This window comes from Homalodisca vitripennis, chromosome 6 (assembly GCF_021130785.1).
Source record: "Homalodisca vitripennis isolate AUS2020 chromosome 6, UT_GWSS_2.1, whole genome shotgun sequence".
In the NCBI taxonomy this organism is placed as follows: Eukaryota; Metazoa; Arthropoda; class Insecta; order Hemiptera; family Cicadellidae; genus Homalodisca; species Homalodisca vitripennis.
In genome coordinates, this window is record NC_060212.1 from 5,105,851 (window position 1) to 5,177,939 (window position 72,089).

The following is a 72,089-nucleotide window of genomic DNA, read 5'->3' on the forward strand; positions in this document are numbered from 1 at the left end:
AACGGTAAGAAATGTGAAAAAGAGCAAACGGAGTGAAGATAATCCTTCTACATATAATAAAGGGTGTCCCCACCCTACTATAAGGTTGTCTCATAATATACAGTATTTACATATCAATCTTAATGTTAATGTCATTGGTATTTTAACAGTCGTTGTCAATATTTTCAAATTTATTTGTAACAATGGAAGTGCAAGAAATAATCCTCCCCCTTCTCTGGATCGTATATGCTGCGGATTCCATTTAATGGAACAGCAATCTTCTTATAAATAAAAATGAATCGCTAAATGTTTTTATTATTAATTTGTTAATTTATTTAAATTTACTTAAATATTTTGTTGCTATTCGCTAATCTCGGATCAGCTAGATCAGTCTATCTATTTCTTTTTTATATATCCATTGAAGTCTGAAGAAGGCTTTTATCAAAAGAAAATCCGAATTTGTAAAAATAACGACAATATTCCATAAATGTGTGTGTGTGTGTGTGTGTGTGTGTGTGTGTGTGTGTGTGTGTGTGTGTGTGTGTGTGTGTGTGTGTGTGTGTGTGTTCAAGTTCAAGTTCAAACTCGTTTATTCAGAAAAAGACATGTTACATTTATATACTACCCCAAGGCACCTTGCAAGGCGCGTGCGGGAATGCAGCTTACAAGTCAAAAATATTTAGTCTTTATGTTGGCAAACCAATAACAATGCGACTAATAACTAATTTGTAATAAATAGATGCTACTCATAAGTCATGGATAGATTAGATACTAACAAATATAACAATAAATATAACAATAAATATGAGTGACAAAAGTAAACAACAATATTGAGTACATTTGTGTACATGAGTGTAAATTAAAACAGCAACAACTAATAAATAACAATAATAAATAATTAACAATAACAAATTAATAACAACAACAATAACAATAATAAATACAACATAGAAATCATTAACAGGTATAATATAACATAAGGTGTGATAAGCATGCAAGAAATAAATAAACTATTCCTTATTAATATAACATAATAATATAAATAATATTAATAATATTAATAAATATAACAAATAGAAATAAATTATCAATAAATTATCAAGGGCCAAGGTTTAATACAAACTGCACGGCTTTCATTTTAAATTTGGGTTTAGAGTCAAGAAATACACTATTACCATATACTCTAATAAACCTGTTAAATAAAGTTAACCCTGCATAACAAAACTGGTGTCTACATTTTTCTTTTGCATAATTTGGCACATATAGGAGATCATATTGAGCAGTTCTCGTTAATCGAGATGTCTGTCTTTTTGGATACTCATCTAAATACTTGTAAATATACATTAATACACATAATTTATACAACTGAAAAAAATTAAGAATATTATTATCGTTAAAAAAACTGCTTACTCTACCCATACGCCCAATGCCAAAAACTGTTCTCAATGCATTTCTTTGGCTCATAATTATAGGATTCAGTATGGTATTATACGTGCCACCATAATGTATGACACCATATCTTATCATGCTTTCAAACCAGGAAACATACAAATACTTTAAAAATTGGCTATTCAAAAATCCTCTCATGTGGTATAAAGAATGATTAATCTGTCTTAACTTTTTCCCCAAGAACTGTATATGGTCACCCCATTTGAGATGGCTATCTAAGTACAACCCTAAGTATTTAATTGAACTAACTATTTCCACACTTGGACATTTACACACATACATACACTGATGACTATGGCAAAACATTTTAAACATATCTTCTAACTCGCATTTAGGCTTATCGTTATCAAAAAATAGTACACATTTGGTTTTAGAAGCATTTATCAATAATTTATTAGTAATTAACCATTCAGATACTTTCACTAAGTCTTTATCAATTTTTAATTTAAGTTTATTTCTGCTGCTAGCTGAACAAACTAATGCTGTGTCATCAGCATATGCAAATATGGAAGAGTTGAGGTCGATATCCAATAAGTCGTTAATATAGATAAGAAACATGAGTGGACCAAGTACTCCCCCCTGAGCAGTTCCATAACATAGGTTTAAGGCGTCACTCTTGATGTTATTTATTCTAACTACCTGCTGACGGGATTTTGAAAAAGATGTTATCCAAGCCAATGCAGAGCCTCCAATCCCATACCTTCTGAACTTATGTACTAAGATATCTATATCCAAAACATCAAAAGCCTTTTTTAAGTCTAAATAAATGTGTGTGTGTGTGTGTGTGTGTGTGTGTGTGTGTGTTTGAGTGTGTGCGTGTGTGCGTGTGTGTGTGTGTAGCCTATACATATATATTCTGGTTCGGAGCATCGGGGACAACGTAAACCAAATTGAGAAACCGTAAATAAATTAGACAAGAAGTTAAATTAAACAATCGGAGTAGAAACTTTTTACTGCAGTAAATTTTTAGTCGTACGTGACTATGTATGTTTTCGTGACATCGTTCTGAAACGGCAAACTCATCCATGTTATTTGAAATTTCCTACGTATCCCGGAAGTATATTACTAGGGCCGGCAGTTGACGCTTTTGGACTGAAGTAGGTTTTGAAAACCTACATATGTAGCCTATTTATTTTGAACATGGCTACAAGACTTTAATTTACCATTGTAAATAAATTAGGCTGGAAGTGAAAATGGTGGGAATAGACATTTTTAGACCGTTCGTTAATAAAAAGGCCGTATACATAGGATTTTATTGTCTATTTTTCAGAACTTAATTCGGTCTCTTTCTTAAACCCTTTTGGAATATGGGAAAACATCTAGGAACAACAGGATTTTCCATTATGCTTTATGATGCATAATAACTGTGTTATTAACATTTGTTCCCTATCTTTCAACAGCGCCCTCCTAAAACCTAAACAGATTTTTTTAAATAACAGACAAGAAAAGTAGTTTAAAAACTACATAATAACTAGTATAATTCAAATAAAGTAAATATTTTCTAACCATTTTTCAAACACCCATATGTGTCCATAAACTGTATGATAAAAAAATATTAGTTATTTAAATTACAAACAGTACAAACCGCAAAAATAATATTTTCATTTTCATAAACTCTTACTCTCTCAAAGGAACTTATAAAAGTGTATTGCTTTGCCTCTCTGATATTCTACTGGAAATAAATCGAAGAAATAAATTTAATAATTCTTATTATAAAGTATATTGAAACATCTTGTAAAGCAATAAACGATAAAGTCAACAGCAGCGTTAACGTTAAATGAATGCCTCGAGCTGAGTGGCCGAGAAGTAATGGTTGACTAACTGTGTTCGACGCGATAGATTTCTTATTAAAATTGAACTTGGCTCTAAGCAACTTTACTCTGTTTATTTTTTTATTTATTTTTTTTGTCAAGTTCTTTAATCTAAGTGAATAAGATTGCAGATAGTCCTCCTCCGTAGACTAATGGATATAGTCTCGGCTCTCTAACTGAGAGATCACGGGTTCAAATCCCGGGGAGGTCCAATCAGGCATAGACACGATTAGTGTACTTTGCAAATAAATAGTGTAATAATAATAATAAACCAGTGTACATCGAAGCCAGCATAGCTTAAAGCTGAGGCTTAAAAGAGAAGAAAGAAAAAGATTGCAGATACACCACAGTACATTAATTTGTACTTGTTACTTCTAACCAATAACATGTATAATAATAATAATTATCAACTATCTTGAAGAATTCTAATTGAGAAATAACACACATATTAAATTAATAATTTCATTAAATTGGTGCGTAGTCAAGCGCATATGGCTGTGTTTATGGCGGTGTAGTGGGCAACAGTATGGAAAGATAAGAGGAACGGGAACAGATCCGGTCAAATGGTTAGTTTTAAATTAGGTTAGGTTAATTTACATTAGTTAGGTTAGGTTACGTTAAGTTAGGTAAGGTTAGGTAGGTTAGTTTAGGTTACGTTAAGTTAGGTTACGTTAGGTTAGGTAAGGTTAGGTTAGGTTATGTTAGATAAGGTTAGGTTACGTTACGTTACGTTACGTTAAGTTAGGTTAGGAGGTTTAATCCTGAATAATTTTGTTTCTGTTGTTTGCCAAGTAAGTGTAATATAAGTGTTTTTTTCTTTATTCTAAAAATTAAGTTTCTGTCATGGCTGTATGTCAGAAAGACATAACGGTATTTTTACGGGGTGTGTTTAATTCCATAAACAGAACTTCACAAACATTGATATATCCAAAAAGAGACTTTGGTTTTGTTATGTCCAGTTAATCTTATACTATAGGTGTTACTTGAAGTTGTCGTGTAGAAATCATTGCTCAAAAGATTTTGTTCATACGGTCCAGTGTTGGCGACCACGAAATACAGAATCTTAGTGGGAACACGAAAATACTTATCGTGGTATACATTTACTCATAAACTAAATAAGAAGTTATGTACCTTCAGTTGACGCTTGACAGTCCCCTTTAAATCACATTTATTTATTTCCAACGGACATACTCTCCATTTTTACATTTAAGATCAATATACTAAATTATTATAACTTAACCTAAACAAAAAATTCCACAACAAAACATGTGAAAGACTGAAAAAATATTACATTATACTCTATTGCAAGGCATATATATGCTATATATATGCTAGAATATGCTAGAATAAATACGTATATAAATGTTTTAAAACTGTAACAATACCATAATGAAAGAACGCAACAATAAATAAACTATAACAATAGAAATAACATAATAACAGAAATAACATAATAACAGAAATGGAACGAATCCAAATCGCTTACGACATGGCCCAGCTTTGACCGCTGGGCTTAAGTGAACCGATGATACGATAAGAACGGGAACGGTTCGGTTACTCCACTGATCGTTGGCCCAACAACCTTCCTCTAAGAAATGTAATTTGTAGTGAGGGTCATTGGCCCAACGACCCACTTTATAAACATATAGAGCGATTACTCCACAGGTTCGTTGGCCCAACGATCCTATTTTTGTAATTTCTTTAAATTGTACAAAAAGGGTCGTTGGCTCAACGAACCATATAGTTTTATTTACTGGTATCGGTTCGTTGGGCCAACGATCAGTGGTTTAATTGGATCATGAATTAATATCAAGCAATAATAATTAAAGGGGGTCGTTGGGCCAACAAACCTAAATGAAATGAATCCTATGGTGTTCAAAAGAGGGCCGATTACACCACCAGGCGTTGGCCCAACGACCTATGCCGCTGCATTAGCTCGTTTAAGGGATCAGTGGGTCAATTAGTCCACTACTCTATTCCCCGTCTCCTTCTAAGCTCTCTTGCAAGACAATGTTTTATTTGTTTAGCATTCGTGTTGTTTTAGTCTTGTTCTATATACTAATGTATGTAGAAAATATTTCAAAAGTGATAAATTAACCCGCACTTGGTGAAAAGTGCACTTGTCAATGCAGATAATATCTCTGTATACGTGGTTTCTTTTAATGAAATGTATTAGGACACCGATGGGTTTTCAATTTGATAGAATGATGATGTAAATAATTTATCCATCTTATATACATTTTATTCTTATAATACAATGTATATAAGTTACTTTAAAGAACATTTTTGCACTTCAAATCAGTCAAATAATCGCTCAACGTACTCGTACATAAATTTTATAATTTTACTGTAAATTAACCATATCAGTTAGTTCTGATAGTATTATAGTTGTTATGAGGCCTGAACAATCCTACACACATTTAACAAATATAATACTTGCTTATTAAGTGTAATAAAATTCTAGTTATATACATGAAATTAAATAGTTTTTTACTATTTATAATTTACCAGTAGGATAGTAACCATTAATAACAAAAGTCAATTCATCATTACGCAATTCAATTATTAATGCTAATCTCATATTTAAATTAAATACTTCTAATATAATTTAGTACTTGTATGTTAAGGAATAGCAAAGTATATGTATAACAAATCTTATATTAATAGTTAAATTTTGCTGAAGATTTTAACATTTTCTGTATTAGTATTTCGGATGAAAACCTTAGAGACATTAAATCTACATTACAATTAATATAAATCCATGTTTCGCAGGTCTATTCATTGATAAGGTGTTAGCGTTATGCGTTGAATACAGTTAATTATTATAAAATATAAAATGTTAATGCCATTTTGACTTACTACTACGATTTATAGGGGTTTTACGGATTGTATTAAATAATACTGTAAAAAATATAAAAATTTAACTTGAAAACACAAAAATGTTATTATATTGAAAATGATTGATTATTGTAACAAGGAAAATAAATGTTTTTAGAGATCTAATTTAGATGAATGACTAAGATAATGACTGTGAATCAAAAGGTAGCAATTGATGGGTAGAGGTGGAGAAAATATATTTAGGGTTTGTTACTAATATAGTATAAATAATAATAGTAGTACAGTTTGTAGCGATTTATACAATTATTAGATTGTGCCGAATATTTTCAATTGTTATTCAGCCTATAGTTAAATTCGTTCCCAATCAGTTGGTTATCTCTGGGCCATAACCTTACCATAATATGTGTAAATGTCCTCCTTCCCGGAAGTCAGCTTATCTGTGTGGCCTTGCACTTACTTCCTGATCCCTACTCTCCAAACACCCACTCCCTTTTCATAGTGTATGTTCAAAGCATATATAGGGAAACACAATTTTATAGTAGAATCTCTTATTTTTGCTACTTTTTCTAAATTAAAGGAAAAAATATTAAGTCATACACAGTGCATGCAAATAATATCATGTGACTTAAGATTAAAATATTGAAACTAGGATGTAAATAAGGGATATAAGCTAATAATTTAACAAGAGAATAACTTTAAAACATTTAATTATAAGAACTTTATTAACAAAACAATGAATGTACATTTTGTTTCCATGGTAATACATTAAGATAAATCATTCAAAATTCAAAATTGAAAGAAGTAACATCCTTGGGTCACTGTTTGAAGTAAAATTGGAAAATCCAGCTGTGCCTTTTTCTGCTGTAAGTTTTCGTTCGATTAGAAACAAACTAGAAAAGTCATCCACCAAAGTAAATTCTCGTCTGTTTTACCTTAAACTTTAAACACACATATATCATCAGCCAAATGAAAATCATCACACTTCAAGAAGAAGCACATAACAGGAATCAATATAAGTTCCAGAAAGAAGCGTCTGAAAATTAAATTCATTTTACGAGTTCCGCAACACCAGATGAAGACAACTTTATGCTGCCCTGTGGACGAAATCTTGGAATGAAATTCTTCTTATAAGGTTAGTAAATTCAGATAATAGTCACAAATTTATTTCTTTCATTGGCAAAATCTTGAAATGAAATTTTTTCATCTAGTTCAATAAACAAGAAAATGCAAAAATTTCTGCTGTTTCAGGAATGTAAAAGATATAAGTAAACGCTAGAAAGAGACAAATTTATGTTGTTCTATGACCGTAATGTTGGAATGAAGTTTTAAGTACAAATTTAATATTTATGACACAAATTACTGCTGTTCTAGAAGCGAAATCTTGGAATGAAATCCTTGTAAAAGATTAGTAAACACTAGCAGGAAACCAATTTCTGTTATTCCAGGAGTGAAATTCCTTGCACTAGTTTCATAAACACAAAAGACAAAAGTTTTGCAGTTTCAGGAGTACGAAATTCCTTGTACTAGCTCTATAAACAACAGAACAAATCTCTTTGTAGTCCTAGAGTAATATTGTAAAATAAAATTTCTTGAATGGGTATTGACTCGTAGAGAACAGTGCAATGCGTCAAGCTCCAAAGATTGTGGCTAAAGTTAATGTGACATAAATTATTTTTTGTGCAATACAGTCTGTCCTGTAGTTAGCTTTTCAGGGTTTACCTCAGATTTCTAGTTGGTGTGTTTTCTATGTTGTCCAGGAGTTTGTGAAAGAAGAGTGCTCCCTTGTGGGATAGCTTCTTTTCATACAGGGTGAGTCGGTGTATTAGGAGAGCGAAATTGGAGGTGTTTCTTGTGTGATGGTGTAAATCTTCGTTCCTTATTTGAGGGCTGGAGACTACACGGAAGATTGCTTCATATGTGTAGAGTGATATCACAGTGAGAAGTTTCAATTCTCTAAACGCTCTACAGCTTTCTTGTACTTGATCTCTGCTAGGCACCTTGTTGCCCTTTTTAGATGTACCAGGCCTCTCTCCAAGTTAGTATTGGAGGTTCCTTGCAATTCGTGAGAAAAATGCTAGTTTTTAAGATATTAATTTTTTAATAAAAAAAAACACATACAGACAGATGGGAAATTAAGCATCGAGGTAAAGAACGAGTTACAGGACACCCTGTATAATTATTGTTAACAAGGGCAATCCCATTTGACATTCAACTGCCACCATGGCATCACGTCCCAAACAGCTGCTTCACTACATGACACCAGACAGCTGTAAGATTGATCTCCAGCAGGAGCGGCGTTAGGGTAGGGCGCGGTTGGGTGACCGCCCAGGGGCGCCGGACGAAAAGGGGCGCCGGTAGTCTTTTTTGGTATGTAACTGAATTGCAGTTGGGGGCACCGAAGAAATCTCGCCCAGGGCGCTAGTAGTGCTAAAACCGGCACTAATCTCAGGTAGTGTTTATTTGAACTACTATAATTCCACAGTAGTGCTGTTTAAATGCTACTACACTCTGATGGTCAACTAATGAACTATCATGAAAGCAAGTTTTGCCTTGACGTAAAGAACAGAACGTTACTGTTTACTAGTTTTTTCAATTGTGTTTTTTAATTTACTTCTGCACGTTTGTTTTATTTTATAATTTGATTGTAGTTCAGTCATTCGTCGTGGCAGGAATTAGTTGTATGAGAAATACATTTTATGAATTTTAGATTTGTTCGGGTGCGCTGTTGTGAGTGTACAGTGTACATTTTCTGATAATGATGGCGATCGGGATGCGGATTCAATTTATCGGACATGGCCTGATGTGACAATCATGAGATTCTGAGGACAGTTTGATAAATAAAGATATTGTTAAAATTGATCATGGTGGATGAGAAACGCTATTTATGTTGACTGTGGAACATTTCCAAATATTCTAAGATCAAACAAAATGTTCAGGAAAGCGAAATAAAACCATATCAAATAACATCAGTATAATTTATATATTCTATTACTAATTTATTCACAATACATAGGGAATTGTATATCAAAATTTAAAGCATTACAACGATACAAATGGAACAATTTTGAAATTAACAAGAACAAAAGTTTACACATTCCCGACAAAACCCAGTTTTTACAAATATACAACTAACACACTATAGTAGTACCAACAAAACATATCTAATTGATAACAATACTGTAATATTCTTGTGCTATGTACATTGACTATGAAACGGAGCTACCGTACTGCACAACTGTTACGTTACAATGCACAACTGTTACGTTACAATGTAAAAATGTTACGTTACAATGCACAACTGATACGTTACAATACACTGCCATTCACCACAGAAAGTAATATCGATAATTTACATTAATTGTTTCGTTTTTTAATAAGCACTTGCCAACCGGTATTTTAAAATTAAGAATACGAGGTAGTCATAAGCAAACAGTAGAAAAAATACGCTAAAACAGTGGTTTTCTATAAACATGGAATACAGTAGTAACAAAAGCTTAACAATATAATGATCCATACAAGGTACTTTAAAAGATACAAAACTATTAAAATGCAAAGTAAATTAGTCAGCTTAAAAATGTTTCTGGAATGTTTAAAGCGTATGAAAATAATTATCTGGCTTAGAATTAACTTTACTTAAAAAAAGAGTTTATTTTGAAAAATAACTTACTACTCAATAAATTAATTTGTTCAAAACATTGTAGTACTAATTTGTACTTTTTGAAGTACTCGATTTAAGTTCAACGTATTTCTTTAATGACTTTAAATACACAATAAACAATTAATTTAAGCTACTATATTGAAGTAGCACTTATTTACTGTGATTAACTACTATTTGAAAACATTCCTTTGATAAATACAACAAATATTATGAGAAAACTATCGAAAAATTCCCAACAAAAAGTTAATAATAATTAAAAATTTGTAAACTCATTAAAAACACAGACACTTTTAAAGGAAGGTGCACAGAATGGGTTTTTTACCAATGACGATTACTTAGATTTACAAATCTTTTTGGAAGTGGGACACTAGTTTATTTTTAACGGATTTGTCATTTCAAAATAAAATCTTCAATGCAAGGGAGATGGGTGGGACCAGGGGAACGTCTAGAAGATGGGGATGTAGTTGTCAATTTTGGCACGATGTTTCTGAGCGACGCACTCTGCGATCCACACTATGTTCCTGCACTCCTGCTCCTTCAGCTTCAGATAGGAGAAGAACACGCCATAGTGGAACTGCTGCAGAAACGCGTACACGTTCAGGTGCACCTGCAACCACACATTCGTATGCACTTACACTATAACCAAAAAGGCGTTCATACACCAAAGGATATCTTCCATAAAATGGTGGGATAGTGTATTTTCAATACACCAATGAGATGTTTAGAATAGTTTACATACAGAGCAATGAATGTAGGCAAACAAGCAGTTTCATAGACTTAAAATACAAAGTACAAGGGTAAATCAAATATAAACGGTAATTTATTTTTTTGCCTCTATTTGAGAACACAATATTTTTTTAACATTTTTCATTCAATATACTCTCCTGCGTGATATTCACACTTTTTCTGCCGATTTGGAAATTTCAGTATTCCCTGGTCATAGAAAGTTTGGGGACGAGATGAAAGCCAATTGTGCACGTGCTTCTCGACTTCTTCATTGCTCTCAAATCGTTTTCCTCCCAGTGATTCCTTCATCGGCCCAAACAACAAATAGTCACAGGGACAAGTCAGGGCTATAAGGAGGGTGCTCAAGGGTTTTCCAGCCCATTTCTTCCAGTGTTTCCCTTGTCACAGCCGCGGTGTGAGGCCTGATGTTGTGATGGAGGAAAATGATATCTCTGATGGGCATGTCTCTTCTTTTGTTTCGATAGGCGGCTTTCGCCGACCATAACAACTGACAGTAGTAAGCCACATTTACTGTACATTGATCATGCAGAAAATCGACAAATAAAATATCCGTTTAGTAAAAAGATTGTTGCAAGGACTTTTCCAGCAGAAAGAAAAGTTTTGGCTTTCACAAAACAACCTTCATAATCATCTTTCCTACACCACTCCTTACTTGCCATTTTTGATTCGAGAGTGTAGTGGTATACCCACGTCATCCCATGTAACAATGCCCTTTAAAATGTCTCCCCTTCTTACTGAATTGATCCAGAAACCTTTTTTTTTGTTTTCAGTCAACAACCTCAGAACCAGTGGCGTAGCAAAGAGGGGGGTCCAGGGGGTCCGGACCCCCCCTCCCGAAATTTTAAGACGTATTAAAAATAAAGCATGGAGCAGGAGAAAAAAGGAGGGTTATCATTACTCTTGTCTACAAACATTTAAATTGATTGATTTAATTGATTAAAGTGACCATTGTTAAAAATATAACTGTCCTTTCGTTTAAATCATAAAGTATCAAACAATACTTTTGGGCTCGGTCTTTCGGATAGTGTAGTGTAATCACGGTATTTCTATAGGGCGCGGTCACGTGACGTCGCAAGTAACACATCGAACAGTTAATATTAGCGACCACTTCTTTCAAATTCGTCTTCAGGATGTAAAATGACTGCTTAGAATTAAGTTACGACGTTGATTTTAGGTGTCATTAAACTGTAGACGTGTATATAATTATCCAAAAAAATATAAAAAATCACTTTCGGTCGGAAAATACACTTCAAAAACTCTACTGATTAGAACTTCAACTAATTTGGACTTCAGTGATTGAGGTAAATGTGGTGTTTGTCGTCAAAATCTGAATCAGTAGAGCTTTTCCTCGGTATTTTCCGACCAGAAGTGATTTTATTGCTTTGTTTCTCGATAATTATATATGTATTAGTCGATGTTGAATTAATACCTAAAATAAATGTCCTAACATAATTATAAGTACACCACTTTACCTCAACCACTCAACCAGTTAAATCCAAAATCGTCAAAACTTGAATCTGTAGAGAGCTTTTCTTTGGTATTTACCGACCGAAAGTGATTTTTTTCTCGATAATTATTTAGGTAGTCGAGTACAGTTTAATGATAACAAAAATCGTCGTCCTAACTCAATCAAAAATACCACGGTTACCTCAATAACTGAAGTCCGAAGTAGTTGACGTTCTAACCATTAGAGTTTTTCAGGTGTATTTTATTTTCGACCAAAAGTGATTTTTTTTATTTTTTCCGATAATTATATACTTGTCTACAGTGTAATGATACATAAAATTGTCATTATAACTCATTCATAAACACCTCAATCAGTGAAATCCAAAGTAGCCGAACTTCTAATCAGTAGAGTTTTTCCAGTGCATTTTCCGACCGTTAGTTTGATCTGTACCCGAGCAACACTCGAAAATTGCCCTCCTTTTCTAAAGGGTTTTCGGCCGTCAGTGGACAATGTCCTCGAAGGGGTATTTCATTTTCTCCACAGGATATAGTTGTGTCAATTATACGTTTGAGTGAAGCTCTGTTTTGTTCTTTTTCTTTTCTTTCTTATCCAGTGAATCCAACATCACTTTGGTGCCTTCTACTCGGCCAGAATCGAACTTCGTAAAGTTTCTGTAGCTATACAAGAAAATTTGTGGTACTAGAGTTGCTGTGAGAGTTGAATTTGCCTATTACATCTTTCCACTTTCTACAAGGCGTAGTTACTAAAGCTCCATATTTTTGGTATTTACCTTTTACCAGTGAACTCATTGGCAAATAACACACAAAACATCCCCCGGATGGATCCCCCGGTTTCGGACCCAAATGTTCTGACCCCCCCCCCCCCAAATGAAATTTCTGGCTACGCTACTGCTCAGAACCCATCAAGCACTAATTTTTCTGAAACCGAGCTCATCATTAATTATGGATTGAACACTTCCAGAGCTGATATGTACTTCTAATGAAATTTCTTCCACAGTTAACTGGCATTCACGTTCAATATTGTCATCTGTAAGGCTTGTCCTTGGGCGTCGAGCATGATTTACGTTTTCTACCTGTTCTCATCCACCCCTCAATTCTCTTGCCCACGTAAATACACAATTCTGAGACAGTGTACTGCCCCCAAATTGTGCTTGCAAACTAGTTGAAATTTCAGACGGTTTCACGTCTTCATTGGTTAAAAACTTTACGATAATCTGTCGTGCAACAGATGAAGGTACTTCTTGCTCAGTTATGGTTGTACTGAAGGCAAAGGAACACAAAGTAGTTTCATAGATTAGTGTGCATGTTTACAAGGTAATTTTATAGATTAGTGTTTTTCCAGGGTAGTTTCCATGAAGCAATAAGAAAACAGAGTAACCTTCATAAACTGGTAAGATATACAAGGTGGTTCATAGGCTGGTATGTATTTTCATGCCTAATGAAATATACAGGGCAGTTTTCACAGAGCAATAAATGAGATATAAGCATTGGCATTTGCAAATATGCCCATGCCTATGCGCTGCAGGTCCAAACTAGAAAAATGTAATCAATTTACAATATCTACTTTTAACATACATGCAGAAATGCTAGAAATGCTATCTGACAAAATATTTTATATTATTAAGGAAATTTTTTTGAAAAATTAAAATTAAAAGGCAGTTGTAGGACTGACTGACGAAAGTGACTATTTTTTGTAATGGGCTATGAACATATATCTGAAAAAGTATGTTACCTGATTATGAAATAGTTTTTTTTTATATTTCAAAATAACATGAGTCGCTCAATTCTTTAACATAAAAATGTTTTGTATTTTCTATTAATTTTATACCTATTTTGTAATATTTTTTACATTTCACATATTACAATGATCACCGACTTTAAAATATTAAAGTAATGAATATTTATAAATTTTAATTATTATCGTTTGTACTAGTTTCAAGAATTTGCTCAATACTATATTCACTACAATCTTAGATTTTCAAAATTATTACTTCATTGTCATTGTTATTATATTATTAAATTTAAATTATTGGTTTATAATACTGAAATAAGAAATATAAATTCTGGAATAAAATCTTACTAAATATCTTGTTGTTCCATATCTCGTTGTACTTATATTTTATCTTTATTTATGTTTTATCATTTATTACATTATACAGGAAAAATCCTGTACAGTATAAGCTAATAATATGACAGATAATAAACTAGATTTGTACCTCATGTTCGAAGAAACGATCCTCCAATGTCTTCTCCCCAGGATTGTTGCCGGCTCCCTCAAACAAAGCGCTGTACTCCTGTAACAACACAACAATTATATTTCTTATTGCAAACATTGACAACACAAAATGTGACTAATACAACACAAAGCTCTTAGATATAGCAATAAGTCTTATTGCTTATTACGAGTAGAAATCAGATACTCTTACTTATTTTTAAATAAACTAAATATATTATTAATATTTTGAAGTACTTCTATGAATCATCAAATTTTGTCCATATAACAGTATCAACATAAACATTAAATTTAATATTTTTGTACCCATTACAAAAAATAATTATATTAAAATTCCAATTCCAAAACTGTTTGTCATTACTCTAATCTGAAGTTTTTCTAATTGGAAACTTAGGGATTTGCATCCATCAGGTTCGCGGTTCGCTTTTTTTAAATGCTAGAGTAGAACTAAGCGTGTAATCTTTTTAGGCCAGAGATTATGTCAAAAACGCCAATGTAGGCTATTACGAATACAAAACAATTTTGCTCTCACTGATATGCATAAATAGTAACTTCATCACTGTTACAAGACAAAACTAAAATGAAATTGCTGAAGTAAAGAGCTTGTATGGAGCTTGAGATCGTCATTACGAAGTTTAATCGGTAATTGGAAGCAAAAGCTCATTCTAAAAAGAAACAAAAGAAAACACATGCATATTGAAACACAAAGTTCCTTTCAATTATATATATATAAAAATTTGATTGGAATCACAAGGAAAATAAAAAGTGAAAAATAAAAAATGGGCTACAACATTTTGCAGAGGAGTTTACCACTAATTCAGAAGTAATTGTGACTGAACCTAGTTCGGATTAGCTGAAATGACAGGAAAACGCGGTTTTAAGCATGAGAGTGCATCTATTTTGTTATAAAGTTATCAATATCGTTTATCAAAACACGTTTTCTGATTGTTGTACTGTATTTCATGCGGTAAATGTGTTGCCGCGAATACTAAGCACAGTTAGTCATTTACAGTACACCATATTTCACTTTTGTAGCCTACAATGGACATAAGCACCATGAAGTAGTTCTCTCCCTGCCTCAGGGTGTAAAAAATACACACACTGACTCACAGAACAGCTGGACATTGCACTGTAGTCTGCAGTGTGTCATCTGTTGTCGAAGTGCAAACATTGATTCCACTGTTGTGATTATTTGCGTAATAAAAGCTGATTGTTATGGCGAGTAAGCGAAAGCATACCATTGTTACTCTCAACGTAAAGCTAGACGCTCTTCGCACAGTCAATCAAGAATCTATGGAATGTGAGGAGGAAGTAACGACGATAACCTGTGTGATTAAGAGTTGGTGCCACACGCAGACGGTGCAGCAGCACTACTATACCTAGAGCAACAGGCTACTGCTATACCTGCAGATGTCATGTTTATGACATGATGGCAAAAGCACGCATCATCCAATAGACTCTCTTCAGTGCGACAAAAGAGATATTACTGAGTTCACGTCTTTTACCAATTAATATTATAATCAACAAAAATACCAGTACTGTACGTCAACTTATTTTTTTTCACTTCTTAACACATACACCTATAAGTTTCAATTTGATGCTTCATTTACACTTCATTATTTATGTAATGTATTGTACCGTACGCAATTTGTCCAAATAAAAACTGTACAAGTTTTTTTTGTTGTATGATGTATCTATTTTCATTTTTTAGGTAATTGTTTACTATAACTGTGCATTATCGTTATAAATATATATACAAATTTCTTTCTGGACGTGTTCGGATTAGCAGAACTCCACTGTACATGGCATACTGTATTAGTTTCCCAAAAGTAATGTTACTTACCGCGTAATACTCAGCAACCTGCTTGACCTGCTCGTAGTCATCGGCACGTGCCAGGGCTGCCAATCCGTCAGGATTCAACTTCCCGCAACGAGGGTACAGCTTGGCCCTGTCATCCTTGGTCAGCTCAGTGCCGAAAGAATTGATTGTGATGATAATAGCTCTCCGATCCGCCTCAAACTGATAACAGAACATTGAGCTGTAGCAGAACTCCTACATCTTGTCATAACAAGGTAACACATAAAACAGGCTGCGGAAAGGACAGTATTTTGTCATATGCTTAAGACAATGTATTTAGCTGTATGCTTAAGACAATACTATGATTGAAATCTTTGGAAAAATGTTTTAAAGTCATTAAGCACTTTTAGGAAATTTTTTATAAATACAAATTTAATAATTACTTAATTTGACATGGTTAGGTATACATTTGTTTTAAATTGCTTAACGAAATTTCATTCACGTCTTCAAAGCATATTGAAGTGGATGCTCCAGAAACTATGGACTCAGGAAAAGCTGATGGATGAGAAATCAATACAATTCTTGATCAATGGAGTAATATGCAATTAGTGTACACTATTGTCAAATCAAAAGCCACCAATTGACAGCAAGTAAAACACACCAGACCAAGCAGTTTCAAAAATACGATCAGTAACACCATTTTTTACTTTAAAAATCAAAACTTTTGAAAAACATACTTGGATGAGATTTATTAGATGTTTATATAGTGCCTACTATTGTATAAATATTGTAAAAAATGTTTAACTCAACTAATAGAATATAAAAGGGTTTCCCCTATTAAATGTTTGACAAATATTATGTACCATCAGATTCTAAAATAATTAAAACTAAGCCAGCAAGCGGCACAACAAAACGTTTCTTCTTTTCAAGACTTATAAACAATAATCTAAATTTTTCCAACCATTCTGTGTTGTTATTTAGGTAATTTTATCATCTTCAGTATTCGGTCTTGGTTGTGGTAGTTTAAATGTGCCAACTACATCGGAGCCCTATTCTTCTTCTTCATTAAAATTTGAGTAACTCACCAAACAAGTACATGATATCCAGCTATCATTTTATGAGCTATAATAGTTAATTAATCGAGGTTAAATGTCTATTGTGTAACTTCCAGAAGTGCTGCTGGTGAAGAGAACATTTGAACTACTTGCTCTGAACAATGTTCTGAAACTGAACAATCAGAAACATCATAGTGGTAATCTCAGTCTGCTCTCTGCAACAGGGCAGTGGCCTAAGAGACAATCACTAACGAAACGTTCCCCACTGCTTGCCATATCAGTCTGGCCTGAAGAGACTCCCGTCTGAAATAAACATGAAACCCTATTTTATGAAACAAAACATGTAGAAGGACACAATGATGGCTGTCGTGGACGAAATCTGGAACACGTTCTTTTGTTTAAAAATATTGCCAGTCTAAGTACAAAACACTTCTTCAAGATGTTACCCAGACTTGATGAGAGGTGGTACAGAGCACTATAAGTGCTTGGAATTTCCCATAAACAAAATTTGCTGCCAAACTCAAAAGAATTATGCAGGCAATGTCAGAGGACTTTTACCAGTGGGGAAAACCGTGACCATTGGGAGAAAATGATAAAACTACAAAACAACCAGACTGACTATTTGTCTTTAAATTTTGGTTTAAGTTTGTATCATGTAAATTTAACTAAAACTGGTAATCACAAAAAATTATTAAAGAATAAACCCTTTGAGAAACGGAACTCTTATTGTGAGCCGACCAATCTATAGATTGGTATAATATATATTATATAATATATTATATCTTACAGTAGCAACATTCTACCACATACTCACCGCCAATATCTCGCACATGGCGTCTGCGGTGGTGCTCCCCAGTTTCTTGCAGAACTCGTAGAATGCCTCCAAGTAAGCCTTGTACAGAGTGTTACGGATGATCTCGATGTTCATTTCATCCAGATCCTGCTCACTGATGCAGTCTACGAAGAATGGGGCTGAAAAACCAATCATTCATTGAGCTAAGAAAGTGAATATTTATAAGCAGTCAACAGAATTTGCGCATCTAGTCAGTGATAGCATTAAAAGCAACCATCGGATTGTGCTGTAAAAATTTGTTCTACTACTGATACAATTTTACAACCCTTTGCACTCAGAGTTGAACTTATTTAATTGTCCTCTCAGCTTGTAGGGCCACTATGGGTTGCTATTGTTCTCTCTGTCCGGTCAGAGGTTAATGACCACGACCTACGAGCCAATCAACGGCCCTCAATGTTTTCCTGTTCAAGTCACTACGTGTGGCCCAGTATTGCACAGTTATAGAATTCAAGCCACTACGTGTGGCGCAGTATTGCACAGTTATAGAATTCAAGCCACTACGTGTGGCGCAGTATTGCACAGTTATAGAATTCAAGCCACTACGTGTGACCCAGTATTGCCCAGTTATAGAATTCAAGCCAATACGTGTGGCACAGTATTGCACAGTTATAGAATTCAAGCCACTACGTGTGGCGCAGTATTGCACAGTTATAGAATTCAAGCCAATACGTGTGGCACAGTATTGCACAGTTATAGAATTCAAGCCAATACGTGTGGCACAGTATTGCACAGTTATAGAATTCAAGCCACTACGTGTGGCGCAGTATTGCCCAGTTATAGAATTCAAGCCAATACGTGTGGCACAGTATTGCACAGTTATAGAATTCAAGCCACTACGTGTGGCGCAGTATTGCCCAGTTATAGAATTCAAGCCAATACGTGTGGCACAGTATTGCACAGTTATAGAATTCAAGCCACTACGTGTGGCGCAGTATTGCCCAGTTATAGAATTCAAGCCAATACGTGTGGCACAGTATTGCACAGTTATAGAATTCAAGCCACTACGTGTGGCGCAGTATTGCCCAGTTATAGAATTCAAGTCACTACGTGTGGCACAGTATTGCACAGTTATAGAATTCAAGCCACTACGTGTGGCGCAGTATTGCCCAGTTATAGAATTCAAGCCAATACGTGTGGCACAGTATTGCACAGTTATAGAATTCAAGCCACTACGTGTGGCGCAGTATTGCCCAGTTATAGAATTCAAGCCAATACGTGTGGCACAGTATTGCACAGTTATAGAATTCAAGCCAATACGTGTGGCACAGTATTGCACAGTTATAGAATTCAAGCCACTACGTGTGGCGCAGTATTGCACAGTTATAGAATTCAAGCCACTATGTGAGGCCCAGTATTGCCCAGTTATAGATTTCAAGCCACTACGTGAGGCCCAGTATTGCACAGTTTAGAATTCAAGCCACTATGTGTAGCCTAGTATTGCCTAATTATAGAATTTAAGCCACTACGTTTGGCCCAGTATTGCACCTCAAAATATGGAAATAAGTTTACATGCTGCTAGTATTAGAGATTTGAGGAAAACGTTATTTTTTTAATTTGCATCTTGGTTTGATTAGGTAAAACTAATGATTTAAATTTCATACTACTTGGTATGTTTCTGAGAAAATAATAAAAAACCAATTAGAAGGTTTTAAGCTTATAGTAATTAAGTGTTTGAAGATTTCATTTAAAACCAAGTAATGTAAACAGCTGAAGGTCAAATACTGTCATTTAAATACAAGATTAAGTTCAAAGTGATGTACACGGTTATGCAATCGCCGAGTGGAGGCGTAGTCGCTAACCAACCCATGGCCTGTCGAGCTGAGAGAACAACAAACTAGGCTACATTTAGTGTCCTGACCAATGCAAAGGGTTAATACTGTGGAATATTTTGTCTTTTCCAATCCACTATTGGACCCAATCAGACAGTTGTTGTTTGTACTGCTATTAGCCAATATTCACATAGTTAATGAAGTTGCCACTAGATCCTGCTAGTATTCATATTTCTTAATTCAAATTCAAATGGTTTATTGTCAGAATACAAAATATGTATATAACAACGTCATATTATAAATAATCTATAGCTTACTTTAAATAGCCTTATCACAGTTAAAAATTCATCAACAGTGTACAAACATGAATCTACTAACATTTTCTTTACAACATTTTTAAAGTTTGATCTGTTTAATACCTTGATATGATTGGGCAAAGCATTGTAATATTTGATTCCCTGATATCTAAAACTGACTTGAGTGCTAGCAAAGTTACATTTTGGTACAACTACATTATTTCTATTACGAGTACTATAACTATGAACATCACATTGATTAATAAATAATGATAAATTATCTCTGACATATAACAAAACATTTAATACATAAATAGACGGCAATGTTAATACACCTAATTTTACAAACAGTGGTTTACAGTGCTCACGACTCTGGACATTACATATAAGCCTGACTGCTCTTTTTTGTAACACAAACAGTTTATTCGCAATCTGAGATTGGCCCCACAAAGTTACTCCATATGTTAAGAAACTATGAATATTGGCATAGTACATAAAAAGCAAGTGTTTAGCAGAAATAGTTCCATTAAGGGATCTTATAAGAAAAATACCTCGGGAAATTCGAGAAGCTACATAATCAATATGAGTTTGCCATTTAAGATTGGGTTGTATAAAAATGCCAAGAAACTTAAGACTTAAGTCCTCATTATCACTAGGCCTATTAGATAAGGTAATATGTAAATCTTGAATTTTTTTATCATTTACACAGAGCTTATTTGCTGCACACCAATCATCTACAATTGCGGTCTTAACACTAAGTAGCTCATTACATTCGTTCCTCGTTTTTGCGCAGACCTTGAGACCCAAGTCATCAGCAAACAAATACATACTAACATAATTGTCATTGAGATTAAAAGGCAAGTCATTTATATACAAAATAAATAGAGTAGGTCCCAAAATGGATCCCTGAGGAACACCTAGCTTAACAGGCCTAGTTTCTGACATAGAGCCATTTAAATGTACATATTGACACCTATTTGAGAGATATGAGTTAAAGAAACTGACAGCAAGTTGACTAAAACCATAAGACCTAAGTTTATTTAATAGAATATGATGATTTACAGTATCAAAGGCTCTGGATAAGCCATAAGATCTGAACTTGACAGATTTTTTTAGTTCCAAACCATCAAAGCAATCATTTATGAAGGACTGGACTGCGCCAATGGTACACCGCTCAGCTCGAAACCCAAATTGACAAGTGCTGAGTAAATTATTGGTTTCGAGATAGCAAACCAACTGCTTATGAACTAGCCGCTCCAACACCTTTGACACTGCTGTAACAATAGTTATAGGCCTATAATTACAAGTTTGGTCCTTTGGACCCCTCTTATGTACTGGAATCACTTTGTTTATCTTTAGTACATCAGGAAAAATACCTGTCCTAACACTTTCATTATATAAATAAGTTAGAATTTCACAGATTGAGTTGGCAGCCATTTTCAGAATAGGAGCACTTATACCATAACAATCAAGACATGTGCTATTACTTAAACTAAGTATAGCTGCATGAACATCTTCCACTTTAAATTCATTCAGGCAAAAGCTTACTGTAGAGTTCCACTGAGCACAGTGCTTACCAAGGTAGAAAGAATAGTCATTATTGCTAGGTGGAATACTTTTGCAAGTCTCCAAAACTGAGCCAACAAAATATGAATTAAAACTATCAGGTTCCAGTACATGAGATGAGTTAGATGACATACTATTAGCCCTGACTGACTTATTAATTAAGCTTAAGCTCCAAGCAGCTTTACTTTTGTTTGTTGCTTTATCAAGTAAAGTGTTATTAAAGTCAAGCTTTGCTTTTTTTATTTCATTTCTGTAAACATTTTTAAGATTTCTATTTTTATTTCTAATATCAATATTTTTCTCATTGCTTGAGTTTTTTTATAATATAATAAAGTCTATCAAGCTCCTGCTTTGTCTTATTTAGACCTTCATGATACCAGGCAACATTTACTTGTTTAGATTTAGATTTCTTATTTTTTAAAGGCATAGCACAGTTCAGAGCCAATAAGAACTTTTCTAAAAATAACTTAAACTTAAGGTTAACATTTGACTTAATAACATAAATATCATTCCAATTAGTGAGACCTAGGTAAGACGCAAAAAGTGAGGAGCCCAAAGTAGAAATGGGTCTAACAATAAACATTTGTGGTATAATCCTAGACATTACATTGTCTAAAGTAGCTTTGAAGAGGACGGCCATATGGTCTGAAGCACCAGTGTGAATGACTGGAGATTTTCCCTTATTTTGATGAATAGTCGTCAGCAGATTATCAATACAACTACCCTTTGTTGCATCTCCTCCAAGGGTAGGTCTTGTAACTTCAGCAACAGTAATATTTAGTCCAAAACTGTCAATGAGGTTGAATAGTACTTTGGCCTCTGAGTCATTTTTGTTAAGAAAATTGACATTGAAGTCACCCACAAAGACTATATTACATTTATTATAATGCAGGAAGGACAGAATGTCATATAACTTATCATAGAATAGTGATAAGTTACCTGCTGGAGATCTATAGAAAGTTACCACTAGAGTTTTCCAAGTTGGCAGCATTATTGCTGCTAATTCACAAACAAGTTCCTCCGAGAAACAAGACAATTTATCATAAAAAACAAATTCAGTTTCTTCCTTAACACAGATAAGCACACCCCCATGAATATGTTTTTCTCTTGCGAAAAAGTCAGCGATAACATAGCCAGGTATCACTAAATTGTTTATATCAGTTGAGGACAACCAGTGTTCTGCAATACACAGTACATCTGTCTCATATTGACTATTTAAAATATCGATGAGAGGGAGTTTGTTTAGTATACTACACACATTCCAGAACATCAAATTAAAGTTAGGCTGTTCTTCTAAATAACCTGTACATGTTATGGATGGTGGTTTGAGGCGGTTACTGTTAAGTTTTCCGAAGGTGCTAATAAAGGTTGTATTAATTCCAGTTCCTCTGTAGAGTCATCACACCCAGGCGGTAGTGGTTGCTTGGTACTCTCCGCGGCCTTGCAGATTTCCTGCGCCAGCCAAATCTTTCCTATTTGATTTAGGTGCATACCATGCCTTGTATGTAATCCTCTACTTGCCTGACTAGCCCTTACCAGAGTCACATTGCTGACATTATTACTAATACTTAGCAGCTCATTGTTAGTTCTTTTAATTTCTAAATTTACGCACGACCAGTCAGGTAGATCGTACCTAAGAGGCAGGTCAACCAAGATAATTGGTTTTCCACTCATACTGTTTATAGTATTTGTGATGATGTCAATTGCTGTGTTGGCCTCATTTCTAGATACATCATTTGAGCCGCAAGCAATAACCATGGTGCTATTTTCCTCTAACTTTCCTTCATTTAAATTGATTTCATTCAAAATCTGTTGAGCACGGCCACCAGGTTGAATAAAACTGTACGATTCCAGATCTGATGATTTTTTATTAATGTACCATGCTAGGTCTCTACCATGGCTGTCAGTGCACAAAAACATTGTACGTTTCTTCTTATTCTTTTTTCTAACAACTTCTTTGTCCATAGCTTTACTAGTAGACTCACTGTCATCTTCAGCCACTAGAGGGCCAAATGGGTTGGGAGTTACAAAGTTTGGTGTAGGAACCTGTATTTGAGAATTGCTACAATTTCTACAATTCTTTTGTTTTGTTTTATTAATAGTAAATATCTGTTCCCCAGTGTAGCGAGCCTGGTTAGTTGAGAGGTCATTATTTTTAGTATTAACTGCACATGTTGAGCTGCTATTATTAGGTGGGAAGCAGTGAAAGCAGGGCGGGTTTATGGTATCTTTACTTTTAATATGATTTGTTAAAGTTTCATTTTCCTTTTGCAAGATTTCAGATGCAGCTTCCAACGATTTTATTGAGTTTAACATTTTTGATAATTCATCTTTGTAGATACTGCAGGAAGTGCATTCATAATTTTTAAGTTTGTTTTTCTCTAAATCATAGAACTCTTTGTCATTCTCAGCTTGTAAGATTACTTCAGCAGTCAGTTTCTTTTCAAGAGATAACATTTTATCAACTGATTTTAATTTCTCTTGAACCTCAGTTTCCTTTACAGTGTAAATTTTAGTTAGATTTTTCACCTCTTCCTCCAAATACTTTACTTTATCTTCTAGCTCAAACACATATGCAGATTTCCTATTTTTGAAGTCGTGTAACTCTTGCTTCAGACTTTCATTTTCCTGATGAAAAGTATTTTCTACTTCCGAGGCAATTCCTTAGATTACTACGCATACAACACTTTATCAACTATTTGTTGTTTATCTAGTGTTTGTTTACATATGTGGACATGGTATCCAGCTCATTGATAACACTTTGTTTTAAATCATCTATATTTACATAAACGTTATTTGCTTTTTACTAGACACTTGTATTTTTAAACAACACAATCCACACTTTTATGTGTATGAATGTCAAAATGGCTACATCAATGTAAACATTAATTAACTATGTTTTACAAAATGGATTTATAAATGGTTACTTCTGATAAAGAACAGTTAATTTCATATATGCTATACCACATGATTTCTGATTGTATGCATACTGTATACCTCCTTGTGCTTTAAAAAGCAATTTTAAATCATAATTTTAATCTATTTCATATGAGTTGCTTGATCATGTGGAGTCAAATATTGGTTGCTTTGTATATGTTTCATATCACAAGTTAAGTTTTTGTTTTCCACTATTTTATACTATTGTCATTTGTTATATAACAATAAATTAAATAAAAATCAACTTATACAAATTATATAACTTATTACAACTTATAACTCACAACAATACTATATTAGAATGATAAAAGCACTTTTCACAAACTTATCTACAATTGATAATACACAACTAAACAATTGGCAAAGATAAGACTAACTCAATATACATTACGTGAACCAAGTGTTAGAACTAATCCGATGCTGTAGGACTTAATATTTTTCAATTAAATTGAACAAACATAAATATACTATGACATCAACTAGTTAAAAAAAAGATAGTCCGAGAGATAAGTTGATACATCATCTGATTTTACGTTACTGTAACAATTTTCTTAAGCCACTTCTGTTAAAACGCATACACAACTAAAGAAAATTCGTACATTTTTCCTACAACATAGATGAGCTTTCTTTAGTTCTTCGACCTATGAGGCCAGAGTCAACAACTTAATTTTCCAGCTCACAGTATGCTCCGCCCAAAAAGACTATTATTCCAAATTAAAACAATGACTGGGCGTAGGCAAAATATATTGTGACAACGGGAACATCTCCGTACTGCTGGTTTTTTTTACTCAAATTTGAAATGAAATTGGAAATTGATCTCTCTTGGAATTGAAAATCTTTCCAATTGTGAAGTGCGGTCTATGATTGGTTTTTTGTTGGCAAAAAAATGAAAACCAATAAAAATTCATCGGCAACTGCATGAAATGTACGGGAACAACGTAATGACTGAAAGTTCTATCAAGAAGTGGTGCATTCAGTTTAAAAATGGCAGAACAAATATTTATGATCAAGAGAAGAGTAAATGTCCGAGCATTGTGCCAAAGTTGAAGAAAAGATTCATGAAAACGCTATTTCATAATGACTGATCTTTCTCTATATTTCTCACAAGTTGCACGGACTTTATTGCTTGAAATTGTTTCAAATTGTTTCACAGAAGCTAGGCTACCACAAATTTTGTGCAATATGGGTGTCAAAAATGATCACAGATCACCATAAAGTACATGGGGTCAGGTTTGACATTTTTGGAGGCCTACCACAGTCATGGTGACGCACTACTGGATCGAATCGTAACAGGAGACGAAACCTGGGTGTAATATGTGAATTGCGAGACAAAATTACAGTCCATGTAGTGCGGGTAAACAAGTTCACTTAAAAAACCAAGGAAATGTCTACAAACTTTGTCAGCAAGAAAGATCATTGCAACAGTGTTCTGAAACAAGCATGTGTTCTTCTTATTGATTTTCTCGAACATGGTGCAAATTGCTTTTGCTTGACAATGCCCAACCTCACACAGCAAACCGAACACACACATTCAAGAACTCTTGAACTCGTTCACCTGGGAAGTTTTTCCTCATCCTCCCTACAATCCTGATCTTGCTCCAAGTGATTTTCACTTTTTTTCCCCGAAAATGAATACCTGACTAGCAACACAGCGTTTTTAAACAATTATGACTAGCTCCAGGTATGTTTTTCTTTTACTATTCCTAAATGTTCCTTACTTTCTGAATAGCTGTTGTATATAAGCTTTGGGGTGGGGGATAGTTTTGGGCTCTAGGGATTATGTTCAATGAAGCTATGCAGAAATGTTCCTTAGGTGCTGCCATGAGAACAATTACAATAGGCCGGTTTTTGTATACATTTTCAAGTTGGATTTAATTTTTGCAGAATTATGTCTATTTTTTTATCCTGAGGGAAAAAGACGGTTTGTCCCCGCACTTAGTCCTAAAGAGGGCCTTTACGCCTCTCTTACTTATATTTGTATCCTCAGAATCTGAGACTTTTACAAAAGCTGATCAGATTTGAGGGCTCCTACCCTCTGATGTCCTTGGGACTGAGGAGACATGTTCCCAGGAATCTTTTCAGAATTTTTGATATGACAGGCCAATTTAACCAAATATACTCTGCTGATTCCTCCTCTTCTCCGCAGAGTCTACATTCGTCAGTCTGGCTAAGGCCCACCCTCATAAGATGTTTCCTTAGGGGGCCATGTCCTGTCTACATCCCTAAAATCATTCTTACATCCTCCTTCCTCTGATCTAGAAGAGCTGCCCACCCTTTAGCATAAGGAGAAATAAACATTTTAGATAGTCTTAATCCTGAGGCTCTACTTCAATTAAAGTTCTTATCCCCTTTTCCCAATCTTTCACGAGAGCTTTGCTGTTGGAGAAAGCTACCCCGCAACCTGGCTCAGGATTGTAAATTATAAGTTTTATATTTGTTATACTATAGTATTAGAAGTCTATAGATTAGTTTGTTTTTAAGAAATCGTGTGGACAGACAGACAGACAGAAATGAAATATGTCTAGCCCTACGAGTGATTGGCTTTGATAAGCTCAACAATGTAGTGCAACAATGTTGCCATAGTGGTGGTGGTGTGGTGGTACTGACCTAACGGTGTGTCAACCAGCACAGCGTTGTAGAGTTCTGCAGGAGTGGCAGCCACATGGATGGCCTCCATCTGCTCGAAGCTGCCGAGAGGATGACACTTGGGTATCAGTTCGGAGATGGGCCGCTGATGCAGCGTACCCGTGATCAGCAGTATGATGTTGTCTATCATATAACTGTACCTATGAGCCGAGATACACAAATTTAATCAAATCATTTATTGCCATAGATCGTCAATATGAAATAAGTATAGTTAAGTACAGTATTTAGTCACAATAACACAATAAAATATGCATTTTGTCAATAATTTATAAAGAGAAATAAGTGAGGTATAATAAGTTATTTATTTTAAATAGTTATTTTTAAATCGCTATTTAAAAACTCTTGAATAGTATTAAATGGATTGCTCTGCAACTAGATAATTAATTTGTTCTTAAAACTATTGAGTGGAGCAATCTGAGCAGAATCATATAACTTGTTGAAAAATTATATACAATTTATTTTGTGTGAGGAGCTAGTTATTTTAGTATAAAATGCCAGAACTACTTGCGCGACATGCAGTTATTATAGAAATGCTTCTTGCGCAATATTATGGCAGACCACAGAATGAAACAGGAACAATATAATAATGCATAGTATTACATCAGGAGCACATTATTATGCAATTGCTATGAACATAATATTACGTCAAAACCGTGAAGGAGTTCATGTGTTTAAGCTATTACAATGTCTGGCTGCTAATAAAAACTTAACCTAAAATGCAGTGTTTCATATTTTGTCTCTACCTTCCATTTTATAATCAAATGACTCGTAGAACACTCTCCTAAGCATCTCAGTCTTGGTAGACTGGTTGTCAAAAATCCATGAAAAAATTGTTATGTAAAATGTATTGAAACACAGGCGTGCTGATCTAGTTTTGTTTTCAAAAACCTATTAAAAATATAAATATTCATATAATTTGATGTACTTACCTGCTAACATAGTTCTCGACAATCCATGAAAAATATTGTTCAAAAGTAATTTAATGTATAGGCGTCCAAATCTGATTTTCAAAAATCAATAGAAAATGTCACTTAAACGAAACTGAATTTATAAATCTCCAAATCTGAAGACTTTCAACTCTTTGTTCTCTTAAAAATAATTATCTTACCCATATATCACTACTGTATAATAAATGTACAACCAGCCTTTTCCTCCTAGACCATTTGCAATTGGGCAAACCCAATTTTTGTTTCTTTTATATTATACAGTATTTTATTCTGATATTCAAGACTTTCTACTTTGCGTAGTAACTAACTTTGCAGTTAATGTTTTGTTTAACTCTGTACAGGGATTAAAAAGCTATGTCAGTTAAGGCTAAAATACATGCCAGTTCCAAGATTAAACTTTAGCGCCATATTCAAAATAGAGCCTCAGGTGCACGGCTGGTTGGTAACTAGTGTGTCCTGTTAATATTAATTTAAATATTCAAGGTTTGTCCAGAAGCTTTACAAATTAAAATTACAAAAACTGTATTAAACGTTATGTTGCACCACATCAAAATGGGTTCCTTCTGAGTTTTCCTGGTAACGAATGCAAAATGGTAGGTCTCTTTTAAATGTCCATTACAGCTGCAATGCAAGCTATTTGGATTTCAACAATTATTTTGAAATGCCTTCCTTTCAATGGTTTTCTCATGGAAACAAGAGGAAGATGGAGGAAGCAAGATCTGGACTGTACAAAGAATGGAGAATTATTACACTCTAAACACAACTAAACACAAAAAACACAATAAGCACAGTCTTAATACTGGATATGCGTCACGTTGTTGTACTGAAGGAACACTTGCTTGCCCAACAGAGTATCCTCTTCAAAAACTGAATCACTGAAATAGTTTCAGCTTTAAGCCGTTGGTCCCCAGGTTGTGTGTTAGAGATGGCTTCTTAGCCTTAACTTCACCAGGTAAAATAAGACATCTTTACTTTTCTTTAGTTTTGGCAATGGTCTTGCCAAGTTTAACCGTTGATCACCTTTCTTTGTCCAACAATTATAACGGAAACAACAACTTTTACTCTGCAGTTTTTGCAGCTGATAAGACTTACTTTGCAGCAAATGGAAAATGATTGAGCAGCCCAGCACTTGTTACATGACTTCCCTCTCAATCACTTTCAACCGATCAAAGTACGTCCATTCTCACTTACACTTGCTTAAAAGAATTCAATGACACTATTTTCAAGACAAACCCTGTATAAACTAACTATATAATGATCAATCACTGTACAAAATGTGTAAGGCATTAAAGTTTTAAACTTTCATTGAATGTATGAACCCCCACTGAACCCTTTTTAGAAACTGTGGCACAACACGATGGATATCTTTTTAAAAATTCCTTTTAATCTGGAAAATACAACAAAAAATTAATAACGTACAGTTTTCTACGACTGACTCACGTTATGAAATCCAGGAAAGTGGAGAGAGGCTCCACTGCATGATTGCGGAGATGTTGGAACTCAATCACGAGTTTCTCCCGCAGTTTGTCATCGATAACGGAGACAGCCAATGGGCTCGGCTCATTGGCGAGGAAACTTCCATAGTCTGTGCCCTGAAGATGGAGTTTAAGATCTGAAAAGATAAGATCATGTTAGATTTCTTGTAGTCGTAGTACTGAACAATAGTCTACATCGTTTCATAAGCTATTGTTTCTAGCGAAGTGTGTATGCAATATTTCTTGTTGCTCAGATTCAAACGTGTGAATTTCACTGTTTACAGTCTATTTTGTTTTCTTTTCAATTTGTTATTTAGTTACTAAATGTTATAAATGATATTATTGCATGTAAATATTGTTTGTTTTTTTTTATAAAATATATTCACTATTTTGACTTTCTTATTTCATATGTATGTATGTAAATATTACAAATTACTAAAAAATCTTACAGCGATGTATATTTCTGTGTAATAGTAAAATTTGTCACAAGTAGACTATTGTAAATGTTGTATAATTGTTGTTGTACTTAGAATAATATAATAAGAAAGAATATTGTTATATTAATGTGATATAAAACTACTGCAAGTAGGAAAACATTTCAAATGTGTAATTTTCATAAAAGTATATAAAAAATTTTGGTACTGTGGTATTATCCAGAGACCACTATTTTTGGACAAGTTTTCCTTATCTAGGACCAAAACAAATTGCAGTATTAAAAAGATTAGATCTATTTTTCAATGGTCAATACAAGGGTTATCATTTTCAGCTTTGCATCAGGAAGTAATGTCTAGGTATGTATTTTCTAAAACGAGATAAATTAAAGAATAAATTAGCTATCTCAGATTCTAATATTTATTATATTATCACACTTCACCAGGTGCAGTTCCACCACTAAAAACATATTTTTTTAATATAGGTTTATAGTAAAAATATACTTTTCACAAAGTTTTTAAGAACGGGTACAAAACACTAAAAAATTACCTGCCATCTGAGAAAAAATTACTACCAGTTTCAGGATTAATAAATTACAGTATAAAACTTTTATATTATAAATATAAATTATAAATATAAATATAGTATAAATTACAGTGCTAATAAACAAACTTTTGTTTTCTTAAAAATAAAAAATTTAAATTTAAAAAAAACCATGTATATGATTTAACTTTAAATTGTAAGCAGTTAATTGAGCGTACCTTATATATAGACTTACCATTAACTAAATATCACAAAGCAATGTGAACAGTGTTTAACTTATGTAACAGTATTGTTATATAAGTATTTTGTTGACAAGAACCAGCAAGTTAGATACAAACAATAATATTCATCTGTAGATATAAAATACAGAAAAAGGCCAATGACTGTTCTAATAAAAATGTCAAGTGATTTTTTTTTCCATCATTTACTGTCATGAGGTAGTCCATAGCAAGGGCACATGGTACACCTTTAAATTGTGGCAAAATCCAGAAAAAGATATCTCTGGAATGTCACCGGAATCTAAAAGTTTGATTGATTAATAAATAATATATATTATCTTCCCTGAGCGACAGCTTGAATAAGAAAAAGTGGAATGTAAACTATTGATTTTTTAATATAAATTCTATTCTAATTCTAGTTTTCATATTAGGCCATACATTTTGATCACATTTATAATAATATAGTAAATCAATTCCTTCCATTTTGTGAATTACAAACTGACTTATAATGTGAGGAAGCTAATATATGGTGCATTAACCCTTTTTTGCTGCTAGGTGATTGCTAAAATTCCATGCTTTTCACTAGAGACATGTTCTAATACTGTCGGCACAGTTTGAGATTTTAAAATACTTTACGTGAAAAATTCATGTTGTTATTAATGATCACGTACTGTTAAGCATGAATTTACTTCTTCTTGTTTTTCTAAAGATCCTTAATATTACAAATGGTAAATATTTAAATATTGTACATATTATTACGGTAGTTTTGTTTGTATTATCCAGAGGTCACTATTTTTGGACAAGTTTTCCTTATTGGGGATCAAATTAAACTACTGTATTAAAAAGAACAGACTTTATTTAACAAATTTTGAAATTTACTAGCCATTATGACGAACGGTTACCATATTCTGTCCCCCAAAAGGAAGCGATTATGCACCACCACTATTCACCACTACTCCAGATTTCCTCATGAATTTTGCCAACAAAAAACTTTCCTCTTCAGTTTGAGGTAAATCCTAGAGGGGAAAATAAGTAACCACGATTAAATTATAAATTAATCAAGCACATGACAATGAATGAAAACAAAAACGTTTTAAAAAAATTAATTAATCGTTATTGACAGGATTTGTGCGTCTAGGCCTACTTGAAGGGTAGAGCGTCTAGGCATATTTGGAAACGATTTGGTGACAGGAAGTATGACTCTACGGGCATTTTTTTATGAAACAAGGAAAGTGCTAGTAACATATAATGGAGTTTATTTTGGTCCCCTATAAGGAAAACTCGTTCAAAAATAGTGGCCTCCAGATGATATCAAAGTACCCTTATTAGCTTAATAGAATCAGGTTCTCTTGAAGAAAAATTAAATATATTATAAAAACCACAAATAGTACACAAAAGGCTAAAGTTACTATACATACAATCATACAAAAACCGGGTCCGCTTATCGTATCCTACCCCAAAGCTATAAATCAAACATAATAAACCGTACCCATGATATATCACTAATATTTTAGCCCCCAACACTTACTGCACTGCACAATAGCCTTGACTGAACTAGGCTTAATAATTACAACATATCACATATAAAACCATGAAATTACTGACAAAAACGCTAAATACTGATTTTAAAATATCCATAATAAACTCGTTTACACATAATACAAGTATCTTGTGAAATAAATATCTTTTGTGACTAAATCTAAACACCAAAACAGACAGACACCTGCTTCAAAACGGCTAGACGAAGACAACCATTCTGGCAAGTTTATGATGGCACTGTGATACTGTTGCCAAAACAGCAAAACAAATTTAACCATTGAAATCAACAATTCTTTCTCTTTGAAATGGTATATAAATAGTGGTGGTAGTGATGACTTATGTGCGGTACTATACAAACTGCCAAAACAGATGCTTGTCAGATTGACATTACAATGTTGATTGCCACAACAAAATTGATTCAGATTGACAATATAAGTGTTGATTGCCAGTTCCAGTGTTAAATGCAACACCTTGCATAACTGTCCTTGGGTTTGATCATCCAGACAATTAAACACGGGCTGAGTACCGGCGCTGCTGCCCTTAAGTTCAGGACACTTGCTCGCCCGCTGCTGGAGTCTGGTCCCCATACCAACATGGACATATCAAACAGCTCCAGGCAGTGCAGAGACACTTTGTGCGATTTCTGGGATGCCGTTCTGGGATAAGATACTTTGACGTCTGAGTGGATGAGCTGTCGGCTGTGTATGGTCTTCGGAGTCTGGAGTGCAGACGAAGAGTTGCTGATATCTCCTTCCTGTCCAGGCTCATAAACTGCCAGATCAATTGCTCCAGTCTACTTGAAATGATCCAGTTCCGCATCCCCACAGGAACAAGGCAGCAGCATTTGTTCGAGCTGAGTCATGCCGCCAGGAACTACCTCCAACATAGCCCCATCCCACGATTGATGCGACTCGGCAACGACATTTGCTCTTCTGTGGATTTTTTCTCCACATCCCTTTGAGCCATCAAACGCATTGCTGCAGACTCCAGCCCAGACCTGCATTAGACATCTCTTCTAGTCATAATCATAGTCTTAATGCAATTTTTTTGTTTTTTTGTTATTAATCACATTCTTTATCGTTTTGTTATTCTATAGTGTTGTTATTTATTCGTTTGTTATTCATTGCTCTGTTATTTTTGCTTTGTTATGGTTATTTTTGAGTACATTGTTTTTGTTCTTTTCTGTTATCTTTGTTAACTGATTCGTAGTACTTTCTAGTCACCGTATTATTAGCATTTGTAGCAGAGTTGTCGGATATCTTCATTGAGTAAGTATTTAAGTATTCAATGTCAGATTTATTTGTAAGGCATTGCATTGACAGTTAAGCATCTTGTAGCATAGGTATTGTTATATCAAATTGTTTGTTTACTCGTTAAGTTTTTTGCTGCTTTTTTTCTTCTTAACATGTGCCATCAACTTGTTGTAAAGTGTAAATTGGTGTATTGCCGTTGGTAAATAAATAAATAAACTATGATTAATGTAGCCTACAGAACAAATTGATAATACATGTACTGCATGAAACCATTGTAACCTAATTATCACGCTTGTTGGTATCTGGTTAGTATTTAAATGACATTTTTCCGATCACCCATCTTAATTAAATAGTTATGTGATTTTTTTATTATTTATGATATTAAGTATTGTTTAAACTACAGTAGTTCTATTAATTTGAAACATGTGATTTTAGTTTAGTATTTTATATACCTTGATATTAATTGATAGTTCTGTTATTCAATACATAAAGTATCTATAATTGTAATAAGCGATATAAAAACCAGGTCCGCTTACCGTACTCTGCCCTATAGATCATTTAGTTATTGTTCAAATTAATTACTATTGGTTGATTATATCAATGGGTGTAACAATTAAATATCATTTGATATTTTTGATATAATAAAGCGGGTCCACTTATCGTACTCTATCCTGCCTGGGTAGACTTTAATAGCACACATCTCTACATTCATTATTCGGTATCAATTTACATTAACGTGACCATGGAAAGGTATGTTCATTTTTTTTCCTGAAAATTACAATTTTCCCTGAAAACAATATTGAAGAAAAAATTCGTCGGCAACGAAAATCAAAGGAGCTACGATTTTTTTAAATCCTCTGAAAACTCTGTTTTTGACAGTTTCCTATAACTCCGCGTCTGCTCAAACTCAGTATAGCCAGATTTTAAAAACCGATTATCATACCAACAACGAGAAATTATCGTACTTTCATATAAAATAATCGTACCAAACACATTTAATGAAAAAGTATGTTATGTTCGTATAATAAATTATGTTATAATTAACTTTTGGTTTGTTACTTGTATAAATTTGTCAAAAATCTTTCATGGTACGATAATAACTACCCATCGTGTATCTTACCAGCACATAAAATCAATGAAATTATCGTACCTTTACGATAATTATCGTACCTCTGGCAACACTATCCATATTTTACAGTTTTGTATTACTCCGACCCTTCTCAAATAAAGAAGGGACGCCATTTTGAACTACTGTTCCTCCACGTCTATTCTTAACCTCCTAGTTCAGTAGTGGTAATGGCAGACCTACGTGTTGGATGTTCGGTATCTCATGTGGAAGCAATTCGTAAAGACGAGTATACGTTAATCCTGTCAATGATGCCTGCCTGCTGCGCACTGCTTGCCCTTTTGGAAAAAAAATTAACTCGAGCTTGCAAAAGTCGAATCCCAGATCACGTGATGCCCCTGCTCCTTAACGCAATAATGTCCAAAAGGCATCAATATAATACAATAATATACTTTCCCCCCAGTTCATATGCACCTGTGATGGTAATACTTGGCTATAAATGCCCAACCCATGAAAAAAAGTCCATTTTCCATGGTCACGCTAATGTAAATAAATACCCATTATTCAATTACTAATCAAATGGTTCAATTGTTTTTATCCGAAGGAATAATTCAATATTACAATTATTGATTTCACTTATTAGTTATAGTAATTTTAATATAAACAATAAACAAGAAGTAACTAATATTTGTAAACTTTGAAAATAGTGATGAATATGAGGAAAATATGTGAGATATTTCTCACAAGTGACTGTAGCTTCAACATGTGGGTTTGGCTCCTGGTAACCCATGGGGAGAATTCTTTCCTCCATTTCACTAAAGTGGTTACTCAATGTCAAACTGGGCAAGTTGTAATACTGTAAGGTTTCTTTGATATCTAAATCCAGGCCTTATTTTGGTTTTGTTGTTTTGTAATGTTATTGTTAACTTTATGTTTTTAAAATTGTAATGTACGAGGTTCTTCTTGTTACAGTTATTTATAACTCTTATTGTATCTGATTTTTACATATCGAAGTTGGATAATATATCAAATTGTATGATAACAACAATCAAATAATGAATGCAGGCCGCTTATTAAAGTCCCCCCACCCACAGCCTTTTTAGAGGGTACATGGTTGGATGGTATAGACGATCGTTTAATGCTCCTCAAAGGATTATATTGTAAAGTGTGATCCTCTTTTTTCTATGCTAAGGGAAGGGCAAACATTCTCTCTTACCTACTTAATCAACACAGTTGAAGGGTAGGGTCCAATAAGCGGACCCGGTTTTTTATATCGAAATTGGCAAACGATATTACTTAATCATAACCATCGATATAATCAATCGATACTGATGAATTATTTTTAACAACTTAACCCAGTTAGAGCTGACGTCCTTCCAGAAGGATTGATGCAATGTTCTTTTTATGACCTTGTGGATTTTAGTACAAGTTAGCGCCACCGAAAGCAGCACTGTTTATTTGTCAAACATTAACCTAAAAAATTTGTTTAGCACATGGTTTTTCACTGGAGTCTTTTAAGTGGCCTTGTTCTCATGATATAAACATTCAGTTTTGAAAAAAATGGATGAAGAGGACGTTTGTTCGTGTGGATGGGTAAGTCCTATAAATTTATTAGTTCATATATAAATGTTATTACTTTATATATTGGTAGCTAAAAAGGGTATATTTATGAAACTAAAAATGTGTAAATGTTTTTCCTGAACATAAACCTAGATACTATTTCTCATGTTGTAAGAGATTCCTTCCAGAAGGACGTTAGCAAAATCTACATCAGAAACATATGGTTTACTTAGTTCGATTATTTACATAGTTCAGGTGAACAAATAATTAGATTTTTTTGTTGTGTGTGTGTTAAAATGTGTTGTTTGTTGTGTGAAATGTGTGCATGGTTGTGTGGGGGCGGTGGTGGGGGGTTTGTTTTGTGCATGTTCATATGCCAGTGTGATTTTTTTATTTGGCTTACCAATAAAATTATCATATTTGTTTATTTTTTAGGAGGTTTGTTCCCTTGCACCAACTATTAGACTTTATTGAAGGCAATGATGATGCGATACCAAAACACTGGAGTAGATATAACCTTACTACCACCAACAAATGCAACAGCTGATATGACGGATGAAGACTCTGGAGAGGAAGATAATGTTGAGATAGAACAATGTCCCTCCAAGCCAAGTGAATGCTCCTGCTTTGCTTGAAGTAGTAAACATACCTTTTGATGAGCAGAAATCAAATATTTGTGAAAATGAAAATACAGAGGAACTTTCAAAAAACTGTTTCTATAGAACAAAAGACTCACAAAAGGAAGAAACAGAGACCTTTTGCTTTCCACCCGAAGTACTCAGTTGAGTGAAAAGAAAAAAAAATCTTTTAATTGGAAAATTAATTCTGATTTAGAGACAATACTTGAGGATTGGCCACTAATGTTAACGGTTCCCAACATTGAAAAGACACCTTTAGAATATTTTGAGCTATTTTTTGATGAAGATGTCATAAACGATGATAGTGACATACACAATCAATATGCAGCTAAAAGGAACGTTTTGGGTGATTGCTCAAGAAAGTGAGATGAAATCATTTCTTTGTGTTTTGCTACTAAGTGGCTATAATACTGTGTCCAGAAGAGAGATGTACTGGGAGCAGTCATCGGATTGTCATAATCCCTTGTAGTAGAAGCTCTCTCACGTGACAGGTTCAGATTTATAATGCAAAACTTGCATGTATGCAACAACGATGAGTTAGATCATAAAGACCGATTTGCTAAGATAAGACCACTACTGGTAAAAAATAAATTCAAAGATGCAAAAGTTTTATGCCACATCACCAAAACCACTCGATTGATGAAAGCATGGTTCCATATTTTGGCAGACATGGGACGAAGCAATTTATTAGAGGGAAACCTATTTCGTTATGGTTTTAAATTTTGGTGTGGAGGGCCTAGCAATGGATATTTAGTGTGGTTGGAACCTTATCAAGGTTCAGGAACTTTACCACCGCAATATGCCAACTATGGTCTTGGTTATGGCGTTGTCATGACGTACGCCGATACACTAGAAAAAATGCCATATACCTTTTATTTTGATAATTTTTTCACATCATTTCAATTGCTGAGTGATCTAAAACAAAGAGGAATCAATGCAACAGGTACCATAAGAAGCAACAGATTTGGTAAAGGATGTCCCATCTCAGAATCAAAAACTGTGAAGAAGAAACCCAGAGGATCTATGGAGTATGCTAGTGACCACGACAGTGGGCTTTTGTTAGTTTCTTGGAATGACAATAGTGTCGTTAACATTGCAACCAATTGTGACACTGTACACCCTTTGCGCCACGTGCAAAGATATTCACAAGAGAGGAAAGAAAAGATTTCAGTTCCACAACCAAAAACTGATCCATAACTACAATTACATCAATGGGCGGTATAGACAGAGCGGATCAGAATATATCACTGTTACCGAGTTTCCATTCGAGGTAAGAAGTGGTACTTTCCTCTCATTGCCCATCTCTTGGATGTTTCCGTACAAAATGCATGGCAGCATACACAGGCAAGATGGCGGAAAAACTCGACCAACTTGCATTTAGAAGAAGAATAGTGTTGGCAGTGTTGGAGGGAAACAAACGAGTTGTTTCTGGAAGGGGACGTCCATCTACCTCTTCTAAAAAATTGACTCCAGGTGAGATTACCATACCAAAGATTTTCTGTCTAAATTACTTATTTTCCTTTGTTACGTTATTTTTTTAAGCCTAAGTACATAAAACTGTTTGTTTTCTTTTGCAGATATGACAGGATTGACCATATTGTATCTGACATAGAGAATGACCCACGCACAGGAAAAAAAGAAAACAGTTGCATTGCCGTTTATGCCACAAAAAAGGCAACTACAAAGTGCATGAAATGCGAAGTTCCACTCCATGTGACATGCTTTTTGCACTATCATACGAAATAAATGTTCTTTTTACAAGTGTGTCTTTTTTTAAAGCTTGTAAAAACAAAGTGCTAATTTAAAAATCATATTGTATTTTTTAGTTGTGAATGTTACTTGTATTCGGCTGACATCCTTCCAGAAGGAAGGCTATTTTTAAGAAATATAGAGTTTCGAAAAAAGGTAAAAACTTAATATCCTGTTTACTTATACCCTAAATAACTAAACTAAAATAACCAGATTTAGTTTCATTTGAAATAAAAAAATAATTCAGCCATATCTGGGTTAAATAATCTATATGAACAGCTGTAAACACTTTCAAATAATACAATTAAGGTAATATTTTAAATTTCACGTAACATTGTGTATTAAAATGGTCGTCAATCTTAGGAAGCTTCACGAAATTGCTTTAAAAGACGATAAAATATGTTTTTTATGGCTTCAGGATGTTGGGTTAGTACCTAAGAATCCATTATGTGATATTTGTGGAAAGGTAACAAATGTAACTGTCAGAGGAGCTAACATGGTCGTCTTCAGATGCAAAAAAAGAAGGTAATGGTGGACACAACTTTAGTAAAAACGTTTTCGTTCTGTTTCATTTAGTTAAAGTTATGAGTTTCCCTGATTTTGGTTATGTTCATTTATTATTTGTTATCATTAAATTCACATTTTAATTTAAACATATGATTGCTATTACTTTTATATCGATTGATAGTCACCGACGTGAAACTGGCCATAGATTCCATCCATAAAAAGAACGAGTACCGGGAACTAGTTCCTAAATGAATCCTAACCTAGTTCATCAACTCAAACCATACAAAATATATATTTAATTAATAACGTGATGATAAGTACTACAAATAAAGATTTTAAATGAACAAACAGTACTTTTATGATAATAATCCCCTTTTATAGCCGCAATTTTCAAGACTATACTCAATTAAAAGGCAAGTTTTGAGAAACCCTATAAAAGGGCCCATACCTTAAAAACGTACGAACCAATTTTGATAAAACTTTCTACACACACTCACTACATGGTCTACTATACTAAAAAACAAGCCTCATTCTTAGGCCACGCCTATTTCCGGAGCTACATCGATTTTACAGGCCAAGTGCTGACAAAAACCAATCTATGGACAACCATATCTCAAAAATGTACGAGCCAATTTTGATAAAACTTTCTGTACACATTCACTACTTGGTCTAGTATACTAAAATATAAGCCTCATTCTTAGGCCACGCCTATTTCCGGAGCTACATCGATTTTACAGGCCAAGTGCTGACAAAAACCAATCTATGGACGGCCATATCTCAAAGATGTACGAGCCAATTTTGATAAAACTTTCTGTACACATTCACTACATGGTCTAGTATACTAAAATACAAGCCTCATTCTTAGGCCACGCCTATTTCCGGAGCCACATCGATTTTACAGGCCAAGTGCTGACAAAAACCAATCTATGGACGGCCATATCTCAAAAATGTACGAGCCAATTTTGATAAAACTTTCTGTACACATTCACTACTTGGTCTAGTATACTAAAATATAAGCCTCATTCTTAGGCCACGCCTATTTCCGGAGCTACATCGATTTTACAGGCCAAGTGCTGACAAAAACCAATCTATGGACGGCCATATCTCAAAAATGTACGAGCCAATTTTGATAAAACTTTCTGTACACATTCACTACATGGTCTAGTATACTAAAATACAAGCCTCATTCTTAGGCCACGCCTATTTCCGGAGCCTCAATAACTTTATAGGCCAAGTGCTGACAAAAACCAATCTATGGACGGCCATATCTCAAAAATGTACGAGCCAATTTTGATAAAACTTTCAGTACACATTCACTACATGGTCTAGTATACTAAAATACAAGCCTCATTCTTAGGCCACGCCTATTTCCGGAGCCTCAATAACTTTATAGGCCAAGTGCTGACAAAAACCAATCTATGGACGGCCATATCTCAAAAATGTACGAGCCAATTTTGATAAAACTTTCAGTACACATTCACTACATGGTCTAGTATACTAAAATACAAGCCTCATTCTTAGGCCACGCCTATTTCCGGAGCCTCAATAACTTTATAGGCCAAGTGCTGACAAAAACCAATCTATGGACGGCCATATCTCAAAAATGTACGAGCCAATTTTGATAAAACTTTCTGTACACATTCACTACATGGTCTAGTATACTAAAATATAAGCCTCATTCTTAGGCCACGCCTATTTCCGGAGCTACATCGATTTTACAGGCCAAGTGCTGACAAAAACCAATCTATGGACGGCCATATCTCAAAAATGTACAAGCCAATTTTGATAAAACTTTCAGTACACATTTACTACATGGTCTAGTATACTAAAATATAAGCCTCATTCTTAGGCCACGCCTATTTTCGGAGCTACATCGATTTTACAGGCCAAGTGCTGACAAAAACCAATCTATGGACGGCCATATCTCAAAGATGTACGAGCCAATTTTGATAAAACTTTCTGTACACATTCACTACATGGTCTAGTATACTAAAATATAAGCCTCATTCTTAGGCCACGCCTATTTCCGGAGCCACATCGATTTTACAGGCCAAGTGCTGACAAAAAACCAATCTATGGACGGCCATATCTCAAAAATGTACGAGCCAATTTTGATAAAACTTTCTGTACACATTCACTACTTGGTCTAGTATACTAAAATATAAGCCTCATTCTTAGGCCACGCCTATTTCCGGAGCTACATCGATTTTACAGGCCAAGTGCTGACAAAAACCAATCTATGGACGGCCATATCTCAAAAATGTACGAGCCAATTTTGATAAAACTTTCTGTACACATTCACTACATGGTCTAGTATACTAAAATACAAGCCTCATTCTTAGGCCACGCCTATTTCCGGAGCCTCAATAACTTTATAGGCCAAGTGCTGACAAAAACCAATCTATGGACGGCCATATCTCAAAAATGTACGAGCCAATTTTGATAAAACTTTCAGTACACATTCACTACATGGTCTAGTATACTAAAATACAAGCCTCATTCTTAGGCCACGCCTATTTCCGGAGCCTCAATAACTTTATAGGCCAAGTGCTGACAAAAACCAATCTATGGACGGCCATATCTCAAAAATGTACGAGCCAATTTTGATAAAACTTTCTGTACACATTCACTACATGGTCTAGTATACTAAAATATAAGCCTCATTCTTAGGCCACGCCTATTTCCGGAGCTACATCGATTTTACAGGCCAAGTGCTGACAAAAACCAATCTATGGACGGCCATATCTCAAAAATGTACGAGCCAATTTTGATAAAACTTTCAGTACACATTTACTACATGGTCTAGTATACTAAAATATAAGCCTCATTCTTAGGCCACGCCTATTTTCGGAGCTACATCGATTTTACAGGCCAAGTGCTGACAAAAACCAATCTATGGACGGCCATATCTCAAAGATGTACGAGCCAATTTTGATAAAACTTTCTGTACACATTCACTACATGGTCTAGTATACTAAAATATAAGCCTCATTCTTAGGCCACGCCTATTTACGGAGCCACATCGATTTTACAGGCCAAGTGCTGACAAAAACCAATCTATGGACGGCCATATCTCAAAAATGTACGAGCCAATTTTGATAAAACTTTCTGTACACATTCACTACTTGGTCTAGTATACTAAAATATAAGCCTCATTCTTAGGCCACGCCTATTTCCGGAGCTACATCGATTTTACAGGCCAAGTGCTGACAAAAACCAATCTATGGACGGCCATATCTCAAAAATGTACGAGCCAATTTTGATAAAACTTTCAGTACACATTCACTACATGGTCTAGTATACTAAAATACAAGCCTCATTCTTAGGCCACGCCTATTTCCGGAGCCACATCGATTTTACAGGCCAAGTGCTGACAAAAACCAATCTATGGACGGCCATATCTCAAAAATGTACGAGCCAATTTTGATAAAACTTTCTGTACACATTCACTACTTGGTCTAGTATACTAAAATATAAGCCTCATTCTTAGGCCACGCCTATTTCCGGAGCTACATCGATTTTACAGGCCAAGTGCTGACAAAAACCAATCTATGGACGGCCATATCTCAAAAATGTACGAGCCAATTTTGATAAAACTTTCAGTACACATTCACTACATGGTCTAGTATACTAAAATACAAGCCTCATTCTTAGGCCACGCCTATTTCCGGAGCCTCAATAACTTTATAGGCCAAGTGCTGACAAAAACCAATCTATGGACGGCCATATCTCAAAAATGTACGAGCCAATTTTGATAAAACTTTCTGTACACATTCACTACTTGGTCTAGTATACTAAAATATAAGCCTCATTCTTAGGCCACGCCTATTTCCGGAGCTACATCGATTTTACAGGCCAAGTGCTGACAAAAACCAATCTATGGACGGCCATATCTCAAAAATGTACGAGCCAATTTTGATAAAACTTTCAGTACACATTCACTACATGGTCTAGTATACTAAAATACAAGCCTCATTCTTAGGCCACGCCTATTTCCGGAGCCTCAATAACTTTATAGGCCAAGTGCTGACAAAAACCAATCTATGGACGGCCATATCTCAAAAATGTACGAGCCAATTTTGATAAAACTTTCTGTACACATTCACTACATGGTCTAGTATACTAAAATATAAGCCTCATTCTTAGGCCACACCTATTTCCGGAGCTACATCGATTTTACAGGCCAAGTGCTGACAAAAACCAATCTATGGACAACCATATCTCAAAAATATACGAGCCAATTTTGATCAAACTTTCTGTACCCATTCACTACATGGTCTAGTATACTAAAATATAAGCCTCATTCTTAGGCCACGCCTATTTCCGGAGCTACATCGATTTTACAGGCCAAGTGCTGACAAAAACCAATCTATGGACGGCCATATCTCAAAAATGTACGAGCCAATTTTGATAAAACTTTCTGTACACATTCACTACATGGTCTAGTATACTAAAATACAAGCCTCATTCTTAGGCCACGCCTATTTCCGGAGCCTCAATAACTTTATAGGCCAAGTGCTGACAAAAACCAATCTATGGACGGCCATATCTCAAAAATGTACGAGCCAATTTTGATAAAACTTTCAGTACACATTCACTACATGGTCTAGTATACTAAAATACAAGCCTCATTCTTAGGCCACGCCTATTTCCGGAGCCACAATAACTTTATAGGCCAAGTGCTGACAAAAACCATGGACGGCCATATCTCAAAAATGTACGAGCCAATTTTGATAAAACTTTCTGTACACATTCACTACATGGTCTAGTATACTAAAATATAAGCTTCATTCTTAGGCCACGCCTATTTCCGGAGCTACATCGTTTTTACAGGCCAAGTGCTGACAAAAACCAATCTATGGACAGCCATATCTCAAAAACGTACGAGCCAATTTTGATAAAACTTTCTGTACACATTCACTACATGGTCTAGTATACTAAAATATAAGCCTCATTCTTAGGCCACGCCTATTTCCGGAGCTACATCGATTTTACAGGCCAAGTGCTGACAAAATCCAATCTATTGACGGCCATATCTCAAAAATGTACGAGCCAATTTTGATAAAACTTTCTGTACACATTCACTACATGGTCTAGTATACTAAAATATAAGCCTCATTCTTAGGCCACGCCTATTTCCGGAGCTACATCGATTTTACAGGCCAAGTGCTGACAAAAACCAATCTATGGACGGCCATATCTCAAAACTGTACGAGCCAATTTTGATAAAACTTTCAGTACACATTCACTACATGGTCTAGTATACTAAAATACAAGCCTCATTCTTAGGCCACGCCTATTTCCGGAGCCTCAATAACTTTATAGGCCAAGTGCTGACAAAAACCAATCTATGGACGGCCATATCTCAAAAATGTACGAGCCAATTTTGATAAAACTTTCTGTACACATTCACTACATGGTCTAGTATACTAAAATACAAGCCTCATTCTTAGGCCACGCCTATTTCCGGAGCCTCAATAACTTTATAGGCCAAGTGCTGACAAAAACCAATCTATGGACGGCCATATCTCAAAAATGTACGAGCCAATTTTGATAAAACTTTCTGTACACATTCACTACATGGTCTAGTATACTAATATACAAGCCTCATTCTTAGGCCACGCCTATTTCCGGAGCCTCAATAACTTTATAGGCCAAGTGCTGAGAAAAACCAATTTATGGACGGCCATATCTCAAAAATGTACGAGCCAATTTTTGTAAAATCGAGCTACACAAATGTAAAATCGATGTAGCTCCGAAAATAGGCGTGGCCTAAGAATGAGGCTTATATTTTAGTATACTAGACCATGTAGTGAATGTGTACAGAAAGTTTTATCAAAATTGGCTCGTACATTTTTGAGATATGGCCGTCCATAGATTGGATTTTGTCAGCACTTGGCCTGTAAAATCGATGTAGCTCCGGAAATAGGCGTGGCCTAAGAATGAGGCTTATATTTTAGTATACTAGACCATGTAGTGAATGTGTACAGAAAGTTTTATCAAAATTGGCTCGTACATTTTTGAGATATGGCTGTCCATAGATTGGTTTTTGTCAGCACTTGGCCTATAAAGTTATTGTGGCTCCGGAAATAGGCGTGGCCTAAGAATGAGGCTTGTATTTTAGTATACTAGACCATGTAGTGAATGTGTACAGAAAGTTTTATCAAAATTGGCTCGTACGTTTTTGAGATATGGCTGTCCATAGATTGGTTTTTGTCAGCACTTGGCCTGTAAAAACGATGTAGCTCCGGAAATAGGCGTGGCCTAAGAATGAAGCTTATATTTTAGTATACTAGACCATGTAGTGAATGTGTACAGAAAGTTTTATCAAAATTGGCTCGTACATTTTTGAGATATGGCCGTCCATGGTTTTTGTCAGCACTTGGCCTATAAAGTTATTGTGGCTCCGGAAATAGGCGTGGCCTAAGAATGAGGCTTGTATTTTAGTATACTAGACCATGTAGTGAATGTGTACAGAAAGTTTTATCAAAATTGGCTCGTACATTTTTGAGATATGGCCGTCCATAGATTGGTTTTTGTCAGCATTTGGCCTGTAAAATCGATGTAGCTCCGGAAATAGGCGTGGCCTAAGAATGAGGCTTGTATTTTAGTATACTAGACCATGTAGTGAATGTGTACAGAAAGTTTTATCAAAATTTGCTCGTACGTTTTTGAGATATGGCTGTCCATAGATTGGTTTTTGTCAGCACTTGGCCTGTAAAATCGATGTAGCTCCGGAAATAGGCGTGGCCTAAGAATGAGGCTTGTATTTTAGTATACTAGACCATGTAGTGAATGTGTACTGAAAGTTTTATCAAAATTGGCTCGTACGTTTTTGAGATATGGCTGTCCATAGATTGGTTTTTGTCAGCACTTGGCCTGTAAAATCGATGTAGCTCCGGAAATAGGCGTGGCCTAAGAATGAGGCTTGTATTTTAGTATACTAGACCATGTAGTGAATGTGTACTGAAAGTTTTATCAAAATTGGCTCGTACAGTTTTGAGATATGGCCGTCCATAGATTGGTTTTTGTCAGCACTTGGCCTGTAAAATCGATGTAGCTCCGGAAATAGGCGTGGCCTAAGAATGAGGCTTATATTTTAGTATACTAGACCATGTAGTGAATGTGTACAGAAAGTTTTATCAAAATTGGCTCGTACATTTTTGAGATATGGCCGTCCATAGATTGGATTTTGTCAGCACTTGGCCTGTAAAATCGATGTAGCTCCGGAAATAGGCGTGGCCTAAGAATGAGGCTTATATTTTAGTATACTAGGCCATGTAGTGAATGTGTACAGAAAGTTTTATCAAAATTGGCTCGTACATTTTTGAGATATGGCTGTCCATAGATTGGTTTTTGTCAGCACTTGGCCTATAAAGTTATTGTGGCTCCGGAAATAGGCGTGGCCTAAGAATGAGGCTTGTATTTTAGTATACTAGACCATGTAGTGAATGTGTACAGAAAGTTTTATCAAAATTGGCTCGTACGTTTTTGAGATATGGCTGTCCATAGATTGGTTTTTGTCAGCACTTGGCCTGTAAAAACGATGTAGCTCCGGAAATAGGCGTGGCCTAAGAATGAAGCTTATATTTTAGTATACTAGACCATGTAGTGAATGTGTACAGAAAGTTTTATCAAAATTGGCTCGTACATTTTTGAGATATGGCCGTCCATGGTTTTTGTCAGCACTTGGCCTATAAAGTTATTGTGGCTCCGGAAATAGGCGTGGCCTAAGAATGAGGCTTGTATTTTAGTATACTAGACCATGTAGTGAATGTGTACAGAAAGTTTTATCAAAATTGGCTCGTACATTTTTGAGATATGGCCGTCCATAGATTGGTTTTTGTCAGCATTTGGCCTGTAAAATCGATGTAGCTCCGGAAATAGGCGTGGCCTAAGAATGAGGCTTGTATTTTAGTATACTAGACCATGTAGTGAATGTGTACAGAAAGTTTTATCAAAATTGGCTCGTACGTTTTTGAGATATGGCTGTCCATAGATTGGTTTTTGTCAGCACTTGGCCTATAAAGTTATTGAGGCTCCGGAAATAGGCGTGGCCTAAGAATGAGGCTTGTATTTTAGTATACTAGACCATGTAGTGAATGTGTACTGAAAGTTTTATCAAAATTGGCTCGTACATTTTTGAGATATGGCCGTCCATAGATTGGTTTTTGTCAGCACTTGGCCTGTAAAATCGATGTAGCTCCGGAAATAGGCGTGGCCTAAGAATGAGGCTTGTATTTTAGTATACTAGACCATGTAGTGAATGTGTACAGAAAGTTTTATCAAAATTGGCTCGTACATTTTTGAGATATGGCCGTCCATAAATTGGTTTTTGTCAGCACTTGGCCTATAAAGTTATTGAGGCTCCGGAAATAGGCGTGGCCTAAGAATGAGGCTTGTATTTTAGTATACTAGACCATGTAGTGAATGTGTACAGAAAGTTTTATCAAAATTGGCTCGTACATTTTTGAGATATGGCTGTCCATAGATTGGTTTTTGTCAGCACTTGGCCTATAAAGTTATTGTGGCTCCGGAAATAGGCGTGGCCTAAGAATGAGGCTTGTATTTTAGTATACTAGACCATGTAGTGAATGTATACAGAAAGTTTTATCAAAATTGGCTCGTACATTTTTGAGATATGGCTGTCTATAGATTGGTTTTTGTCAGCACTTGGTCTATAAAGTTATTGTGGCTCCGGAAATAGGCGTGGCCTAAGAATGAGGCTTGTATTTTAGTATACTAGACCATGTAGTGAATGTGTACTGAAAGTTTGATCAAAATTGGCTCGTACATTTTTGAGATATGGCCGTCCATAGATTGGTTTTTGTCAGCACTTGGCCTGTAAAATCGATGTAGCTCCGAAAATAGGCGTGGCCTAAGAATGAAGCTTATATTTTAGTATACTAGACCATGTAGTGAATGTGTACAGAAAGTTTTATCAAAATTGGCTCGTACATTTTTGAGATATGGCCGTCCATGGTTTTTGTCAGCACTTGGCCTATAAAGTTATTGTAGCTCCGGAAATAGGCGTGGCCTAAGAATGAGGCTTGTATTTTAGTATACTAGACCATGTAGTGAATGTGTACAGAAAGTTTTATCAAAATTGGCTCGTACGTTTTTGAGATATGGCTGTCCATAGATTGGTTTTTGTCAGCACTTGGCCTGTAAAATCGATGTAGCTCCGAAAATAGGCGTGGCCTAAGAATGAGGCTTGTATTTTAGTATACTAGACCATGTAGTGAATGTGTACAGAAAGTTTTATCAAAATTGGCTCGTACGTTTTTGAGATATGGCTGTCCATAGATTGGTTTTTGTCAGCACTTGGCCTGTAAAATCGATGTGGCTCCGGAAATAGGCGTGGCCAGAATGAGGCTTATATTTTAGTATACTAGACCATGTAGTGAATGTGTACTGAAAGTTTTATCAAAATTGGCTCGTACATTTTTGAGATATGGCTGTCCATAGATTGGTTTTTGTCAGCACTTGGCCTATAAAGTTATTGTGGCTCCGGAAATAGGCGTGGCCTAAGAATGAGGCTTGTATTTTAGTATACTAGACCATGTAGTGAATGTGTACAGAAAGTTTTATCAAAATTGGCTCGTACGTTTTTGAGATATGGCTGTCCATAGATTGGTTTTTGTCAGCACTTGGCCTGTAAAATCGATGTGGCTCCGGAAATAGGCGTGGCCCAAGAATGAGGCTTGTATTTTAGTATACTAGACCATGTAGTGAATGTGTACAGAAAGTTTTATCAAAATTGGCTCGTACGTTTTTGAGATATGGCCGTCCATAGATTGGTATTTGTCCAAAAATAGAAGAGGTCTAAAATGAGGGTAGTAATATAATACAGTAGACCATGTATTCAAAGTAATGTATTAAGTATAATCTATAGATATTTTTGTATTTGTTCTTTTTTTAAATTATAAAATTTAATTTTAATAATATAATTTAATCCTGAAGTGATTGAACTGGTTCAGGAACTAGGTTAGTTGTAGTTCAGGAACTAGGTCAGGAGTAGTTCATGAACCAGGTTAGGATTCAAGTCAGCGGATTAGTTCTTTTTATGGATGGAATCTATGGCCAGTTTCACACTGCTTGATAGTCTATGATTCGATATGCGAATATTAGGTATCGATGATTATATTCTTCGATATAAAAAACCGGGTCCGCTTATTGGACCCTACCCCAGTTGAACTAGTAAAAATGGCATATCATAGCCTACTGCAATAAGGCTTAGGCTATATTCACTTTTACAATAACTAACTGATTTAATGTACAGTATTAGTGCTACAGTTTCAAGATTCTAGGATTAATGTTATGCTAATTATGGTGGCTGATTTATAAAAGAGAAATCATTCATCTAATAGACCTGAGAGTTACAAGCCTACCCTATCTTACCAATGTAGATCACACTTGATTAAAAAAATGTATCTACTTATAAGCAATAAAAGTTGCTACAAAAATACTTTGTATATACTCTTAATCTAGTTTAAAACCAACCTAAATACACTTATTAAAAATATCATTTCTAGTGAAAATATTTTTTATAAAATTATAAGCTTTGCAAGGTTATTGGTAAAGAAACCTACCTTCAAGAGTTTCACATTGCACCAGATTTAAATAATCAGCCTGTTTGAGAATCCCACACTTAAATCCTCGGCAGAGACCTTCCAAATATCCACCATCAATATTAAACATACATCCTTGCATCATTTTTGAAGATTTTAAATTACAAATTCAGAGATAATCTTTTGACACTACAAGAATCGCTGGACTCACCCACTTCGATCATATGATTATGACGTCACGTGCTTCTGTTCACATGCCCACTTGAGCACTTCTTTCAAAATCAAACTGTGGTACTATTATAAAAGCAGTATATAAACAAACTTATAGGGAGAAAATACCACGTTAAGATATAAAGCTTTTTATGCCTCAGTGGTCTATAAAATGATAATATCATCTAGAAAGATGAATATTCTAATTTAGTTTAAATAAAATGTTATCTTAAGTCCAAAAATATCATATGAATATTACCATTGATTGTGAATCCCTCAGAAGGATTCATAATGAAAGGTATAATTAACTTTCCGAAATAGAATGTTAACTTTTAAGCCCCAGACTACGATGGTAGAATAGAGAATCACTTTTACTGTACAGTAAATTTGGATCTAAAGTGTTCGAACTCGATCATTATGTAACCTAATTTCTAAGTGTGCCCTTCTGTGCCCCAGTATGACGATTTTGTAAGAGAATTACTCGAATAGCATATAAGAGATGCATCAATTGTAACTGTAAGTTTAAATTCTTCATCTGATGAGAAAATTACATACTCAATAAAAGTTGAAAGCTTAAACGGCTAAGCTATTAAGTAACATGTTATTATTTGTGAGATTGTAGAGTTTCTCTGAAAACCGTATAATAAAACTTACACGCTAATAAAACTATCATTCCCATTGCTATTATAAGAGATGATTCATTATATAGAATTTGAATTTTTTTTAATTACATCCTGTTTTAGGAGCCGTGAAATCCAACTCATTAAATTTTGAATTCAATGTGGTATGACACCTGATTTGTATTGCATTCGGTTTAATACTAAATATAAGAAGTTATGTTACAATTTCTTACTGATTCAACCCTCGCCTGAATTAGCACTCTGATAATGAGAGTATCTCTTTTACCTCTGAACCTTGTCTTAACATTCGGATGTAAACCATGAATACCGTGGCCGGAGATTACATAAAACTACAGATCAGACAAAATGTTTAACTGTACTTCAGTGTAAAATGGTCTTCTACATTTACAACGCCATTAACCGAGGAACTTACCATGGTATGAAGTTGATACCATGGTCACAATAAGTAAACTTTCAGATATATGAACACATAGTCTTACAGCAATTTTCTCAGATATGAAATTTGTTGAACTTTGAGTGTCCACATGTGAATTAACAAAGTTATTTAAGAATATTGGAACTATGATTTGAGCTTGAGCAAAAGCTTCATCTGGAGTTAATTTTGTAGTTATTAGAAGTCTTCGTCGAATGTTTGAATTTAGTAAACCAGTAATAAAACAGTCTCTCATCCTATAATTTGTATTTATCTCTTCTGTTACTGCCTCAAAGTTACACTCTTTACTAGCCTGCTTCAAAACTTCTGAATGCTGATTAACTAACACTGTCACAACAGCTTGCTGTCTCTGAGTTCCAAATTGTGCCGTGTAAACACTGGATTGTCTCGTTTTGTTAACGTTTCTTTTAGTTTATGTATGGCAAGATTGTGTCTGCTTCTGTGAAAAGTTCAGGTGACACATGGTTAACGATGTTTCATATAGTTATATGTTTTCAACATCGGTTACTTGATAACTTACGATCCTCATTCCTCATGATATAATTTTGAAATTGTTTGTATCAGTGATTGGTCTCTTGAGTTACAGTTGTTGCACTGGATCCATCCAGTTACAACCTGGAAGTACCTGTTACATCTGAAGTAGACTTTGCGTGGTGTGGGGTCTTACACAGGAGAAATTAGACACTTGCTGTGAACTGACCAGCAGGCAGAGCTGTGCCCCCATAATGGTGACAAGTGCTAGACTAGTGCACGTTAGTTTTGGTTACAATACATAAGGTATTTTGAGGGTCAGATATTAGCGTTCTCAGGATAAGAAAACGACAATAATTTATTGAAAATAAAAAAATTAGCTACGTGATTGCAACGCATATGACCAACATAAAATTAAATAGTGTTATTACAGAAATTTATCGAATCGCAGAGAATAAAATGATGTAATCGTTTATGGATAAAACTGTTACATCTTTACTGTTGCTAATGCCCCTAGTGTTGCTTTTCACTTAGACATTACTTCAGGGTTTTAAATAAGTTACAGTTACTATTGTACATTAAGACCAGTAGTAAAGTTGTACCCCTTCCTACACTGAACCGAAGAGCTCAGAATTTCAAACCTCATCTTTACGACACTAATTTTGATTTAGTAAATAGTAGCAGTTACTCGCGGCTTCACATGCAATTTAGTAGGCTTTAGGAGCACTTATGGTTAGTATGAAATATATTTTCGACGACAATGTTGAGTTTGCAAATATATGTTGACAAAAAATATACCAAAAAGTGTCTATTTATGGCCATTATAATTATAAAACTATACTTTAGTTTTTTTTTTAACTCAGTCGATTTTCCTTGTTTCTCCAATATAGAAAATAAATATATACGTACACATGCCTGGGAAGACTACTTCTGTCAAATAAAACAACCAATATTTGTTTATAACAGTCATTCAATTTACATTACAGTACTTACCAAGCACTACATACTTAATATTTGCTAAAACGTAAAATTACAAGCATCTTTTACTAAAACGTTTAGTAGCTCAACAGCGAATGCAGATAAGGTTGAAATAGAAAGTGTTATTACCAACCTTACTGTACGCTTTCAAGACAATAAAAGTAAAAATAAATAAATTGGAAATAGTGGTCAAATTAATTAAACATATGGTTGTGCTGTCATAAAACGATGTTTACATAGAAAAGTTGGTTTTATTTAATAGACTCCTTTAATTAATAGGAGTAATATTTTTTTACTGTGGTGCATCTTTTGAGACCAATTGGTGTTTTCGCAACTCTTGAGACCAATGGGTCATAGCCTGAAGGGGTTTCCGAAATAAGAATAGGCATATATGGTAATCAGGGACCCTAAGAATGTTCGTATAAAACATACCGTACACGAACACACAGACATACATCGTTAGATTTTGTATATGACAGCATAGATTTTGTTTTTGCAGTGTTACATCGTTGCTACTTGGATCTTCGTTCTTCACATATTGAGACGACGAGAAAGCATTTTATAGTACTTTTCTGATAAAAAACCACGTGTGTTTTTAAACTGTCCACATTATTCATTTAGACATTTTTAAATCGGTATAGACGTTGGTACATTCAATGATAAACCTAAGAACTTTATATCATAAATTTATTGTTATTAAATTGTTCATTATATTTATCAAGGTAAGATTTTTTTACATTTTTGTACTAGATATAATCTACTTTTATTATCTACTATATATGATATAAATGATACAGTTTTTATAGTAGTAATAAATTGTGTTATATAATCTCTATCAGAGAAAAAAAAAAACAAAATCGCCCCCCACAGACCATATGAAAACAAAACGCATCTGTTGCGTCCGCTCTTCTGCTTAGAAAAGACCTCATTGGATTGGATACTATTTCCCGGTTGCCGGCTTGTGTGGTTATTTCGGTACAACTTAGAATTTGTTTATAGTTTTCTTTTAATTAAAGCTAAGCAAAGGGTAGAATGTCTTCTAAACCTGCATATAAAGTTGGTAAGAATTTATGAGTATAATTGTAAATTAGTTTGTATTGTAGTTTTTTTATTATGTTTAAGGTTAGTAAAAACCCATGCTTCCCATTTTGAACCCGGCTGCTAAAGAAAGTAGGATAACAATAATTTTCTGAAGAGTTAAAAGCAAATTATTTTAGTAATTTAACTATAAATATCCCATTGGAAAATGCAGTATCTCATAAAATAGGCGAATTTCCTTATAAGCCCCATATAGGTTGATTTTATATTTTTAGTACTGGAGTAGGTTGCTATATTCCAAATGTTTTGCTCAATTTACAGGAAAGATTTAGTAGTTAAATTTTCAATAGCAACATTAATTTCTACTTACAGAAATTGGGAACATCTGATGAGGTTATAGGACACACCCAATCTTATATAAGACATGTAAAAATGCATATTAATCTAATTACTGGATAACATGAGAATTTACATTGCTTGCTAAATTGTGTATTGGAAATTATCCCCCCCCCCCCCCACCCCCCCCCCCCCCCACCCCCCCCCCCCCCCACCCCCCCCCCCCCCCACCCCCCCCCCCCCCCACCCCCCCCCCCCCCCACCCCAAATAAAAGAATTGAAAACGCATAGTTTGGGGTGGCTGTTGAGGAGCTGTTTCTCCGGGATCGTTAGGGGTGTTTGGATAACACGATTTCGGACATTTTCCACCGTTATGGTTACAAAATATAACTTATAACACAACGTTTCGAAGATTAGAACGTATCCTCTTCGTCAGGTGGGGGAGGTCTTAGTAAATAGCTTACGTATCTAAGAATGTACCAAAGTACATGTACTTCTACCTCCCACCCCTGACAAAGAGTATAGATGCCAATCCTCAAAACGTTGTGTTGTACCTTTTCTAACCATAACGATGACAAATGACCAAAATCCTGTTATACTGTTAAAACTTCCATTGTCAACAACAAAATGTAAACGAAGGAGATGTAGGGAGGTCGGAACTTAGCAGTGGCTTTGGGGTTGGGGCGTAGTCCTAAGCGTAGGAGCGTGTGAGTTCGTATGAGTTTTAGTTATTACCTGATTTTTTGTTAGTACTTACGTGTATTGATTCGTTATTAATTTAATAAGCTATACCATACATTTTAATTTGGTCCATAATAATACTACAATGTAATTTTCATTATCTTTAAATAAGAAATACAATTAAATTACGTGTTTGTAACCTTGATAGGGTTTATATTTTGGGAGGTTAAGAGACAGGTCAGACTTCGCATAAGAAATAAATTCGATTTTCATTTATTAAGTATTTTAAAGACACAAATTTATTTATTTAAGTAGCGTTCTCACATGAACTGGAAACGTTTAATCCAAGAACTGTCATAACAAATCCGGAATTGCATGTAAGTTAAATACAAATACAGTTTCTGTAACTAACCACAGGCTTTTTGTTAATTTACACTGAAACTTGCTGAAGCAGTCGAGTTTGTTTGTTTACTTGTGGAGTTAACCACTTAATCTGTTTAAATGGGTCGTATAATTAAGGAAAGCCCTTACTTTTTGTTTAACTACCGTTATTGTGTTTTTAGAAGTAACATTTTTCAGTAAATAAGTCTTTATATGATACAAAAAACCTTGGCCTTTTTCAAACTAAACTATGCGAATCCGAAGTGCAAATCGGATGCAAAAGTAAACTAAAATTGAATTAGATAACGACAAAAACACTGTTATTTTACCATCGTTACCATTTTTCACATACTTATTAAGTATTCCTTTTACACATGCTTTTCTAATATATATATATATATATATATATATATATATATATATATATATATATTATATATATATATAACTTTATCGTTAAAATTACTTAAACAACTGTCAGATGAGTACCTTAGAATCCTGTGATTTTATTAAAATTCATAAGTGTAGTGAACATCAATGTCATTCTCTCAAATAATGTGAAACTGGAAAATAAAAATTGTGTACCAGCTCGTATATCAGCCATTTAATGTTAAAAGTAAGGAAAATAATAATTATGAATTTTGAAGTGGATTTATTTTTTTAGAATCTCATTAATACAGCATAGTACATCGTACTTATAAAACATTGATTCAATTCGAGTCAAGATTAGTCAAAAAAACACTAATAAAAAGGACTAAATATTGAATTGTATTACTCATTAAGTTTATATTAAAATTTAGTACACTCATTTGAGATGAAATAAGTGTTTAAATATTAAATTTACGTGTAATAACGTAAAATTAGCATCAGAAAATGGGATGTATGCCATCACATTTCATTAATCTGCATTACTTATCACAATAATGTATACTAGTAGTCAGTCTTCGGAAAATACCCATACTCATTTCTTAGTGTTATTTGTAACTCTTTATTTTTTGTATACAAAAACGAACGATCCTGCGATAGTTAAGTCATATTTAGGTGCTCTTTATGATTTTCAGTCGTATCGAAGGACTATCATCAGCATAATCATCTCTCTTATATATGGACAAATACATTTTAAACCAGATTCAACCAAACAAAACACTGATCCAATAAGCAATCGCTGAGGAACTCCCATTAAAAATAACATTTTTTACAAAATTATATAGATCTGTAAGATTGGTGTTAAACCTTAAGGCAGAACGTCATCCATTTAGTATTAAACGGATTTATTACACAGTAATAATTAAGTTAATTAAGTATTACACAGTTAATATTAATAAAACTATAGTTCTTATTCATGATTAAGCAATTACTTGATATGTGATATAATGATATGTGTATAATTTAAAATCCAATAAAATATATTGATTATTACTACATTACAATTACACTATAAAATACAGAAAAAATACGTGCCAGTAACGTTTAACTCACACACAAATAAGTGAATGAGTGGGTAAAGCTTAGTTACTTCAGCAGTCAAACAGATTTGGTTAAAAACTATGATGCATAATGTTTTATATTTATTATTGTTGTTGTTATTTAATAGTTAATTGTTATTCATTGTTATATATATAACAAACGATGTAATACTTGCAAAATTATAAAATCGTCCAATTTTTTTACCAGTAGTAATACAAAGAAAACTTACACTATTAGAGGAGAAATTAATAGCAAAAGTAAAAATGTAATTTATCAATTAACATGTAAAAATTGTGCAATGGATTATGTTGGATTGACAACAAATCCATTGCACATAAGCAATGAATAATAATCGTTGTTCTCTAAAAAAACAGGATGAAAAATTGGTTTCACAACACGCATTAGGCCACCAACAAAATTTTGAACAATGTTATTCACTGAAAGGTATTTGCAAAGTGCCCGAAGATGGAAACAAAATTGACTTAGAAAATTTAGAACAGGCACATCAGTTAATATTATAATCAAAAGTACTCTTTGGTCTCAATAAAATAAGAAATGTTAAATTGTTTTTATTATGTATTATTTTTTCTAAATTATTTTTCTAAATTATTTTTCTAAATTATTTCTCTGTTCATGATATTATTTATTTCTCTTTGGTGTTAATCACATGCTCAAAAATTCCTGTTTATTTATGTCAATTTTTTTTATTGACTTTTGTAAATTTTGTTGCTGTGTTGTTATTTTGTATTTTACCTTTTTGAAATTAGCAAAGCCGAAATATTAAAGGAACTTTATATCAAGAAGTCTAATAATTGATATAATAGAGCAATTCTGCTTTTATACACCCGAAGTGAATATATATATTATTTATTGATATCCAGTTATATAATTTACTATCTATTTATACTCTGTATAATGTATGTATTACCCTCATAATGTTATATAAAATCTAGAGTTATAGAAGCACCACAGCCACACAAAGAGCAACATAATATTTTCTGTAAAAGCGTAAATTAAACTGAGTAAAACAAATAAATGTTTTTACAAATAAACAGTTTTAATGTAATGGAATTTTGTGTTATGCTTTTTTTAAGTTTCATTATGAACCTCACCGATAAACCATGTTGACTTGGTGAGGCCATGATTATGTAAAATCATGTGTTAAAAATGAATTTTAATAAACTCAGTAAAGAAGTAGTAAGCTAGAGTGCTAAAGCGATAAGGAAGACGGCACGAGTGACAGCTCCTCTGTCAGCAAGGTTTTCCACTCTAGTGACGGTAGTATAGTTGACATGTTGTTCTACCATAGTTATAACAAATATCAGTTTAAACTGTACATATCCACTAGGAGTAACCTAGAATTTTATTAAAAAATTTAAAATTGTTATCAGATAACTAAATAAAAGAAAAATATTCTACAATTACGAAAATTCATGTTCCAAATTTATAAATGCAGTTCTAACATGTTTAAGACTCAGAATTAAACTTTTCGGTAGCACAAAAAGAAATGAATTGATGATTGACCACATTTTATTTTAATATTTTGTTTCAATAAATAATTGCTTCTCTTTTCAAAACCTGTATAAGGTTTTTATATATAATATAATTTGTTTTAAACGGCGTATTAAACGTTAAATTGATTCCATCTCGCATATTTAGCAAAATGGTCTTTATTTTACTGGATAATAAATTGTAAACCATATGTTGGAATAATTAGACAAAAGCTGCTAAAAATAATGTTCAGTAATTGTATTCATGCACATTCGGAGTGGATGGAAATAAAATACAGTATGTTATTGCAAAAGTTAGCATCTACAAAATTCAAAATGTTTGGGTTTCAGTATTTAATAAAGTACATCATTTTTTCGGAAACTGGTTTGTTTGAGTTGAACAAACTTTTTTGTTGACTATAATCAATAGTACACAGTAAAAAAAGCATTTCAAGCTTTAAATGAGTATTTTTAATGACCGATGTTTATACTGTTTGCCTTTAAAAGACTTTTTACTATATTTGATCTATTTATGAAGATTTCATAGTAGTACATTTCTAATTTTTTTGAATTTTATAAGTAAATATTATAAGTGTAGTAGTTACAGTAAATACAATTAAAATTGTATTGAATAATCTGTATGTCTTTCTGACTAGAATACAATACCATTCATTATAGGACCTGGGTGAAAGCAGATTTTTATAGAACGCTTCTTAACATCGGTGTATTTCACAAAAAAGTTTATTAGATATATAATTTTCGTTTTTTCTAAAAGTATCTATATATAGCAATGTATTATTTTAATATACTTAAATCTCAATAGTGTAAAAGAGAGTGGACTTGGAGTACCAGTGAATAGATGTAGCACTTTAGCCAGTTGTATTGTAAAATATATCTAGGGAAAGGCCAGCCAGTTGTTATCGAATCCTCTAACCGGATTTGTATTCAATCCTACGCTTGTTGTGAGGCTTATTGACCCATAGTTTATTAAATTGTGATCGAATCCTGTTTCAACGGGAAACTAGAGGACCAAAAATATCCTCTCATATGAACTGACGTGAATTAGTCTGCGAGTTTGTGTATTAGTTCACCAACAGTTTTGGTTTTAAATATTGTTCTGCCGAAATAAAAGATTTTGATAGCAGATTTAAGTAGGATTTCATACATAGAAAAATACCATTCCTATTTATTTAACCCTGATAAAAGCCCATAATTTAGCAATTTTGGTCAGCCTAATAATGTATTTTAAAATACATTTGGTGAAGTGATTACTCAAAAAAGAAAATTAATTCATGTAATTTTACCGAAAAATATATTTTTAAAGCATAAAACTGTAATTTACAAAAGCTAACGTCAGGATTTACAAACACAAATATAAAAAAATCTGTTCTAAAGACGCCAGTTATTGATGTGATATACATTATATATATATATATATATATATATATATATATATATAATATATATATATATATATATATAATATTATGTATGACATATTTGATATAGAGTAAGATATACAGTCTATTTTGTTTTCATAGTACTTGTCCACAGTTTTTTTTAAACTTTAGTTTAAATATAAATTTAACTATACATTTAATAGCTATACTCTTCTTTATCAGGACGGTAACACGAATATCAAAAAAATGTTACACTAAAACGTTTAGTATAAAATGGCAAAATAACAAACTAAATTTATTCAATGCATTACAAATATAACTTAACCATAGCGTTTCGTTGATTACAATCCACCTTCTTCGTCCGGTGTAATAAATTTAATTCATAAAACGTTGTAAAATCTACAACGTGTGGCAGTGGAATGCCACGAACAGTAAAAATAATGAAATATACATCATGGAATTGTCTGTGACATACGAGTATAAAGATAGCAAATTTAATAAATATTATTATCCTTTAAACCTTCCATAGTTTCAAAAATACTAGGTTTAGAGACAATTAAGAAAAAAAGAGAAATAATCATTAGCTGCTCTCATGATTCATTATCTATCTCCCAGGCTTGTCCAAAAAACCTATAAGATTTCTATTTAAGAGATACGTACTATATAAAATTGTAATGAAGTGTTCAAAACAATCAGTAAGGATCTTTAATTTTTCCCTATTTATTGGGAACACTACACTACAGCTCCGCAGTAGAAGCTTTTTAACTGACGTAGGCTTCTTATATCAAGCAATATTCATTATCCGGGACATAAGGCAACCCAGGTATGCCAATAAAAACCATAAGACCCCAAGTACATTACAAATGCTGGAAGGAGTCTCACAGAAGTAGAAATTGAAAGACATTTCATTTTTTATCCGAGGTGTTTTAGATATTTTAATTTAAACGGTTATGCCTACTGAGTCCATTGTATCCATGAGGGCATTTATGGATAAGTTCGTGGGTAACTGATAGTATGAAATGGAGCTTCGGTGACATATTATGTCATACTAGTAGTTATAAAGTGTAGGTTCTGGGACAGGACCTTTGACCCCTGTTATCTCTCTGCGGGGGGTCCTTATCAGTGATAACCTTTGACATTTCCGCATATTTTAAGATAAGCACGTGCCAGATAACCTTGACCCCAATTAAAAAGCAATTGACCACAATTAAATAACAATTAGATAAGCCCGCGAGGTCGCTACTATTGTTTACGTTTCGTTATCGGCACGCGCCGGTTCGTATCGCGAATTCTTCACCTCTAGGTCATTGAAGTTGATATTATTGTTTACTTTCATCCCACTTTGGCGGAGAAAAAAACATTAAAATGTCAGAAGAACAAAGAAAAGCTTACAATTTAAGAGTTTTGAGAAATAGGTATCAAATATTCTACGAGAGACGTGAAGGTGAACGAATTCAGAGCTCTTTCGTTTCATCTTCGACTTGGACGTGGGGTGATTCAAAATATTACAAAGCACAGGTTTCACGTCCAACGGATACAAACAACTGCGTACAAGACTCTCAAGTTTCAAGTAGTGGCAGCTAGCTCTAAGGATGAAGATTTGAGACCGGTTACAACTTTTCATAAAACTTATAATTGAGAGTAATAAAAATTTTGTGAAAGATTTACTAGTAAAAAAAAATAATTTTATAATTTTGTTTTGATGTCTTAATAAAGTTAGAAGAGAGTTTCAGAAGATGATTGGTACAATTCATTCGTAAACTTCAAATTGCAGAGAAAGAAAAAAAGATTGTTGAAGATTTACTAGTTAAACAATTTTATGTATTATATATATATATATATATATATATAATATATATATATATATATATATGTATGTGTGTTTAATATCAATATAACTTTTTACTGAGGTATTAATTTTAATTTGTGTTAACATCCCAATAAAGATAGAAGTGTGAAAGATTCAACAGCTCAGAAGATGATTGGTATAATATTCATTAACTAAGCTTTGATATCAATTGACCTGACCTCTGATAAATGTTTTATCTAACAACCAATTTAATTTTAAAGTAAGCGGTATTGTTTGATCCACCGCTAACAGTGATTATGCACCGAAACATGCTTGCAACGTCTGCTCTCCTGATAATATCACATTTTTATTTGTCCTCTATTTACCCTTGTTTACTACATTTTGTCGACACGTGGTCACCTTAAACCTTTAGAATGATTAAAACTGTAAATTTATATCAACACGTGTTCGCCTTTAACCTCAAACGTCAGTTCTGGATGGGTATATAGCGTTCTCCTCTTCAGAGAGTTGATCAAGTTCAATTTTCGACTTCTACTCGTCCGCTTCTCACTTAACAAGTAAGTACAACTATAAAATAGTGTGATAGAAAATGGAAACCTTGCGGTGTTAACACAAGTTTTCTATTACACTTTAAAAATAATAATAAGTACTTAGTTTTATGGAGCAGAGAATGGAAACCTTGCGGTGTTAACGTAAGTTCTCTGTTATTAGTAATTTATTTATTTTAGACCAGTGTGATAGAAAATGGAAACCTTGCGGTGTTAACACAAGTTTTCTTTCGCACTTTTAAAATAATAATAAGTACTTAGTTTTATGGAGCAGAGAATGGAAACCTTGCGGTGTTAACGTAAGTTCTCTGTTTAGCTAGACATACATAATTATTATCATAAACAGCTTTAATTAATGTAAAACTTTTTTTTTTGTGTCGAAGTCTCAACTAGGGTTCGTGCGTCTAACTGAAAACGCTTTTCCTCCACATAGAAGCTCACCTTCAGCTGCTGGTTTTGATTTATGTAGTGCCTATGATTATGTAGTACAGAAATTTGGCAGACAATTAATTAAGACAGATATAGCAATTAAACTACCTGAAAACTGTTATGGTAGAATAGCACCTAGATCCGGTTTGGCTCTACATCATTTCATTGATGTTGGAGCAGGTGTAGTTGACAGGGACTATACGGGGAATGTAGGTGTTGTACTATTTAATCATTCAAATCAAGACTTTGTTATTAAAAAAGGAGACAGGATAGCACAACTAATTTGTGAATTAATACTGTATCCTGAGTTATGTGAGCTTTCTGACGTGGTAGAGACCGTGAGAGGATCACATGGGTTTGGGTCTAGTGGTGTGTAGTATTAAAATAATTATAAACTTTTAAGATTTATTTAAGTTAAAATAAAATATTATATTTTTGTTAACTTTTGCAAGCGTTTAACAGGTTAACTAATTTTCTTTTTTTCTTTTAATGCAGAAAATGGAGCAAGCCCATCATGTCGTGGAAACCGTGGATTCTGACAATGAATCCATGAGATCTGATGCCGTGGTTGACCAACCAAAGAAAAGCACTTCTTCTTCTTCAAAAGTAGAGGGTGCGTTGATCAGCTTGATAGTTTTGATTCAAAATTTGTATACGATTGGGTTAAATTCTTTGGATATGTGGGAGAAGGCAGTCAACGGACTAAAAAAATGCGAAACTTTGAAAAACAACTTTGACGCTATGGCCCTAGTGTTTGACTTAACACAACTTATGAACGTTTTTTTATTCCAATGTACATATTAACCCAGTAGATCTTAGTCAAGAAAAGGTCCCGTTGCTCACTGCAGAAGTTAAAACATACGATGAAGTAATGTCTTTTTTTTAAAACCAATTTTAAGTAAAAAACCGTTGAAAGGGAAAAAAATACACACCTGAAATAGTTAATGCTGTAATTCAATGTTTAAATTATATTCTTTCGGGCTCATCTAAAAATGAAGAAGAAGAAAAGAAAAGTAGCAAGAGAGGTAGATCAAAACAGTTTAAAACAAAAATCTGTTAAAAAACTTAAGAAATCTCGATCAGCCTCAACCTCCTCGTCTTCTTCTTCTTCATCTTCTTCTAGTTCATCGTCTTCATCAGACTCATCTTCTTGCAGTGAAGACACGGAATCTGAATCAGACTTTGATAGTCTTTTTAGAAGTAGGAAAGGGAAGGGTCCAATAGTCTTAAGTCAACAATTTCAATGTTTAAAAAATAAGAAAAGATTAAGGTTTACTTCTCCAGGAGAGCAGGGTACGCATTTAATAAAAATCGAAATTACTAAAACAAAAGACCTAAAGTATTGCAGTTCAAGTAGCATGTATTGGCAGATGGTATCAAAAAAAGGCTTGTTTTTGATTGATTCCACTAAAGGTGATGAAAAGGAAGCTCTAAAAAAACTGTCTTCTATTTTAAAAACTATTTTTGGTAAGAAGGTTAAAAACATTGAAAATACAAAATTAACGGTGATTGATCAGAAAGTAAAGAAGTAAACATATTATGTAAATAGGGTTAGTTAAGTGATATTTCTTTCTTCTATCTTAACCACTTTAGAAATTTTTTTTTTTTTTTCAGATTAGTTTACATTCAAATTTTACAATGGCTAAGAGATCACACTCCAGTTTAGCCGGTGATGAACAGGCTATGGAAGTAGATGCTCTACCTACAAGATTGACTAAGCGGAGACGTCTTGAAGTTGTTACTCGTGTTGATGAGTTTATCGAGATAAAAACCGCTTTCAAGGGAATACTTAAAACTTTTTTCCTTTAAAAACAGTGATTTGAATTTATTAAATATTTGTGATTTTCTCCAACAACATGAGGATAAACTCGAACGTTTAATTAACAGGGTCATAGCAGAAAGTGATGCTATTAAGTTTAATATTGTGCTTGAGTGTACTTATGTAAAACCTCTTAGCCAAGAGGTAACACCTCGCGCATTCAAAACCAGAAACAAGAAGGTTTTGGAAGAAACTTCCATTTCCAGAGTTGTACAAAAAATGTTTTAGAAAAATTTGTAGAGAAGAGAGTGAACAGTTAAGCAAAGGGAGTGGGTGGACTCTTCTACATATTGATGGGATTTTAGTACGATTCAGCAGGTACAAACCGCTTAGAGGTAGTACTTTCATACCTTTACCATCAGCAATAGTGCTTAAAAAAGCAGTAATCAATCCGATGAACTTACATGATAACGAGTGCTTTAAGTGGGCAATTTTATGTCATTATGTTAAAGGTGTGCACAGGGAGCGCGTAAACAACAGATACTTTGATTTACAACATAAATTTAATTTTAACGGTATTCAGTTTTCCAACACCTCTAAATCAAGTCGGTAAATTTGAAAAAAACAATCCGACTGTTAGTATAAACGTATATGGACTTAACAAGAATAATGAGGTGTATCCTCTGAAAGTGGTTAAGACTGAGAAGAAAGATCACGTAGATTTGTTGTTATTTTCTAACAATGTAGGAGTAAGCCACTATTGTTATATTAATAATTTTTCTAGATTAGTACGTGTACAAATGACAAAACATGAAGTAAAGGCAGCTTTTTGTAAAAGTTGTTTAAAACATTTTCAAGGCTTACGTGCTAAAAAACTGTTAAAAAAACATAGAAAAGACTGTGTTCCTAACAAACCCGTAAAGGTTGTTGTGCCTCATCTTACAGATAATGAGGATGATCCTACTTATTTATCTTTTAATAACTTTCATTTTAAGTATAAAGTACATATAATATGTTATTGTGATTTTGAGTCTATTCTAAAAAAACCTAGCTCTGAAGAATGTAACAAACAATCTCAACATGTAACAGTAAAAGAAATACATGAACCAATGAGCTTCTGTGCATATTTTGCTATCAACGAAAATATGTTACCACTAGAAATTGTAAACAGTTTGCCTAATGAGCCCTATCTCTATCGAGGTCCTAATGCCGGTTTAAAATTTGTAGAGTACATTAAATCTATAGCAAATCTGATTGGTGATTTGTTAAATGTAAACGTACCCATGTTACCTCTTACTAGGGAAGAAAGTGATAGATTTAAGTCAGCCACCCACTGTGAATGTTGTAACACAGAATTTAGTGAGGCTCTTAATGCTCCTTGTAGAGACCATTGTCACTTAACTGGTAAATTCAGAGCAGTGTTATGCGGTTCTTGTAATTTAAAAAGACAAGATCAAAAATCTCTTCCCGTTATAATTCACGGTAGTTCTAATTATGATACCCATTTTATTATTAAACATTTAGGACTTGATCAAAATAAAGTTGATGTTGTTCCTAACACCAACGAGAAATACATTTCTTATGTAAAACACACAGATAGCGGTATTAAATTAAGGTTCATAGATAGCTTTAGGTTCATGGCAAGTAGTCTAAGTTCTTTGGTTAAAAATTTGAAAAATGATCAATTTATTCACACAAAAATGTTTTTTCGTGATGAAGACTTGTGTCTTGTAACGAGAAAAGGAGTGTATCCATATGAGTTTACCGATAGTTGGGAGAAACTTGATGTAACTCAACTCCCTGCTAAAGCGCAATTTTATAATAGTATGGGTTTAAGCGAAATATCGGACACGGACTATGAACATGCTGAAAAAGTATGGAATACATTTAACTGTCAAACCCTCGGTGATTATAGCGATTTGTATCTGAAAACCGATGTGTTGTTACTCTGTGATGTATTTGAAAATTTTAGATTAGTTTGTATAAATAATTATGAATTAGATCCGGCACATTATTTTTACCTTACCTAGTCTTACCTTTGATGCTATGCTAAAGTATACTAAAGTTGAACTTGAGCTGATTCATGATTATGATATGTATATGTTTATCGAAAAGGGAATAAGAGGAGGAATTACCCAATGTGTTAAACGCTATGCAAAAGCTAACAATAGTTATTTAGGATCATCTTTTGATGCTGGTAAAGATGTTAGTTTTCTTACTTACATTGATGCAAATAATTTGTATGGTTTTTCAATGTCTCAACCAATACCGAAAGAAAACTTTAGATGGTTAAAAAAGGGAGCGATAAAACATTTTGATGTTATGACAAAGCCTGATGAAGGAGAAAATGGTTACATTCTAGAGTGTGATCTATCTTACCCACAACATCTTCATGAGGAACATAATGATTTACCTTTTCTCCCTGAAAACAAACGTCCTCCAGGATCAAAACAGATCAAGCTGTTAACAACATTGACGGATAAAAAAAATATGTTTGTCATTATTTAAACTTAAAACAAGCTTTGCAAAACGGTCTTGTGTTGAAAAAGATTCATAGAATTCTAAAGTTTTCACAGAGTTGTTGGTTAAAACCTTACATAGATTTTAATACTAAAAAACGAAAAGAATCAAAAAACGATTTTGAGAAAGAATTTTACAAATTACTAAACAATGCAATGTTTGGAAAAACAATTGAAAACATTAGGAAAAGAATTGATTTAGAACTAGTTACTAATAGCAAAAGAGTAGATAAGTTAGTTTCAAAGCCTAATTTTAAGAATAGAATAATATATGGTGAAAATATTGCAGCTATTGAGCTATCCAAAGATAAGATTTGTTTTAACAAACCAATTTATGTAGGATTCACTGTCTTGGAGTTGTCCAAACTTCACATGTATAACTTTCACTACAACATTGTAAAACCTTTTTATGGTAACAAACAAATCAACATTTTATATCTTGATACAGATTCTTTTTTGTATGAAGTATTTACTGAGGACTTGTATGAAGACTTTGAGAATCCTATTCTAAAGCAACACCTCGACTTATCCAACTATCCTTTTGATCATAAGTGTTTTGATGCATCTAACAAAAAAGCATTAGGCAAATTTAAAGACGAATGTACAGGGATTCCAATTGTAGAGTTTGTAGGTTTACGACCTAAAACTTTATGCCTACCGCACAACAAATGATGATTATTTACAAGAATCCAATAATCTAAGATTGAAAAAAGCTAAAGGAATTTCAAAGGCTGTAGTGGATAAGACTATAGTTTTTCAAAACTATTTAGATTGTTTTGTTTAAAAATGAAAATATGAGAAGAGATGTAAGAACTTTTCAATCAAAGAAGCACAATGTAAAAACTGTAGTAATTAACAAGTTAGCTTTAAGTAATAAGGATGATAAGAGATATGTTTGTCCAAACAACATCAACACCCTAGCATATGGTCATTATAGCTTGTAAGTTCTTGACTTGTCATTTTGTGCTTGTTATTGTGAGAATAAACAGCTTTTTAATCAAAAACTTTGTTTTTAATTCACAACCTTTTCATATATGACATACGCCTGTATGTTTCTTTCAAGGTGATTAGAAAAAGGAAAGAAGAAAAAATCGAAATAGAGTAACATGTTCCTTTATTGATAAATACAGAAATCTACATAATTTTTTTAACAATACCAGACAATGGTAAATATTGAATTAAAGCATCATGAATGATCAAACAGTAGGCTGCCGTATTAGCAGGTATTGCAGCAGACGTTTGAATTTCCAGTCGTATATCCAGTGATCCTGATTTTAACGTTTCCACTTGCTTAGAACAGTCAATAACAAATAAAGGAGTTTTAGCTAAATATGTTTGTTTTATCGAGACAAGGTTGATCATCACATCCTGAATAATAAGAAGATTGAAATCTTGTATACAAGTCATACATTAATGATTTGTTGCTGTTCAAGTTATCATATGGATAGTACTTGCTGTTGAGGTAAAGTTTCACATTTTCTAGATGACAAAAATCAAAATGAGATGCATTTTTAGCAGCGTTATCTTTACGATTTGTTTGAAAACCTAGTATGACGTAGCGTGGCTTTTCCATAACTGAACTAGTTTTAACTGTCCATGTTTGAAACTGCGAGGCTGGTAAAGATGGATATTCGTTTTAACTGCCATCTTCTAAAAGGAATAGAAATGGGTTGATCTTTATCTACAACTTTTAAAAGAGATAATTTTATATTGTCTTCAACTTGTACGTAAGGTACTTTCCAAATAACTTTTGCCAAATTTATTTTAAAATCATGTAAAGCAGCTCCACTCTGAATGATGGCATTCTTATCACTTGATGCTCTCAAAAGTACCAATTCCTGTTTAACATTTAATAAAATATGATTATAATCTTCTACAAATCCAAGAAGCAATTTAAGTGGTACACAAAAAGAAAAGTTAGTTCTATCACTTAAATTTTCTACTGATGTAATTTTCCAACCAGCATTTTCCATCCAGTTGACATCACTTGGGCGAGATGTAAGTATATTTTTCATTGTAGTCGTAATACCAACATTTTTAACTCTATCAATTTCTGTACCACACAGTTCGTATCGTATTTCATCAAACAAAAATGACATAGCATTATTTACCAACTCCGTAGTTATATCATCAGAATTGTCCGCAACCTTTATAATTTTTCCCTCAATCAGAAGGAAACTTCGACTTGGTAATGTGTATACATCTTGTTGGTGAACTGGAATTCTAATTTCATCACTATTCTTTAATGAATTCGAAGAGTATGGATTGTGAGAATGCTATTCAATATTAATTACTGAATCATCAAAATTTACATTTTCACCAATATCCAGTATCCCGTTCATGATGATAAAGGTGATTTAAATATTCCTAGTGAGTTAAGAAATATGCGGTTCCTCAATGTTAACGGCTTCACTGTTCGAGGAATACTGACATTTGGTGTAGTATGAAAGGTTTTAACTAACTTTTTTTTAGAAGATGCAGAGGTTGAGTTAAACACCAAGCCCATAGTTATTTTCCTGCTTTCTCTCTAATGTGAACGCGTAAATTAATGTTTTCACCTCTGAAATTAATTAAATCTCCGTTCTGATCTTCTAGTTAAATTGTTAAATTCTGATAAATTATTTTGTTTGTAAATTGGAAGATATTGTACTGATTCAGGTCTTTCAACAATTTTAAATCCAGGTCCAACCTCTGGATAAAATTCATGTAATACGTGTCCTTCGATTCCGTCTCTATATGAACCTCCTACAATATTACAAGTGATTCGTATGATATCAACTTTGTTAATGGCCACTTGACTTGATGATACATGCCATTTATTTGCATCCAATATCTTGATATCTTTATCTATAAACCCAAGTAACGAACCTAAATTGTGAGGTTTCGAAACGTCTATTCTCTTAGAACACCATATTTCACTTTTAAGTGTATTGTTGTTTGCTTTTAACTTGAATGTTGTAGTCGGATCTATTTCTTTCAATTTATTGTTAATATACTTATGAATGTCTTCTATTTCATAAGATCCTGTTGGAAAGAGATATTGTATTGGAGCCGATGTAAAGTACGTTATTGATATTTTCTTCAATATTGGGAATTGAATTGTAAGTCATTAAATCCAACAAACCCATTTCCCAGTCATTAGATCTTGATAAATCTAAAGGAGGAAACAACGTACACTTGAGATCAGACGATCTTCCTGTAACACAAATCATTTCTTCACGAACAAAAAGTCTAAACACAAATGACCGCAGTTAAAAGTATTTTCCTTCTGCCTCGGAAAGTAATTGTATTTGATTGTAACGTGATGGGGTCCACTGTTAAAATAATCCTCTAACTCGGTCGGCGGTCTTAAATTGCCAAAACTGTCAAAGTATTCTACGTTATATCCACGTTTCACATAACATACCCAATGTGTACCTTTTCCATTTATACTATCTAAATTAACAACTGCAGATTCATTATCGTTAATTTTAGGCGGTAACAGGTCTCTCATAAATACTCCTCTAAAGTATGGTAACTTTAGAAGCTTATCACATTTTAAAATGTCAAACTGTGATAGCGGTTTACTTGGAAGCTCATCTATTATTTTCGATGAATATTTTTTTTTTTTTTAATCCTGATCCGGAATACGGTTTTAAATATAACCCCTTTCCCTTTAAGGTTTTTTTCATTTGCTTTGTTTTGTTCTTGTTTGTCTTTGTTTTCTTATTGTTTTTTATATTTTTATTTGTTTTCATCTGTTTCCTCTTCTGTACTGCTTTCTTCTTCTTCCTTATTGATCCACCACTTAATTTAGATTTCGCTTTCATAATATTTGTAATTGCCCCACGCTGCGGCTTTTTCACCTACACTTGAATCTGATGCTTTAAATCTATTCCAAGCCTTTTCAGCTAAGATTCTGTCAGCGTATGCTCTGTTATTAGTATCTTGATATTTTAAGTACGCTATATCATGTTCCTTACAAGCTGCGTCTAAACCGTTAATTCCTGGATCGTTTCTACTTAATCTCTTTTGTAAATCTGTACCAGGACCGCAGTACTGATAACCTCCAGGTAAATGTAATTCAAAAGGTAAAATGTCAATTCCTCGATTTATAATAGCACTTGCAGTTTTTCCAATTGTACTTAACAGTCCGGAGCCATAATAACGACTGAAGCGGTTGTTTCGCACAGCCATTACTTAAATACATCTAAGAGACGTCTTCACTTACTGGGGACTCTACTTTAACTGAAAATATCAAGCCAATTTATGTTTTTATATTTTATAACTTTATTTATCCATTCGGATTTAGTCATCTTTTTCTTACTCCTTTTGTGAATTTGATAATAAATTGCGTAGGTTATGTCGGCAATATTTTCTAGAAAATATAATTTGTTCACAGCATCGTACAGAAACTTAGGTTTAGACAGATTTGATATGGTAGCACTCTTTGCATCAAGTTCTTTAGTTGTTTTATTAAGTATTAATGTGTTATATTTTAAATATTGCACATTAACAGCATGTTTATTGAAGTATTTTAAATTTACAATGTCATACTCCTCAACCGGTTCACTAGCACTGCATATAACTTTATTTTTCGCATCAAACTTTCCATTTTCAATCCTTAAACAGTCTTCGATGGAATCTTTTAAATATTGCACGTTAACTACATCTTGTAAATTTGAAGGTTTTCCAACATTTGATATTTTTAGATTTTCTGCATTAAACAAACTCCCATCTTTGGTCCTTAACAGACTATTGTTTTTGATATAGTTTAAATTTACAACATCGTTCTTCTCGGTAGGTTCTCTGACATTACACAGTTTCTTATTTTGCATATCATAATTGCCTTCGGTAGTAAGTTCGAACCCTTCTCCTTTTGGACCTCTAAGAACCTTAGTCGATCGTGAATGGTGACCAAATTTATCAACACTCATGATACATGTATATCATGTGAGGAATAGAAATAAAATGAACAATATTCAACTTGATACCAATATTTATTTTATTTTTTCACTACAACGTTTTTTTGACAATACAGGTTCTAATTCAAGTAGTTCTTCAATGATTGAGTTGATTTCATTTGAATGACCTGTGTTCCCTGCTTGTTGAGATGCTAATAATAACCTCAATCGATCTACAAGTTCATTTGGATCGTCAAAATAGACATAATTAGGTGCGGTGTTTGTTAAATTAATACCGCTCCCGGTAGCTTCTTTATTTACCAAATCAGAATATGTTGACATGTGATGCTCTTCAAGTGTTGGTACTCGATTAATCAGAGGAGCAATTATATTTTTATATTTACTTCCTCTGTTAGATCTAATTTTTCCTGTTGCTGAATAATTCACTCTATAAACGTTAGTTTCTCTCAAAATGTCAGCATATGCATTTAAATCCTCTTCAGTATAAATATAATCGTTTGGAATGTTCATAACTATTAATTCATAAAGACCGGGTGTACCTTTATATCTTTTTCCATCTATTAAAATATCATCAACATGAATATCTATTCGTTTGTCTCCTATCATCCAAGAATCACCATCGATTCGAATACCATAATTATGGTCTAGAGTTTTACCTCCTTGTATAAGTTTTAGAAAATAATCTCTAGCAATTTTCCCCTTAAACTCACGTTCTACAAATTCCTTTGCAAGTTTTTTTCCTTGGGGTGTTTTTAATAATTCCTGTCCAGTTGTTGACTCGTATACCATTTCCTCGTCAAATTGCTTTGGCGGAGGTGGTGTATTCATTTCAATATCGTTATTATCATTTGTTAATTCAGTTTCCATATAAGAATCATGACTTGCTAATCGTTTTGCAGAAGGAAGCTCTTCACTATTACCATCATCATATTCATAATCACTCTCATAATCAGGTTGAGTTGGAAGATTTAGGCGAGGCTTTCTCTTAACTCCT

At 33.8% G+C, this 72,089-nt stretch overlaps 1 protein-coding gene and 1 long non-coding RNA gene across 2 annotated transcripts; one reads left to right on the forward strand and one right to left on the reverse strand.

The window, feature by feature from the left end:
* The first annotated feature begins 6,863 nt into the window (after positions 1 to 6,863).
* LOC124364089 lies at positions 6,864 to 9,721 on the forward strand. Its single transcript, XR_006922576.1, has 2 exons — positions 6,864 to 7,209; positions 8,785 to 9,721. It is a non-coding gene; the product is annotated as an uncharacterized LOC124364089 (long non-coding RNA).
* On the reverse strand, positions 9,034 to 49,831 carry LOC124364088 (V-type proton ATPase subunit d). Its single transcript, XM_046819272.1, has 7 exons — positions 49,622 to 49,831; positions 29,490 to 29,661; positions 27,064 to 27,242; positions 17,850 to 18,007; positions 16,026 to 16,202; positions 14,166 to 14,243; positions 9,034 to 10,342 (listed from the first exon to the last, which is right to left on the reverse strand). Exons 1-7 carry the CDS (start codon positions 49,743 to 49,745, stop codon positions 10,181 to 10,183), a joined length of 1,050 nt encoding a protein of 349 aa, XP_046675228.1. The 5' UTR covers positions 49,746 to 49,831; the 3' UTR covers positions 9,034 to 10,180.
* Between the last annotated feature and the right edge of the window lie 22,258 nt (positions 49,832 to 72,089).

What these genes read in the sequence shown, in the direction of transcription:
- LOC124364088 (XM_046819272.1), bottom strand. Translation starts at nt 49,745, where the DNA reads ATGATGCAAGGATGTATGTTTAATATTGATGGTGGATATTTGGAAGGT. An exon ending in AGGTTGCTGAGTATTACGCG is followed by an intron (nt 14,244 to 16,025) that starts GTAAGTAACATT and finishes GTGTTGTTACAG; the next exon opens with GAGTACAGCGCTTTGTTTGA. An exon ending in ATCGTTTCTTCGAACATGAG is followed by an intron (nt 10,343 to 14,165) that starts GTACAAATCTAG and finishes GTGTGGTTGCAG; the next exon opens with GTGCACCTGAACGTGTACGC.